At 53.6% G+C, this 69,995-nt stretch overlaps 10 non-coding genes across 10 annotated transcripts; 7 read left to right on the top strand and 3 right to left on the bottom strand.

Annotated features, from left to right (window-relative positions):
- Positions 1–1,915: 1,915 nt before the first annotated feature.
- TRNAS-AGA lies at positions 1,916–1,997 on the top strand. The gene has a single exon. It is a non-coding gene; the product is annotated as a tRNA-Ser (tRNA).
- An 18,946-nt stretch (positions 1,998–20,943) lies between these two features.
- LOC120376174 lies at positions 20,944–21,107 on the top strand. The gene has a single exon (XR_005587082.1). It is a non-coding gene; the product is annotated as a U1 spliceosomal RNA (small nuclear RNA).
- A 1,697-nt stretch (positions 21,108–22,804) lies between these two features.
- LOC120376173 lies at positions 22,805–22,968 on the top strand. The gene has a single exon (XR_005587081.1). It is a non-coding gene; the product is annotated as a U1 spliceosomal RNA (small nuclear RNA).
- A 1,907-nt stretch (positions 22,969–24,875) lies between these two features.
- Positions 24,876–24,991, bottom strand: LOC120376069. Its single transcript, XR_005586992.1, has one exon. It is a non-coding gene; the product is annotated as a U5 spliceosomal RNA (small nuclear RNA).
- Positions 24,992–28,676: 3,685 nt separating this feature from the next.
- LOC120376231 lies at positions 28,677–28,840 on the top strand. Its single transcript, XR_005587137.1, has one exon. It is a non-coding gene; the product is annotated as a U1 spliceosomal RNA (small nuclear RNA).
- An 11,890-nt stretch (positions 28,841–40,730) lies between these two features.
- On the bottom strand, positions 40,731–40,802 carry TRNAC-GCA. The gene has a single exon. It is a non-coding gene; the product is annotated as a tRNA-Cys (tRNA).
- Positions 40,803–42,790: 1,988 nt separating this feature from the next.
- Positions 42,791–42,872, top strand: TRNAS-AGA. The gene has a single exon. It is a non-coding gene; the product is annotated as a tRNA-Ser (tRNA).
- A 1,843-nt stretch (positions 42,873–44,715) lies between these two features.
- TRNAI-UAU lies at positions 44,716–44,809 on the bottom strand. Its single transcript has 2 exons — positions 44,772–44,809; positions 44,716–44,751 (listed from the first exon to the last, which is right to left on the bottom strand). It is a non-coding gene; the product is annotated as a tRNA-Ile (tRNA).
- A 3,670-nt stretch (positions 44,810–48,479) lies between these two features.
- Positions 48,480–48,552, top strand: TRNAR-CCG. Its single transcript has one exon. It is a non-coding gene; the product is annotated as a tRNA-Arg (tRNA).
- Positions 48,553–62,005: 13,453 nt separating this feature from the next.
- Positions 62,006–62,087, top strand: TRNAS-AGA. Its single transcript has one exon. It is a non-coding gene; the product is annotated as a tRNA-Ser (tRNA).
- The last annotated feature ends 7,908 nt before the right edge of the window (positions 62,088–69,995 follow it).

Below are 69,995 nucleotides of genomic sequence, written 5' to 3'. Positions count from 1 at the left end.
AGGTTGCCATTTATTAGAGCCCCAGTTGATGCCGTGTGCACACACAGAGGATTGAATGTGTAACAGGGAGTTTGGTAAATCTTGGTTATTTTAGTTTTGTAACAGGCTCCTGTCCACCTCCAGTAGAGTTTTCAGTCCCAATGGCAACTTACTTACCAAATGTAATACAGACTAGTCCATGCCTCCCAAGTGGATGTGGTTCTTCTTCTTCTGCACATTGTAGCCCATGGAGGCCAAGGACCTGCAAATGTGTCTTCATGTGTCTTTGTTTCATTGATGAAAACAAACCAAGACACTTAGAGGATTGAAAGTGATTTCTGCTGGGGGACGTTTGCTAGGTGTTTATGCATTTGCACAGGAAAACAGTAAGTGTGTCCATTCATTTCAGGAATCCCTATATAGTAGAGCTCCTGAGCATACTAGAAATGGAATTATTTTTATTGAAGAAACAAGCTTGTAAGGGGGCACTTGAATTTGAACCAAGGACTACTTGATTTGCAGTCAAATACTCTACCACTGAGCTATACCTCCAGGACATTAGCGTAGGCAAGTCCGTGATCTTAAGGATTTTGAAGGATGGGCTCTGCCTCAGAGAGCTCCTTTCCTATTCCCAGACCACAGGGGTTTAAAAAATGGGGTTTGATTAAACTTTATATACACACGTAGACACCACAGCTTGCACACCCACCAACATAACTTCCCCCCACTGACATAGCTACCACCTCTCGGGGAGATAGGTTAACTGCACATCTCTCTCCCCTCCGCTTAGAGCAGCTTCATTATTTATGAATAGGTGGGAAATAACCTCCTGAATGCACAGGAATCAATGTATTAACTATTGCTGTGTCTGCATTCAATATGGGTAACTGGTCATATTGGGCTGAATTAGTAGGAGCGTTGCCAGCAGATCGAGGGAAGTGATTATTCCCCTCTAGTCAGCACTGCTGAGGCCACATCTGGAGCATTGTGTCCAGTTCCCCACATACACACACACACACTACAGAAACAAATTGGAGAGAGTCTAGGGGGCAGGGGACTTACGAGGAGAGGCTGAGGGCAGGGCCGCCCAGAGAGGGGCGGGGGGGGTCAATTTGCCCCAGGCCCTGCAGGGCCCCCAGGAGAATACAGGATTCTATAGTATTGCAACTTTTTTTTATGGAAGGGGCCCCTGAAATTGTTTTGCCCCAGGCCCCCTGAATCCTGTGGGCGGCCCCTTCCCAGACCGTGGTGCTGTCCCCCCACTCCACCCCTTCCCTCATTCTCCTCCCTCCGAGGCCCCCCCTGTGCTCCACCCTCACTCCCATTTGGCCACTTCCCACCCCTGCTCTTTGGCTGAGGCCTGCTGATCACTCGCTCCTCTCCTCCCGCAAGGCCTCCTCGCGCCTCTCCACCCCCTAACCCAAGGTCTGCCTACTGCCCCCCCTCTCTGCCCCCTCCCCTGTCCATCGCCCACACCTCTCTGCCCCTCCCCTGAGACCTACCCTGTCCACCTCTTTCTTTGATCATCTGTTGTTATTCCTTGAAACATCAAGGATGGAATAAAAAGCGAGTTTACTCCAGGGTGAGGAAAGAAAGGAGCCATCAACCCCCTGGCAAAGCTCAGTGCCCCAGAGAAAACCTGCCCCCTGCTATCACAATCACTGATGTACTGGGGATATGACGGGAAAGGGACTGTCTGAATGATCGAGGCAGGAAATGGACAAAAATCTACAGCAACATCATTAACCACAAACACACTGTCCTCGTGCTCCAGCCAGAAGGGAAAGGAGCAGGAATTCTTGCAGTTCAGCCATGGACACACTTACACAAGGGCACAGCAGTGTGTGTGTTGTGGAAGCTGGTCTGAGGAAACAACTGGAATTGATCACTCAGTGAGAACAGAACTAGAGTGCAGTGAAAGCCACATATCAAGCAAGTAGTTGTGGCCGAGTGGTTAAGGCGATGGACTAGAAATCCATTGGGGTCTCCCTGCGCAGGTTCAAATCCTGCCAACTACGCAGGAAGTTGTGGTTCTTTAGTTTCAATGGAGCTGGGTCTTGTCTCACTCTTCAGTTATGTCTACATGAAAGAATAATGTGGCTTAAGTTAAAGTGTTTTAATTGAACAGCTGTTGCATGTCCACCCTATGCCCCTGTGTCACCAGAGCACATCCATGCTAGCATCTCTTGGATTGCCACAGAGAGCAGTGCACTGTGGGTAGCTATCCCACTGTGCAGCTGGCTGCAGGGTGCTTTGGGAAGGGTTTGCAATGCCTCACGGGCTGGTACAGCATCACATGATGCAGGTTTCTATCCCATTGTTCCATGGGCATCCTACTAGATTGCCAGCTGCTTTCCAACTGCAATGTGTGTGATAGAGTAGAGAGCATGTGTGTGTGGGGGGGGGAAGACAGTGTGTGTGTTGCGGAAGAGTGAGTGTGTCGCACACTGTCTCTAAGTTCAGACAGCTGCTGGAAGCGACCAGTCCTGAGGCAGGGGACAGCCCCGACATCAGCCCCCTTCTCTCCCTGGCTCAGCACAGCACAGCACTCTCTGTCACACACGCACACTGCTGCCTGCTTAGCTCTGTGTCAGGGGTGCTGGAACAAGGGGTTTAGAGGGCCATGGCCCCACCACTCTTTACTGGCTGTTAGGACAAATGATGGGGGGGAGGGTGCAGTCTTGGGGAAGAGGCGTCTGTGGGTGTGGCCTCGGGGGGAGAGGTGGTGTGAGTGGGGGTCCTTAGGGAAGGGGTGTCATGGGGGTGCCCCAGTTCGGACAACGGTGCCCCCCCCCACTGTAAGGAAGCTTCTGCCACCCTTGCTCTGTGTTGGCAGAGCGGGAGAGAGCAGCATCCACGGCAGTGATTTGCTCCCTGGGGCTCCGGCAGGGGGGCTCGGGAGGTGATTTAAAGGGCCAGGGGCTCCGGCCGCTACAGGGAGCCCTGGGCCCTTTAAATCACCAGCCTGGGGAAGCCGGGCCGGGCTGGCACAGCATACCGACTTTTGCCGGTACCCCATACCGGAACATACCGGCTTACTTTCACCTCCGGACGGTCCTCACATGGATCAATAACCGGTTAAAAGACAAGAAACAAAGGGTAGGAATAAATGGTCAGTTTTCAGGATGGAAACAGGTAACTAGTTTCCAGTACTAGTCAACATATTCATAAACAACCTGCTAAACAGTGAGCTGACAAAATTTGCAGATGATCCAAAACTACCGGCTTGCTGCCTAGAACGAACGCTCCTTGAATGGGGTGATCCACAGGGAATCATAGAATCATAGAACTTAAGATCAGAAGGAACCATTATGATCATCTAGTCTGACCTCCCGCAAGATGCAGGCCACAAAAGCTGACCTACCCACTCCTGAAATAATTCTCTCCCTTGACTCAGCTGTTGAAGTCCCCAAATCCTGATTTAAAGACTTCAAGTAGCAGATAATCCTCCAGCAAGCGACCCCTGCCCCATGCTGCGGAAGGCGAAAAACCTCCAGGGTCTCTGCCAATCTACCCTGGAGGAAAATTCCTTCCCGACTCCAAATATGGCGATCAGCTGAACCCCGAGCATGCGGGCAAGACTCTCCAGCCAGACACTCAGGAAAAAGACTTTCAATATCCCAACATTGACCCTCGGTACTAATTACCAGTGGTTGCACGTTATTGACCTATTGACTAAATCACGTTCTCCTATCAAACCATTCCCTCCATAAACTTATCAAGCTTAATCTTAAAGCCAGAGAGGTCCTTCGCCCCCACTGTTTCCCTTGGTAGGCTGTTCCAGAATTTCACTCCCCTGATGGTTAGAAACCTTCGTCTAATTTCAAGCCTAAACTTCCCGACTGCCAATTTATATCCATTTGTTCTTGAGGGAGTAGCTCAAACCTCCAAAGTGCCTGGCCAGGGGCAGGACATTGGCCCAGCAAGGGAGGGGTGTGGCAGTGACATCACAAAGGCCTTTTGCAGGACCTCAGACTATTGGTCAAAGCGGGGGGGGGAGGTGGTGACCTCACAGAGAGATGCTGACATCAGCCAGGCAGGACAGGGGTGAGGGGTCAGGGACACCTCAGAGACCCCTGTGGCTTTGCTTCAGCAAGTCTCCTTCTCCAGGTCTCTCTTTGAGGACTGAGGGTACGTCTACACTATGGGATTATTCCGAATTTACATAAACCGGTTTAACAAAACAGATTGTATAAAATCGAGTGTGCGCGGCCACACTAAACACATTAAATTGGTAGTGTGCGTCCACGGTCCGAGGCTAGCGTCGATTTCTGGAGCATTGCACTGTGGGTAGCTATTCCGTAGCTATCCCATAGTTCCCGCAGCCTACCCCGCCCCTTTGAATTTCCGGGTTGAGATCCCAGTGCCTGATGTGGCAAAAATCACTGTCGCGGGTGGTTCTCGGTAAATGTCGTCAGTCACTCCTTCCGCTGGGAAAGCAACGGCAGACAAGCATTTCATGCCTTTTTTCCCTGGATTGCCCTGGCAGATGCCATAGCATGGCAATCATGGAGCCTGTTTCGCACTCATTTTGTGCCTTTGCTGCTCTTAGCCAGGGGCGCAAAAGCCAAAATTGGGAATGACTCCCTGAGTCAATCCCTCCTTTTTGGTATCAAAAAATAGAATCAGTCCTGCCTAGAATATGGGCAAGTGTACTAGAGAACCACTGTATCAGAGAACCAGAGAGCACAGCTGCTCTGTGTCAGATCCTGCATAGATTATGAGCTGTATGCTATTCACAGGGGGTGCTCCTGCAACACCACCACCTGTTCATTCCATTCTTCCCCAGCCTTCCTGGGCTACCATAGCATCGTCCCCCCACTTGTGTGATGAAGTAATAAAGAATGCAGGAATACTTGTTAGTGAGAAATGAGTGGAAGGCAGCCTCCAGTTGCTATGATAGTCCACATAGGACATTAAGGACTGTGGAGGAGAGGAGCCCAGCATCCTGCTACTAGTCCAGGGGCAATTGAATCTTTTCTTTACACATGAAGGGTGGGGGCTGATGAAGCTCAGCCCCCTGTTGCTATGATGATGATGGTTATCAGCCATATTGTACCATCTACCAGGAAAAATTAGGACCAGGCACCCTTGATTGACCTGACGGATGCTAGTCAGCATGGTTACCAGTCCTTTTGCACTGCCCCATGTGCCAATAGGCTGATGATGACGATGGGTATCAGTCTTATTGTACCATCAGCCACCCATGGCGGGGGGGGGGGGGAGCAAGGATGTTGGTGTTGAGTGCTGCACCATCGCGTCTATCTGCAGCATTCAGTAAAGATAGGGTGACATGTAAAAGAGTCAAGAGAGGATTGTTTTCCCTTTCACTTCTGGGGGTGGGTGGGTGGGTGCGTAAATTGCCTAGCTATGCCCTGACCCACCGCGGACACGGTGTTTGACCCTAGAAGCATTTGGAGCTCAGCCAAGAATGCAAATGCTTTTCAGAGACTGCAGGAACTGTGGGATAGCTTGAGTCCTCCAGTCCATGAGCCTCCATTTGATTCTTTGGCTTTCCGTTACGCTTGCCACGCAGCAGTGCGCTGAGCCCCTGCTATGGCGTCTGTCTGGAGATATTTAAAAAATGATTTTGAATTTCGTCTTCTGTAACGGAGCGCTGATAGAACAGATTTGCCTGCCCTTACAGCGATCACGTCCGCATCGTCCATGCTGGAGCTCTTTCTTTATTTTGATTTTTAACTGCATCACCACCTGTGCTGATCGGAGCTCCATGCTGGGCAAACAGGAAATATTCAAAAGTTCACGGGGCTTTTCCTGTCTACCTGGCCACTGCATCCGAGTTCAGATTGCTGTCCAGAGCGGTCAGTGGTGCACTGTGGGATACCGCCCGGAGGCCAATACCGTCGATCTGCGGCCACACTAACCCCAATCCGATATGGTAATACCGATATTAGCGCTACTCCTCTTGTTAGGGAGGAGTACAGAAACCGGTTTAAAGAGCCCTTTATACCGATATAAAGGGCCTCTTAGTGTGGACGGGTGTGGTGTTAAATCGGGTTTACACTCCTAAAACCGGTTTAAACGCCTAGTGTAGACCAGGCTTGAGAGAGTATTCGGGTTCATGGACATGAGCGCCAGGAGGAACCTCTTTCGAGTTTTCTCCTTCCCTTTTCTTGATTTTGAAATTAACCATCAGATCTTGAATTTCCTGGGTTCTCTCCCTGGCTCTGACTCTCTCTTGTGCAATCCCTCGGCAGTTACCCAACTCACCAGCGTGTGGGAGCGAGGGGCTGGGGGCCGGGTTGTGACACGGCCCAGAGTCCCGTACTGCCCCTTTGTTACTCACCCCGGGGCAGGGTGGGGGATGGCCTGGGAGACCCTCTAAGAAAGGCGCTTCTGGTGGGTTTGTGTGTGGGTCACGTGGCCCCCTGCTGGATAGACCCCCCTCTAGGTCAGAACCAGTCTCAGCTCGGGTCAGACCCTGGGAGCCCAGCCCCCTCTGTCGCCATGGCCATGTCTATTGGTATCCTGGAAAGGTCCATTCTCATTGGTAGCTGTCCAGTGGCAGTGAGTTCCACAGGCCTCGGCACACGCTGTGTGGGGCAGGAGGTCTTTGTGTTGGGAGCAGTGGGAGTGAACTGTGTGCGGTTGTGTCTCTGCGCACAATTGCGAATATTCTGGTGTGTGATTGTGAGTGTGGCTGGGGAGTGTGATTGTTTCTCTCTTTGGGGGTGGAGCTAGCATGCCCCTCTGGGTGTGTTGTGTGTAAGTGTTCTTGAGATTGTGTGAGTCCCTTGTGCGTCAATATGTGTGTGTGTCACTTGCTGCAGGATACAAAATCCTGCAAAACCACCACACACTCACACACAGAGTGGGGCTCAGCCCCACCAGCAGGGGGCAGCAGGGACACACACGTCTCTCCTGGGCCAGCTTGGACAATTTCCCATCACGACTCGGCACAGTGCTGGTGCCCCCACACGGGGGTGGGCAGTGACCGGGCGGGGGGCGGGGCAGATGTGCTGGATTCAGAAGGAAGCACTTTGGGAAAATCAGTCAAGGCTCTTAGCAGAGCTGGGACACAGACCCAGTGACCCCTGCACCACCCTGGGAGGGGAGTGGGGTTGAGTGGTCAGAGCAGGGGGGGGGCTAGGCACCCGGACCCCTGGGTTCTATCCCTGGCTCTGGGGGTCGAAGGGGTCTAGAGCAGGGGGACTGGGAGCCAGGACTCCTGGGTTCCATAGGGGAGACTGTTTTTTCCTGTGCTTCCTTCCTTAGAGATCCCAGCCCAGCCCCCTAGAGGAGACTGAGCACAAGTGGGGGGAGTTGTTCTCCCACTTTGGAGTTATGATTCAAACCCCTTCACTCGGTGCTCCCGCTCATATCGGCCAGCTGCAGCCTCATCTCCTGGAACTCGGGCAGCTGGCGCTTGATCCGGTCGTACAGTCACATGCTGACTGGCTCCCCTGCCTGGATGCTCTTGTGGAAATCCCACAGGCGACGCTGCAGGACATGGCACCGTTGGTTTCTTTAATGTTGTGGTGTTTCCCCAGCCCCCGGAACAAAGCCGCCAACTCCTCCCTCACCGACTCCCACCAATCCCCCTGGTTGCCATAGAACCCTCTGATGTTTTCCCGTTCTGCCAACACCACCAGGCTTCGCCCCCCTGCTCCTTTATCTTGCAAGCTCTGGATATTCAGCTTCCAATATCCTCTGCCCTGGGTCAGGGACAGGGGTGGCTCCAGGCACCAGCGCAGCAAGCTGCGGAGGGCAGCCTGCCGATCGCAGTGAGGGTGGCAGTCAGGCTGCCTGCAGGAGGTCCCCTGGTGATGCGGATTAGGTGGCATGCCTGCGGGAGCTCTGCCAGTCACGCGGCTTCAGCAGCAATTCGGTGGTGGTTACGCCAAAGGCACAGGATCGGCAGACCTCCCGCAGGCATGCTGCTGAATCCGCGTTACCAGAGGACCTCCCGCAGGCATGCCGCCGAATCTGCCTTACCAGAGGATGTCCCGCAGGTGTTGGGATAGATATGTATTACATTATATACTAATGTTAGATGTGTAGAAAGTGTGACTAGAGTGAGGGGCACCAGCAGAGCTGTGAGTCTGGAGGTCAGGACTGGGATAGCAGGGGCTGCAGGTCGGGAGTGAGGGGCACCAGCAGAGCTGGAGGGAGCGCAGGGGGCTGCGGGTCAGGAGTGAGGGGCACCAGGAGAGCTGTGAGTCTGGAGGTCAGGACTGGGATGGCAGGGGCTGCAGGTCAGGAGTGAGGGGCACCAGCAGAGCTGGAGGGAGCGCAGGGGGCTGCGGGTCGGGAGTGAGGGGCACCAGGAGAGCTGTGAGTCTGGAGGTCAGGACTGGAATGGCAGGGGCTGCAGGTCGGGAGTGATGGGCACCAGCAGAGCTGTGAGTCTGGAGGTCAGGACTGGGATAGCAGGGGCTGCGGGTCAGGAGTGAGGGGCACCACTAGAGCTGGGGGGAACCCAGGGGGCTGCAGGTCGGGAGTGAGGGGCACCAGCAGAGCTTTGAGTCTGGAGGTCAGGACTGGGATAGCAGGGGCAGCAGATCGGCAGTGAGGGGCACCGGCAGCACAGTGACTGAGGAACTCAGCAGGGAGTCCAGGGGGCTGTGGGTCGGGAGTGAGGTGCACCAGCAGAGCTGGAGGAGCGCAGGGGGCTGCGGGTCAGGATTGAGGGGCACCAGCAGAGCTGAAGGGAGCCCAGGGGGCTGCGGATCAGGAGTGAGGGGCACTGTCAGAACTGGAGGGAGCGCAGGGGGCTGCGGGTCAGGAGTGAGGGGCACCAGGAGAGCTGTGAGTCTGGAGGTCAGGACTGGGATAGCAGGGGCTGCGGGTCAGGAGTGAGGGGCACCACTAGAGCTGGGGGGAACACAGGGAGCTGCAGGTCGGGAGTGAGGGGCACCAGCAGAACTGGAGGGAGTGCAGGGGGCTGCGGGTCAGGAGTGATGGGCACCAGCAGAGCTGTGAGTCTGGAGATCAGCACTGGGATAGCAGGGGCTGCAGGTCGGGAGTGAGGGGCACCAGCAGAGCTGTGAGTCTGGAGGTCAGGACTGGGATGGCAGGGGCTGCGGGTCGGGAGTGAGGGGCACTGGCATCGCAGTGACTGGGGAGCTCAGCGGGGAGCCTAGGGGGCTGCGGGTCAGGAGTGAGGGGCACCAGCAGAGCTGTGAGTCTGGAGGTCAGGGCTGCGGGTCGGGAGGGAGGGGCACCACTAGATCTGGGGGGAACCCAGGAGGCTTCAGGTTGGGAGTGAGGGGCACCAGTAGAGCTGTGAGTCTGGAGGTCAGGACTGGGATAGCAGGGGCTTCAGGTCGGGAGTGAGGGGCACCAGCAGAGCTGGAGGGAGCGCAGGGGGCTGCGGGTCGGGAGTGAGGGGCACCAGGAGAGCTGTGAGTCTGGAGGTCAGGACTGGGATGGCAGGGGCTGCAGGTCAGGAGTGAGGGGCACCAGCAGAGCTGGAGGGAGCGCAGGGGGCTGCGGGTCGGGAGTGATGGGCACCAGCAGAGCTGTGAGTCTGGAGATCAGGACTGGGATAGCAGGGGCTGCGGGTCAGGAGTGAGGGGCACCACTAGAGCTGGGGGGAACCCAGGGAGCTGCAGGTCGGGAGTGAGGGGCACCAGCAGAGCTGTGAGTCTGGAGGTCAGGACTGGAATGGCAGGGGCTGCAGGTCGGGAGTGAGGGGCACCAGCAGAGCTGTGAGTCTGGAGGTCAGGACTGGGATAGCAGGGGCTGCGGGTCAGGAGTGAGGGGCACCACTAGAGCTGGGGGGAACCCAGGGGGCTGCAGGTCGGGAGTGAGGGGCACCAGCAGAGCTTTGAGTCTGGAGGTCAGGACTGGGATAGCAGGGGCTGCAGATCGGCAGTGAGGGGCACCGGCAGCACAGTGACTGAGGAACTCAGCAGGGAGTCCAGGGGGCTGCAGGTCGGGAGTGAGGGGCACCAGCAGAGCTGGAGGGAGCGCAGGGGGCTGCGGGTCGGGAGTGAGGGGCACCACCAGAGCTGGAGGGAGCGCGGGGGGCTGCGGGTCGGGAGTGAGGGGCACCAGCAGAGCTGTGAGTCTGGAGTTCAGGACTGGGATAGCAGGGGCTGCAGGTCGGGAGTGAGGGCACCAGCAGAGCTGGAGGAGTGCAGGGGCTGCGGGTCGGGAGTGAGGGGCACCACCAGAGCTGGAGGGAGCGCAGGGGGCTGCGGGTCGGGAGTGAGGGGCACCAGGAGAGCTGTGAGTCTGGAGATCAGCACTGGGATAGCAGGGGCTGCGGGTCAGGAGTGAGGGGCACCACTAGAGCTGGGGGGAACCCAGGGGCTGCAGGTCGGGAGTGAGGGGCACCACCAGAGCTGTGAGTCTGGAGGTCAGGACTGGGATGGCAGGGCTGCGGGTCAGGAGTGAGGGCACCAGCAGAGCTGGAGGAGTGCAGGGGCTGCGGGTCTGGAGTGATGGGCACCAGCAGAGCTGTGAGTCTGGAGATCAGCACTGGGATAGCAGGGGCTGCGGGTCGGGAGTGAGGGGCACCAGCAGAGCTGTGAGTCTGGAGTTCAGGACTGGGATCGCAGGGGCTGCGGGTCGGGAGTGAGGTACACCAGAAGAGCTGAAGGGAGCCCAGGGGCTGTGGATCAGGAGTGAGGGCACTGTCAGAACTGGAGGAGCGCAGGGGGCTGCGGGTCAGGAGTGAGGGGCACCGGCATTGCAGTGACTGGGGAGCTCAGCGGGGAGCCTAGGGGGCTGCGGGTCAGGAGTGAGGGGCACCAGCAGAGCTGTGAGTCTGGAGGTCAGGACTGGGATAGCAGGGGCTGCGGGTCGGGAGTGAGGGGCACCACTAGAGCTGGGGGGAACCCAGGAGGCTACAGGTTGGGAGTGATGGGCACCAGTAGAGCTGTGAGTCTGGAGGTCACATCTGCAGGGAACAGTTCTGAACTTGGAGCACTTACAACTTGGAGAGTCTTTGTAGGGCATCCCAAATGTTTCCTGTATTCACAGACAGTTGTTGAGATGGTTCACCCAATTCCTCACCTGTGCACACAGCTCTCGGGAGCACTTTTTTTCAGAGCCATAGAGGTCTGAGACCCACGTCTGTTCCCCTCATTCCAGCTGCGAGATCACATCAGGTTTGGAAACTGGAAACCCTGGGAAGGGAAAGAAAACAAGGAAGGTCCATGGAATTTGTGGGATACTTGTCACAAGGAATATTCCATGGTTTTAACCCCAGCTCATTTTTAAGACGTAACACCCCAAGGCCGGCCTCCTTGGCTCAAAGTGGCAGAAGAGTTATTATTATAACTCATATTCATGACCTTAGTGCCTAAGAGCCAATGAACGGTGGGCCCCTGTTGTGCTAGGCACAGCACAAACCCAGAATAGAAGATGGCCCATGCCCTGAAGAATTTACAGTCTAACTAGACAAGACAGACACAGATGAGGGAAGAGGTGGAACCCGCCAGCAGAGTGAACTATGTGAAGGCAGAGGGACAGATCTGATGAACACAGGTATAGAACTTGAGACTATTGTATTTAATGTTATGACTAGGGCCAGTGTTTTCCGGAAATTGCTGCTATTACTGCATTTCCCCCTGAAATTACTCTTCATTTCTGGAATCACCCTTCGTATCCAGAATAGCTGAACAGAAGGTGGTTGGGGATGCAGGGTCACAAACCCCACATTTCTGCCTGGAGACCCCTGACTCCTCCCCAGGGCACGGGGCAGAGGCTGGGGGCTGGCTGCTTTTGAGACTTGCTGCCAATTTCTTCCCTCCTCATACAAGTCTGGGCTCAGAAAAAACACTGGAGCTTCCCCTTGGGAGATGGGGCACTTGGCAGTGGGACGCTGGGCACCCTCATCGTGCTGCAGCGCAGACGGTGCTCTCGGCTGCGTCCACAGCACCTCTCCCCTGCTCATCTCCCCTGCACACAGCTGATTCATGCCCAGTCTCCCCAGCACACAGCCGGCTGTAGGCTCTCAATGCCCAGTGTCTGGGTCCCACCTTCCCCACACAGCTGGCTCCTGTCCCCTCCCCACAATGCACTTTCCGGCTGTAAAGGATTATATATTGCTCATGCTTGTCAATTACTCTGTTTTCGCTGCCAGCAAACACTGGCCCTACTTATGACTGTTATCTGTATCTTTGAGCCAGCCCTTGAAAGCACGAATACTTCACAGACTGTGGTGCTGAGATGGGCCAGATGATACCGGGGAGGGCTGAGGGATGGGGAGATGGGTTTCCTGTGCAATCTGGTGTCACTAAGGCTGGATCTCAAGGCTGGTTATGCAGAACTCCATCTTCTGAAGCTTTGCCCCGCACAGAAAGGGGCAGGGACTGATTTTACCTCTTTCGGGAGACTGAATATGACAGACTTTTTGGGGAGAAACAGTTGAGTTTGAGCTGACTGAGAAGGGCCTTTTTGGGCTACAAACTGACATGACCTGATAACCCAGACGTAAGCTTTTAAAGAAGGTTTTTAATACACTTTGGAATGATCGGGGATTCCCAAGAGGACTGATGGTAAATAAACATTTTGATGCTTTTCTTGCTTTGTATCTTTTCCCCATAAGGCACAATGCCACTGTCATGGATCCACAGGATCTGTGCAATGCCCTGGCTTTTAAACTGTGCTTGGGAGGTGCCCCTTGAGTGCACTAGAGCACCAAGGGCTCCCACTCGTCCACAAGGACAGGCCATGTAGCTTCAGCACCTGAGACTGAGCCTCTGGCTTCAACACTCCTATTTCAACCTGTGAGCTCTGCCAGCAGGTCCAGCCGAACTACACTCCTGTTCAGAGACTGTTCCTCAGTCAATGCACAGAGCAAGTTTGTGCTGTGACACTGGGCAGACTTTTAAAACATAGCAGGGTTCATTAGTCAACTGAAATACAGCACTGAACGTCTTTAGATTAGCACAGAGAAGCAAATACGACGATATAGTCCATACTGGGCAATGCCCTTGAGCCAGGCTGCTGTAGAAAACAGTTTGGTTTCCTTTCACTGAGCCTGTCCATTTGTCTTCGCTCCGGTAGAGCTCCCTGCATCTGCAAACCCAGTTCTTCCTGCTCCCAAAAACATCATGAGTCCATGTATGCTTCACTCAGCAAAGCTGAGATCCTCCCATGGACAGGTGACAATTATTCCCTTGTCTCTGTCGGGTATTCCACTGATGTAGGTTGGTCCCAGCCAGTCCTTAATGACCCATTCATATCACCCCATGACAGCTCCGTGACAAAACACCTCATGTCTCCTGCTCTTTATAATCATGGCAACACCAACCCCAGAGGGAAACTGAGGTGTGTATTGGCATCACCAAAATTCCTGCCTCTCTCTCTCTCACACACACACACACACACACACACACACTGCTCACAGCCCTTGGAGAGAAAGCAAAGCACAGGAACTGGAGGTTAGTCCAGTGAACACAGTGGAGGACAAGCTGCAATCCTCACAGCCTGGTCAAACAGGAGAGGCATGTGGGTCCCCACCCATAGAGAGGGGCTGGCTAGAGGCCTGATACCCGAGAGGCCATTGCTTGAGCACCACATGGAGGCAGGTCAAAGGCTTCGCTACCCTAGAACTGTGACATCGCAAAAGCACATTTTGGGGAATTAGGAAATCTAGTGACTCAGGTGTAATGGGAGGGAGAATTAAGCTCCCCAGTGTGTGGAGAAGGCTGGGGAATTAAACACTAAAATTCAGGAGCAACAGCCCCTAATTCTTCCGAAAAGAAGGAAGTTTGGGGTGGGCTTTAGCAATTAGGTTGCAGCACATTCATAGATTGGAATTATTAATTAATAAGTGATGTAAATCATGAGTATTAATGCTTGATGCTTATGGACTTCCCAAAGGCCACGTATGGGTTGGGGCGGCTATTGACATTCTTGTAGTCAGAGAAAAGGAGCAGATATGGTATATAGCCATCCTATTACCATAAGGAAGTGGATAAAATACCTCTCCTAGTTACCAGGTTTTCATTTTGTCGGGTCCCTGAGACAGTGTAAACTGAAGCAGGGCTCCCTTCTGATGGGCTCCCTTGCCCGTCGATCTTTCTTTCCAATGGTGTCCGTATCTTGTAAGTATGCACAGTGCAAAACCCTCTTTACTGTACTTACCTTAGTTTAATCGTTACGTGTATTGAGCCTGGCCTATGATTTCAGTTATAACTGTCTGGATTAAATCACATTTCTGTGCGTTTCACCAAATTCCATCTTCTCAATTAACTCTGAGTAGCCATGTACAAGGGCAAGTTGTGCCCCAACCTGTAATCTTATAAGTGTAGAAACTGTACAGGCTACACCACCGCCCTGTGACATCATCAGCCAAGTGCCCATTGGTGCCTGGGAGGTGGCCCTGGTGTGGGAGGGAGGATGCAGCAAGGACTCAGGGTCGGAGGCCGGGGTCACTGTGCATTGAGATGGGGAGGTCATATGGGGAGGGGGGTAATGAGTGGGAGAGGGAGGTCAAGAGTTATAATAATAATATTGGGGGGGGGAATGTATAATGAAGTGAAACTGAACAGAAAGAAAACTGGAGTGGAGGCTCTAAAGCAACAAGGTTTGGGTAGGGATTTGGGGTTAAAGGTCTGGGATCCCCCAGAGCTCTGGATCCCCAAACCTCTCCTCCCTCCCACTGACCCACCCAGCCCACTTCCCGGGTGCCCTTCCCCCACACTCCCCTCCCCTTCTTCCCACTACTCTCAGCCAGCACCACCTCCCGGCACCTTGGGAACTTCTTCTGTTCCCTCCTCGTCTCTCACAACCTCCTCCCTCCCTGCTGCTTCTTAGCTCTAACCCTGCACACGCCCTCCCCATGTCCTGGCACCCCAGAATTATCTACTCCTCCCTTCTCCTCCCCTCCCACGGCTTTGTTCTCCCTTCACCCGTGGGGTCCTGAATGGCAACATTATACACTCTCGTATCAAAAGAGGAGCTCACCTGACTGTCACACAAGCCAGGCATGAGTCATACACCTATTAACTCAATTTAGAATTCTACAGGTGGCATATTTTCCTCCTAAAATGAGGAAACGGCATGAAAGCTACAGTGATTAATGTAGTTATTAAGGTATCCTATAAGGATACATTAAATGCAATTTTAAAATGACTGTTGGCACCAAAAAGGCAAATGTCCAAAAATTATTCTAGTGGGTGGGAGATAAGGCAAAAAAAGGGGGGCAAGGGAACTCGTCAAAACTTGTATGACAATTAAAGGTATAAAGTTATCACTACTCAGGTTTTTTAGAGCCCCCACAGCTTCTAATAACCGAAGGGACAGGACTCCTCACCCAGCGAGGTCACCGTCTCATAGTTCTCCTGCATGACATCCCTGTACAGGGCTCTCTGAGCGGGGTCCAGCAGAGCCCCCTCTCTCCTGGTGAAATACACAGCCACCTCCTTGAAGGTCACCGGCCCCTGAAAGAGCAAGAGCCCCCCACTCAGTACCTGCTGCCCCCGTCACAACCCCACCACTCATGGGGGGAAAGGAGCCAATCAAAGGGAAGCTCTGGGTGGCTCACAGGCAGGAGTCCCACCTCCACCCCATTCACAGCATCCAGGAAACGCCAGGGGGAGGGGACGAAGCGAGAGCCCCTTGTCTCTCCCAGCAGATCCATCACCCCGCAACTAGCCACAGACGGACACAGGAGATGGAGCCCCTAGCAGGGTGCAGGGAGAGCTCACTGGCAGAGAGCCCAACGCTGTTCTCATTGTGAAGAGCAGGACAGGACCAGACTTAGTGGGGGGCAGACGACATGACGGTCCAGGGGGGCCTTGCTGAGGGGGTTCCTCCAGCAGGGGTGTCCGGTCTCTCCTCCCCCCACTTCTCTTCAGCTGTCTGCCCCTGCAGCTCTTCCTGCAGCCCTGACCCCTCCCCCCCCACTTGCAGCTGCCCCGGCCAAGCTGCTCCCAGGAGCCTCCCGTGTGCTGTGCAGGGGGGGGGGGGTTGCTGATGTCAGGGTGGCCCCACCCTCCTGCCTCTGCCCAGTCTCTGCTGAGCTGAGCGGGGGGGGGACAAGATTCTGTGCTGCTGCCTCTGGGTCAGGAGTGGGAGCTGCTGCCCCTGCTGCCGTGTGAACGAGCCTTCGGACTAGTGAGTGCCGCTGTGCTGGGAGTGACAGCGGGTGTGTCTCACCCCCGCCGCCCCCCCCCCCACACACTCACCCCACAATAGACACTTCAATTACTGTTATTACTTCTTTTTACTTCCTGTCAAAATGCGCAAAGTGCACATAGTCTCTGTAATTTTATTCTTTCACATTCGCTCAGGATGACAGTGCTGGTATTTTAGCTTTCTAACTGGTCTGTGCATTTCAAAATTTTATTTCTGTCTTATGCTTAAATTCAATTCTTTGAGTAATGAGTTCTAAAATGCCTCACCTGTCCTGGCTGGAGTAATTATCATTATTACTGTTATTACCGTATTGTGCTTTGTCATTCATTATTTAAAATGGTACAGTCAAATAACAGACTCTACATTTTGCATGTACTTACCTTAGCAGGGCTCATTTAAAAAAAAATTAGCTAAACTCAAAACTTTAGACACTGTGCAGATGAAGATCACTTATCTTCAGATTGTATTTTTAAATCTGTCTGTAAAGTAACTTACAATGTCTATGAAAATAAATACAGTTCCAAGTATGATACTAATAGCAATGATGGAGTGAAATGTTAGTGAGTCACCTACATGATAGTGACCAGTTAACACAAATGCCGAAATAACTAGAGAAATAAATTCCCATTCATAAAACAGAGAAAAAAAACTTTAATCCCCTATGTAAACTAAGTAAATATGTTTTCAGTGGAATGAAAAACAATTGACTAAAATAGAGGAGATAATGGCAGTAACATGGAGCGTGTCTGTTAGAGAAAGTAAGCAGATTTTATTTATTTTTATTTATCTCTACTAAAGATGGGGTAAAAAGTATCAACCTTGTGTTTCTGATACCTGCATTAAAGCTCCAGAACTGATACCTCAAGGCTTGGGATAGGGAATATCTTGCTGTATTGTCTCCTGATTGTTCTAAATTTACTTTTAAATTTAATATGTGGCTGTATTAAGATTATGGGAAAAGAGGTACCAAGTGGTAACAGGGTGAACAATTAGCAGGAAGATTAATTTTAAATAAATTTTTTTTTGTAAAGGCACCTCTGTTTCCAAATGTGCCTTAACCACAGGATACAGGTTGTGTGTCAATCCTAATGAGGTATAATCAGAATCACATTATAAAAAGGGGGTGCCCAGAGCAGGAAAATTGAGCTCCCTATGGGAAATTCCAGCAGGAACCATCCCTCTACTGATGATCAATCCATGAGAGACACCTCAGACCCTAATACTATTGAACAGGATGTGAGTAGAACTAGAGTTGTAACTTTTGCACAGGTCTTCATATAATGTCTATATGCCTTGGGTCGTCATAACCTTAACTGTAACTTCAATAAAACTTGTAAAACCGACTAGACCTTGTACCTGTGAATGTCTGTGTGGTCACTACCCTTGGTCTTTGTGTGTTCCTAGAGACTGTACATTTGAAGCAAGTAGCAGAGGTGACTTTCACTCTGTTAAGCTTGAAACTGTCGCCACCAGAGCCGACCCCGCGGCGGTGTAATACCACATTACAAACTGCACTTTAAATAAAAGGCTGCACAATACACCACACACCAGGCCACCCTCACTTCTGCGCTGCTGCTGCTGGCGGTGGCATGGCCTTCAGAGCTGGGTGCTCGGCCAGCACCTGCCGCTATCAGGCCGCCCTGCCAGTGCTTAATTTGTGCCATGGCTGAGCTCTGGCACCTCTTTCAATACAAATTAAGCACTAGAGGGAGGCACCGGGGCCTGGACGTGACGGTGGGGAGCCCGTGAGGGCCAGGGGTGATGGGGGGCACCAAAATACAAGTTCACCCAGGGTGCCATTTTCTCTAAGGCCAGCCCTGGAGCTGGGTATGGGGGAGGGGCATATCCCCTAAGGCCGTGGTTCTCAAGCAGGGGTCCCTGGACCTCTTAGGGGCTGCGAGCTGGTTTCAGGGGCTCCTCCAAGCAGGGCCAGTGTTAGACTCGCTTGGGCCCAGGGCAGAAAGCCCAAACCTCTCTGCCTGGGGCCATGAGCCCTGCCACCAGGGGCTGAAGCCAAAGCTGGAGCAATTAGCTCTGTGGGGGTCCCTGTCACATGGGGCCCCAGGCAATACCCCTGTTTGCTACCCCCTAACACCAGCCCTGGCTTTTCTGTGCAGAAAACCAGGCATATGCAGGGCAGTGGGGGTTTTATAACATGTTGAGGGGCCTCAGAAAGAAAACAGTTGAGAACCCCTGACTAAGCCTCATTGGTGGGTGCCCCTCTACATCTCACAGCAGTGAGGCTCCAGCCCTGGGATTCTGCTCCCTTTACCTAGCCCCACCTAGGCGTGTTCTTTGCTCTTCCACAAATCAGAGCATTTCCACCTCATGAGTCTGTTCCTAGAATGGAAGCCACATATTAAACAAGTCCCAACAGGTTTGCTACACCCTGGCTTCCTCCCATTCTCCACCCTGTGAATTTCCTGCCCCGCTCCAACCTCTAAACCAGACTGTGCAAGCCTCCCACCTCCTGTGTATCTGCTGTCACTCTCCCTCCAGCAGGAACCCACCAGTAACCCCCAATAATCCCTACCTGAACGGGCTCCTCTGCAGCCATTTCCCTTCCCTGTCCCATGGGAGGATGTGATGAGCTGGAGCGAGACGTGGGCGTCATTCTGCAGCCTGGCAGGGCGAGAAGGGCAGTTGTGGAGGTTTTAGAACAGGCTTTAGTTCATGTCACATCACAATTCCCCCAGGCCCTTTCCCTGCAGACAGACATCCTAGACTCCGCCATGCTGGAAAATGCTTGATCTCTTTATTACAGTGTCAAGTATCAGAGGGGTAGCCGTGTTAGTCTGGTTCTGTAGAAGCAGCAAAGAATCCTGTGGCACCTTATAGACTAACAGATGTTTTGTAGCATGAAGCAGGTGAACACCATTTCTTTCGACCAAGTGCTGGGTGTGCCACCGCTTGCATCCAAAGAAGTGCTCACCCACGTGCTTTCGTGGGTGAACACCACTTCTTCGAATGCAAGCAGTGGGTGAGCCACTGCACTGCGAAGAGTGGAAGTTCACACCACCCACAGCTCATGCCACACTATAATGCTCTACTTTATATTCTGCTTTGCCACACTGCTATGTAGACCTGACCCCTCCTGCCAGGGCTAAATCCACAGACGTTTTTCAGCCTCTGCAGTAATAAAGTCTCTGAACAAAATGCTAGAAAGGAGCAGAACCAAAGGGGCTGGGCAGGCTCCATAGGGGACACTAGTTCCTCCTTCCCCACCGGTGCCCCAGCCATGCCCTGTGGCTGGCAGAGAACGGCCACCCCATCTCCACCCCAGAGGGAGCTGTGTCTCAGGGCTTCCCCAAACAGCACCCAGGAACCCCCATCCCCTTTGGGGAATGACTCAGGGCAACAATTTCCCACCCAAACAAGGACGAATTGCTGCTGATGAAATGGGGGGTGGGGCGAAGCCCCCCAAATATGAGGAGAATTTAAATTGACATTTGAAAATTATAGAAAAAAAATCAGGAAAAATAAGAGACTAGAGAGTCAACAATTTTAGGAAAAACGAGGGAATCTCCTTGGGTTTGACGGTCCTGTGTGGTGAGGGGAGAGAAAAGGGGGAGAACCAGAGAGACTTGTTACCAGTGCTGGGGAGGGAAGTGGCACAGGCAGGAGAAGGAGGCAGGTATCTCCCCCGCCCCCGACTCACACACACTCTCCCCCTGGACTTTCCCGCTGAACAGAGACCGTTCAACCCCCACCTGCCCCACTGCCCTTCCCCCGCCTGCAGCTCCGGCTTCTCCACTCCCCGCCCGCCCCCGCCAGCCACACAACGGGGAACCCCCGGGCCCCAGGCTCTGTCCCCACCTGGAGCCCAGCGGCGCCGGGGGCAGATCCCGGCTGCAGCGGAGAACAGCGGCTCCGCTCCGGCCCGGGCGGCTCCAGCGCTGCCGGCAGCACGTGGCCACCAGGGAGCAGCCGCTGAGCCCGGGCTCCTGCGTCACAATGTGCCCGAGCCCCGCCCCCGGGCGCGGCCCCGCCCCCGGGCTGTGCCGGCGCCCCGCCCCAAGAGCTGCCCCATCCCCGGGCTGTGCCAGAGCCCCGCCCCCAGGAGCTGCCCCGCCCCCCGGCTGTGCCCGAGCCCCGCCCCCAGGAGCTGCCCCGCCCCGGGCTGTGCCAGAGCCCCGCCCCAGGAGCCCCGCCCCCAGGAGCTGCCCAATGTCCCATCTCTGGGCTTTGTTCTCCTGCCTCCTTGTTCCCAGCACCCACCGCTCCCAGCTGCTCCCTTCCTGTGTCTGCAAACATCCCCCCTCCCCCGGGCCGGCTGCAGCGCTCGCTGGGGCTGTCTCCAGTGGCTGAAGTTGCCTCCATCTCTGCTTTACCTGGGGGGGGGGGGGAGACAAAGCGAGGAGATGGTCCCAGGGTGTGAAAGCAGAATTAGGGGCCTGGGAAAGAAGGACTGTTTGGAAGGTGGGTTTTTTGCGAGGGGAGGGGAGGTCATTCCAGTATTGGACCAACTGCCGGTGGGGGGAGAGCGAGAGAGAGAAGCGACACGCAAGCTGCGCTCTTTCCCCAGCAGCAGATGGGCCACGCCGTCTCTCTGCTGGCCTGGCTGCCCGGGACGGGACCCGGCTACCGCTACAGGGCAGGCAAGAGCGGCGGCCCGGGCGGGCATGGGGAGGGGCCCGAGCGGAGGGGCGGAGCCGCGTGAGCAGGTATGCAGATCTGTGTGCGAGCAGAGCATTGTGGGAGCGGACGCAGGCTGCCAGGCAGGGCCCGACCTTGGCACCGGGAGCTCGGCGTGGAGAAGGGACGGTCTCCGGGGGACGCGTCGGGGCAGCTGTCGGCAGTGTGGGCCGGTGGGGGCGAGGCCGGCGGTGGGGGCGCGGCGGTCCGCCCCGTGTGTTATAAGTGCGGGGCGAGCGAGGGCGGGCGGCGGCCGGGCAGCGGGAACTCATACTTACCTGGCAGGGGAAATACCATGATCACGAAGGTGGTTTTCCCAGGGTGAGGCTCATCCATTGCCCTGCGGGTGTGCTAACCCTTGCGATTTCCCCAAATGCGGGAAACTCGACTGCATAATTTGTGGTAGTGGGGGACTGCGTTCGCGCTCTCCCCTGGTGATTGGTTTGAACAACTGACAGTGGGCTGTTTAGGCTTAGTGCACTGCAAAGCAGATTCTCAGGAAAGCAGTTATTATTCTGGGCATTTGGGAGTGCTCTTTTCCACAGGCCCTGTACTTCCAGGTATCTTTGTCACACGTTCCTCCTTGTAAGCAAAGCTCAGCTCCGAACCTTTATTTGGGTCTCTCTGTGTTCTTGGCTTTCCCTGGTCTTTTGCAGCTGATCTGCTCTCTAGTCTGTTTTTGGGGGGCTTGGATTGGCTCTAAGGGGAGCTGCCTGCCTGCTCTGCTTCTTTCCCTGCTTGTAGCTTCTTGCCCGGCCCTTCTTCTCGGGCTCTTCCTCCTTTGACGGGAGGACGGCCTGTCCAAAACGCCTGTCCCACCTGGTCTCCTCGTCCAACAGGCAGCCTCGCCCCCTGCCCTGGGGCCGCTTTGGCTTTCGCTGTCTGTTCCTGTCTCTTGGTGGCCACCCTGTCTGTGCTACGGAGACTAGGCTGTCACAACCCCATGCTGGAGGAGGGCTTTCCGTCGCTTGAGGCCCACCCACCGCCTCCCCGAATGCCCTTTAGCTACGCTGCGGGTTAGGGCGGCGTGGCCGTGTCGCCCAGCAGCGGGTTTTCCCTTTTGCACACCTCTGACGGACGGAGCTGTTTTGACTTAACTGTTCAGCACGCACCGACCCTCGGGCCTGGGCTGCACGTGGCCACCAGGGAGCAGCCGCTGAGCCCGGGCTCCTGCGTCACAATGTGCCAGAGCCCCGCCCCCGGGAGCTGCCCCGCCCCTGGGCTGTGCCAGAGCCCCGCCCCCACGCGCTGCCCCTTCCCCGGGCTGTGCCAGAGCCCCGCCCCCAGGAGCTGCCCCGCCCCCGGGCTGTGCCAGAGCCCCGCCCCCAGGAGCTGCCCCGCCCCCGGGCTGTGCCAGAGCCCCGCCCCCAGGAGCTGCCCCGCCCCCAGGAGCTGCCCAATGTCCCATCTCTGGGCTTTGTTCTCCTGCCTCCTTGTTCCCAGCACCCACCGCTCCCAGCTGCTCCCTTCCTGTGTCTGCAAACATCCCCCCTCCCCCGGGCCGGCTGCAGCGCTCGCTGGGGCTGTCTCCAGTGGCTGAAGTTGCCTCCATCTCTGCTTTACCTGGGGGGGGGGGGGAGACAAAGCGAGGAGATGGTCCCAGGGTGTGAAAGCAGAATTAGGGGCCTGGGAAAGAAGGACTGTTTGGAAGGTGGGTTTTTTGCGAGGGGAGGGGAGGTCATTCCAGTATTGGACCAACTGCCGGTGGGGGGAGAGCGAGAGAGAGAAGCGACACGCAAGCTGCGCTCTTTCCCCAGCAGCAGATGGGCCACGCCGTCTCTCTGCTGGCCTGGCTGCCCGGGACGGGACCCGGCTACCGCTACAGGGCAGGCAAGAGCGGCGGCCCGGGCGGGCATGGGGAGGGGCCCGAGCGGAGGGGCGGAGCCGCGTGAGCAGGTATGCAGATCTGTGTGCGAGCAGAGCATTGTGGGAGCGGACGCAGGCTGCCAGGCAGGGCCCGACCTTGGCACCGGGAGCTCGGCGTGGAGAAGGGACGGTCTCCGGGGGACGCGTCGGGGCAGCTGTCGGCAGTGTGGGCCGGTGGGGGCGAGGCCGGCGGTGGGGCGCGGTCCGCCCGTGTGTTATAAGTGCGGGCGAGCGAGGGCGGGCGGCGGCCGGGCAGCGGGAACTCATACTTACCTGGCAGGGGAAATACCATGATCACGAAGGTGGTTTTCCCAGGGTGAGGCTCATCCATTGCCCTGCGGGTGTGCTAACCCTTGCGATTTCCCCAAATGCGGGAAACTCGACTGCATAATTTGTGGTAGTGGGGGACTGCGTTCGCGCTCTCCCCTGGTGATTGGTTTGAACAACTGACAGTGGGCTGTTTAGGCTTAGTGCACTGCAAAGCAGATTCTCAGGAAAGCAGTTATTATTCTGGGCATTTGGGAGTGCTCTTTTCCACAGGCCCTGTACTTCCAGGTATCTTTGTCACACGTTCCTCCTTGTAAGCAAAGCTCAGCTCCGAACCTTTATTTGGGTCTCTCTGTGTTCTTGGCTTTCCCTGGTCTTTTGCAGCTGATCTGCTCTCTAGTCTGTTTTTGGGGGGCTTGGATTGGCTCTAAGGGGAGCTGCCTGCCTGCTCTGCTTCTTTCCCTGCTTGTAGCTTCTTGCCCGGCCCTTCTTCTCGGGCTCTTCCTCCTTTGACGGGAGGACGGCCTGTCCAAAACGCCTGTCCCACCTGGTCTCCTCGTCCAACAGGCAGCCTCGCCCCCTGCCCTGGGGCCGCTTTGGCTTTCGCTGTCTGTTCCTGTCTCTTGGTGGCCACCCTGTCTGTGCTACGGAGACTAGGCTGTCACAACCCCATGCTGGAGGAGGGCTTTCCGTCGCTTGAGGCCCACCCACCGCCTCCCGAATGCCCTTTAGCTACGCTGCGGGTTAGGCGGCGTGGCCGTGTCGCCCAGCAGCGGGTTTTCCCTTGGCACACCTCTGACGGACGGAGCTGTTTTGACTTAACTGTTCAGCACGCACCGACCCTCGGGCCTGGGCTGCACGGGGAACGTAAATCGGCGCGGCTACATCAGTCCGCGCCTTGGTCGGAAGAATTCTTCCGTCGACCTAGCTCCCGCCTTTCGGGGAGGTGGATGGCCGGCACCAACGAGGAAAACCCTCTCCAGGACCCTTCTCCAGGAACAGTGCCCTTCCGTTTGGGGAGATTATGCTGCTTTAAAAAAGAGAAATTGTTTAACTGCCTTTCTCTGAGGCAAGGTTGACTTTGTATTGCTTCCCTCTGGCTCCTTATAGCAGTTGTGTTCTGAAATCTTTAGGGTTTCACTTCATTTATGATGAAATCTTGCTGTAACTTTATTCTAATTTTCAATGAGTAACTAGACCTGAGCTGTTTGGTGTGTTAGTGGAGGATTGTTTAAAAACCTGGGATTCCACTTTCGGCTGCCTTTCCATTACATTTCCTCTGAAAGCCCACCAAAGCCTCCACTTCCCACATAACTCTCTCAAACCTGCAGTCATCAGGCATACAGAAGATGCTTACAGTTTCACTCCATACGAGTCCAGTTCCTTGCTGTTTCCTGTCTAACCACTGCACACATATGGTATCCCCTCCCTACCCGGAGCTGCTTCCTGGCTTTTCCGCTCAGGACAGGAAAACGAGAATGGAGAAGTAAGCTGTGCAGGGAACTCTTCCTCAGCTCGCACTCCACCCCCCAAGGGCCTTTCGAGGTCTTCTACGGACTTCAGGTTTCATTTGATTTCCAAGGTTTATGGGCTCATTAATTAGCCATCTCTCCTAATGCAGGGATCCCACGGGTCAGACCAAAGATCGATGGCCCAAAAGAGCTAAGAAACAGAAATAAAGGTGAGCGCTAGGCGTTACATTCAGATGAGCATCCAGAATCTGACTGTGCCCTGGCATGTTCAACGCTGCCGAAAAGAAGGAGCTCGTCAGGTCCCTCTGCTAGCACCCAAATCTGGTGGCTAGTCAGTCTGCTGGGAAATAAGGAAAAGGAAAAGAATTAAAGGAGTCAGGCAATAACAAGGAAATGAAAAGGTTTGTCAAACGGGTTCTGTCTGATTGACCGTCTTCCCAGCTACCCATCCAAGTTAAAGACCTAGCCCAGTATCCTGTCTGCTGACAGCAGCCAATGCCAGGTACCCCCTACTATACTTTTTTCATACTATAGAAAAGCTTCAGCCAGTGACACCAGCTCAGGGAGCACTCTTCTGTTTTTCTCACAGCAGGCAACAGCCTTGCCAAAGCAAAGCCTTAAAAAATTGGGTACAAACGCATCAACATTCCTCTTCACGGAAATCTTTAGTAAAAGGCAAAAGAGTTATACGAACTGAAGAGAAAGCAGAGCATGTAGAACTCGTGGCAGAGGCGCTGCCGGGGCAACCGCCTACGCTCCCAAAAGTCAGGGTGACTACTCTCCCAGCCCGCTACACCGCTAGCTTTCAGAGGAAATGGAATTGAACCGATTGGCAGCCCGAGTTGGATCATCGAAACCGGGGACACAGGGAGCAAAACCAGCCCCTCGACCAGGGACTCGCTTCGCTGCACGCAATGCACTGTGGCTATGCAAATAAGATGCTCCGGCCGTCTCTGGCGCTCAAAGGAGTCTTTTCTCCGGGCTGCCTCTGCTCCTTCTCTGGCTGGGCGGAGATTGGGATGGGGCAGCTGCTCTCCTGAGACAGTCCCGCTGATGCCCAGGCGCATGGAGGACGGAGCCCGGACGAGAAGCCAGAGGGCACTTGGCCCACAGCTAAAACCCGGAGCAAACGCACACACTTTGCAAAGGAACAGGAGCCGGGATCTTGCACATGAGATTCTATCTGCCGGCCGGGGTGCGACCCCGTGTTGTACCTGCTGCTTGGTCTGCCTCTGCTGCAAAGTAGCTCGCCTCGCTCAGATCCTTGGGGTTCGCTGAGCTGCAGATCACCTTGATACACGGGAACAGCTTCAAATCATGGAATATCAGGGTTGGAAGGGACCTCAGGAGGTCATCTAGTCCAACCCAATCCCCAACTAAATCATCCCAGCCAGGGCTTTGTCAAGGCTGACCTTAAAAACCTCTCAGGAAGGAGATTCCACCACCTCCCTAGGGAACCCATTCCAGTGCTTCACCACCCTCCTAGTGGAAAAGGGTTTTCCTAAGATCCAACCTAAACCTTCCCCACTGCAACTTGGGACCATTGCTCCTCGTTCTGTCATCTGGTGCCACTGAGAACAGTCTAGATCCATCCTCTTTGGAACCCCCTTTCAGGTAGCTGAAAGCAGCGATCAACTCCCCCCTCATTCTTCTCTTCTGCAGACTAAACAATCCCAGTTCCCTCAGCCTCTCCTCATAAATCATGTCTTCCAGCCCCCTAATCACTTTTGTTGCCCTATGCTGGACTCTTTTCAGTTTTTCCACATCCTTCTTGCAGTGTGGGGCCCAAAACCGGACACGGTACTCCAGATGAGGCCTCACCAACGTCGAAGAGAAGGGAACAACCACATCCCTCGATCTGCTGGCAATGCCCCTACGTATACAGTCCAAAATGCCGTTAGCCTTCTTGGCAACAAGGGCATGCTGTCGACTCCTATCCAGCTTCTCGTCCACTGTAACCCCTAGGTCCTTTTCTGCAGAACTGCTGCCTAGCCATTCGGTCCCTAGTCTGGAGCAGTGCACGGGAGTCTTCCGTCCTAAGTGCAGGACTGGGCACTTGTCCTTGTTGAACCTCATCAGGTTTCTTTCGGCCCAATCCTCCAATTTGTCTAGGTCCCTCTGTAGCCTAGCCGTACCCTCCAGCGTATCGACCGCTCCTCCCAGTTTAGCGACATTTGCAAACTTGCTGAGAGTGCAGTCCACGCCATCCTCCAGATCCTTAACGAAGATATTGTACACAACCGGCCCCAGGACCGAGCCTTGGGGCACGCCGCTTGAGACCGGCTGCCAATTAGACGTGGAGCCATTGATCACTACCCGTTGAGCCCGAGGACCTAGCCAGCTTATAGTCCACCTTATAGTCCATTCATCCAGCCCAAACTTCTTGAACTTGCCGACAAGAATACTGTGGGAGACCGTATCAAAAACTTTGCTAAAGTCAAGGAAGAACACATCCATTGCTTTTCCCTCATCCACAGACCCAGTTCTCTCCTCACGGAAGGCAATTAGGTTAGTCAGGCGTGACTTGCCCTTGCTGAATCCATGCTGACCGCTCCTGATCACTTGCCTCTCCTCTAAGTGCTTCAGAATTGATTCCTTGAGGACCTGCTCCATGATTTTTCCAGGGACTGAGGTGAGGCTGACTGGCCTATAGTTCCCCGGATCCTCCTTCTTCCTTCCCTCTTTTAAAAATGGGCACTATATTAGCCTTTTCCCAGTCATTTGGGACCTCCCCCAATGGCCATGAATTTTCAAAGATAATGACCAGTGGCTCTGCAATCACACCCGCCAACTCCTTTAGCACCCTCGGATGCAGCGCATCCAGCCCCATGGATTTGTGCTCATCCAGCTTTTCTAAATAGTCCCGAAGCACTTCTTTCTCCACAGAGGGCTGGTCACCTCCTCTCCATGCTGTGCTGCCCAGAGCAGCAGTCTGGGAGCTGATTTTGTTCGTGAAGACAAAATCACGAAGGGGGAGGGTGGGGAAGCATTGAGTACATTAGCTTTTTCCACATCCTCTGTCACTAGGTCGCCTCCCTCATTCTGTAAGAGGCCCACACTTTCCTTGACTTTCTTCTTGTTGCTAACATCCCTGAAGAAACCCTTCTTGTTGTTACTCTTAACATCTCTTGCTAGCTGCAACTCCAAGCGTGAGTTGCCCTTCCTGATTTCACTCCTGCGTGCCTGAGCAATATTTTTATACTCCTCCTGGTCATTTGTCCAATCTTCCACTTCTTCAACGGCGCTGCCTGCCAGTGCACTCAGCCTCACTTGGCAGGTAACAAAAGGGATCGAGTGACCGTCCAGTTTCTGGAGAGTGGCTGACAACACCCGACCTTCTGCCCTGAGGAGAAACTGACGTGAGACAAGGCAGGGGAGGTCATTCTTGTATTGGACCAACTTCCGGTGGGGAGAGAGCGAGAGAGAAGCGAAATGCAAGCTGCACTCTTTCCCTAGCAGCAGGTGGGCCACGTCGTCTCTCCGATGGCCTGGCTTCCCGGGACGGGACCCGCTACAACTTAGATAATTTTTTACCTCAAGGTTCCCAAGACACAGACAAGGTTTTCATCTCGAGGCCAAAAGACCAAAAACATCAAGACACTTGATCACGGCCTTGGATAGGCCAAGATTTAAGAGTTTATTAGAAAATATTTGAAAATGAACGATACAGAGAGTTGAAACGTCAGATATTGGTCATCGGGGGTGACATACAGAGTATAGGGCAATTTTAGTTTTAAATGTTTATTAGAAAATGTTTAAGAATAGATAATACAGAGAGTTTGTAATATCAGTTACTGGTCATCAGGGGTGACATACAGAGTATAGGGGGATGGCTAAGATCAAGTGTGTTATTGGACAGCACATAACTTATACAGTGTGCAATGTCCCCAATGTGGGGTATACTGTGGGTGAGTTCAAGATACAGTCAGCAAGCAGTGAGGGTACATCACGCATACAACAGTTAAAGACAGTCATAGGTATAAATAAGCAAGCCAGGTAATGGGGATAGAATGACCCTCACATGGCAAAGTTAAGGTCTGTCGCACTCGATCTGAGCACTACAACCCATCTGAGCTGAAAGAGCTGAGCACGCAAGAGCGGCGGCCCGGGCGGGCAGGGGGAGGGGCCCGAGCGGAGGGGCGGAGCCGCGTGAGCAGGTATGCAGATCTGTGTGCGAGCAGAGCATCGTGGGAGCGGACGCAGGCTGCCAGGCAGGGCCCGACTTTGGCACCGGGAGCTCGGCGTGGGGAAGGGACGGTCTCCGGGGGCCGCGTCGGGGCAGCTGTCAGCAGTGGGGGCCGGTGTGGGCGAGGCCGGCGGTGGGGGCGCGGCGGTCCGCCCCCTGTGTTATAAGTGCGGGGCGAGCGAGGGCGGGCAGCGGCCAGGCAGCAGAAACTCATACTTACCTGGCAGGGGAGATACCGTGATCACAAGGGTGGTTTTCCCAGGGTGAGGCTCATCCATTGCACTGTGGGTGTGCTGACCCCTGCGATTTCCCCAAATGCGGGAAACTCAACTGCATAATTTGTGATAGTGTGGGACTGTGTTCGCGCTCTCCCCTGGTGATTGGTTTGAACAATAGATAACTGACAGTGGGCTGTTTAGGCTTAGTGTGCTGCAAAGCAGATTCTTAGGAAAGCAGTTGTTATTCTGGGTCTTTGGGAGTGCTCTTTTCCACAGGCCCTGTATTTCTAGGTATCTTTGTCACACGTTCCTCCTTGTAAGCAAAGCTCAGCTCTGAAACTTTACTTGGGTCTCTCTGTGTTCTTGGCTTTCCCTGGTCTTTTGCAGCTGATCTGCTCTCTAGTCTGCTTTTGGGAGGCTTGGACCGGTGCCTTCCTGGGCTCTAAGGGGAGCTGCCTGCCTGCCTGCTCTGCCTCTTTCCCTGCTTGTAGCTTCTTGCCCGGCCCTTCTTCTCAGGCTCTTCCTCCTTTGACGGGAGGATGGTCTGTCCAAAACGCCTGTCCCACCTGGTCTCCTCGTCCAACAGGCAGCCTCGCCCCCTGCCCTGGGGCCGCTTTGGCTTTCGCTGTCTGTTCCTGTCTCTTGGTGGCCACCCTGTCTGTGCTACGGAGACTAGGCTGTCACAACCCCGTGCTGGAGGAGGGCTTTCCGTCGCTTTAGGCCCACCCACCGCCTCCCCGAATGCCCTTAGCTACGCTGGGGGTTAGGGTGGCGTGGCCGCGTTGCCCAGGAGCGGGTTTTCCCTTTTGCACACCTCTGACGGACGGAGCTGTTTTGACTTAACTGTTCAGCACGCACCGACCCTCGGGCCTGGTCTGCACGGGGAACGTAAATCGGCACGGCTACATCAGTCCGCGCCTTGGTCGGAAGAATTCTTCCGTTGACCTAGCTCCCGCCTTTCGGGGAGGTGGATGGCCGGCACCAACGAGGAAAACCCTCTCCAGGACCTTTCTCCGGGAACAGTGCCCTTCCGTTTGGGGAGATTATGCTGCTTTAAAAAAGAGAAATTGTTTAACTGCCTTTCTCTGAGACAAGGTTGACTTTGTATTGCTTCCCTCGTGGCTCCTTGTAGCAGTTGTGTTCTGAAATCTTTAGGGTTTGACTTCATTTATGCTGAAAACTTGCTGTAATTTCATTCTAATTTTGAATCCTTGCAGCCAATGAGACGCTTCGGGGGCGGTGTCTGGGGGCAGCAGTACACGGAGGCCTCCCAGCCCACCCTGCCTTGGAGCCTCTGGTAAGTGCTGCATCCCTGACCCCCGTCCAGAGCCTGCACTGCCAGCCCCTCCCCACATACCTCTTCCCTCTCCCAAACTCCCTCCCAGAGCCTGCTCCCCCCTCTTCACACACCCCTGCCCCCAATTCTCTCCCACAGCCTGCACTCTCTCCCTCCATACCCCCAGCCCCCAAACTCCCTCCCACAGCCTGCACCCCCTCCTCCTTCCCACACACCCCCTCCCGCCTGCCCCCAAGCTCCCGCCCAGAGCCTGCAACCCCACCCCGCCTCCTGTTCCCGCTACCCCCTGCCCCAGCCCAGAGCCTGCACCCTGCACCCAAACTCCATCCCAGAGCCTGCACCCCAGAACCCCTCCCCCACCCAAAATCCCTCCCAGAGACCAGCCTCTCACCCGTTCTGCACCCAAACTCCCCCCAGAGCCTGCACCCATCCTGCATCCCAATCCCCAGCCCAGGGCCTGCACCCTAGACCTCCTCCCCTCACCCAAACTCCCTCCCAGAGCCTTAGGCAGGTGAGGGGCAGAGTTTTGGGGGGCGGGTTCTGGGCGGTATGAGTGACATTATTGGCCCACTGGGAGGACTGGAGGACTGGCACTGGCCCGAAGGTAAATTGCGGTTGAGACCCTGCTTTAAGGGATTGGAGCAATGCTGGAGAGACTGACGGGCAGGGAGCTGGGGAGCTGTGTGTGCTCCAAGGAGAGCTGTTGTTGTGCTCTGGTGACACAGAGCGGGGGTGGGGAGTTTGTAAGCTTTGGTGTTTGTATAGAGAGAAAGTTTACTAACCCCCAGGTTAAAAACTGTTCCTGCTCTGGGCTATACATGACACTCTCTGTTGTGAGTGTAGGTCAGTGGTTGAATGTTTCCCTGCAGGATAATAAGTTTGTAGTTCCAATCCAAGTGATTCCGTTTAAAATCTTTTTCAATGAAAATCAATTTCCAGACCCATCTCCAGTATTTTCAGGAGTTCGCTGAATGGGGGCAGGGTGTTTGAAATGAATTTAAACACTCAGCATTTTCCTGTGCAAATGAATAAAGACCTAGCAGAGCTGTCCAGCAGCTGAAATCAGTTCCAGTCCTCGGCGTCTCTAAGAGGGACACTCGGTAGCTGAGGCATGTGGGATACCTCTGTGGTGAGGACAGATGAAAAAATGCTGGATTCAATGAAAGATGAGACCATAGGAGGGGAAGGTGAACGGCAGCACCACACAGGGTCATAACACTCAGACACGGGGTTTCACTGTCACTTCTCCTGTGTTTTCCATTATTTCTATCCTAAGGAACACCCTCCCCTCCCCACACTGTCACACACAACCTTCTCCCCTTGAGCCCCATCCCACCCCACCCCTACCCCTCTCCCCCCACACACCACGGGACACAGCCTCTCGGTGACTCACCCAGATGGGGGCTTGTCTCTGCATCTCCCCAACAGGGGAGCAGAGAGCCGAAAGGGCCACAGGAGACCAATGGAGCTAGGCAGGGATAGAAAATACTTCCCTTCCCTTTTCTTCCCTTCTCAAGAGTCCCGTTAATCTCAACCATGGGACATTCCAGCACCGGGTGGGCTCAAAGCCCCCACCTTCCCCTCAGCGATGGAAGGGGGAACCAGCTCTAGCACATGGAAAGAGGCTCCCCACCTCTGCTGCTGCCATCCTGCAGCCTTTAATGCGGATTTGTTTTAGCTAATGCAACCCCCCCACTCTGCTAATCCATCCATGAAACATGGAGACAAACTACTGAAAGCAGGCTCCAGTGGTGCAATGAGTTAGTGCCCAGTAGTTATAGAGCAGTGTTGAGTGGAGTCATGCTGAGGTTGTGAGTTCAAACCTCACCTACAGCACTAGTTTCCTTTAAGCAAATGGCTTCTGCCAATAATTTTGCCCTGCAAAAACTACAATTGCAGCTCAGAAGACACCGAGGTCCCCTTGCTTTACAGAGAGCAGGGCAGATTCCACAGATCTACCAGGCTCTGCTCTCCACCAGCCGCCTGTGTCAGGAGGGGTCAGGCAGAGCCCAGAGCACTGCCCCCGACTCCCCCTCAGTCTTTGCTCCCCAAACCACCTGTGTGCTCACCCTCTTCACTGTGAGACTCAAACCCTGCCTGGCTTTCTGTATGTTGGGGTTTTTTGTTGTCTGTCATGTTGATGTGCATGTGGGTCCTTGTCATAAACAGATAGTTAAGGGTTAAGGTCTCTTTTACCTGTAAAGGGTTAACAAGCTCAATAACCTGATGAACACCTGACCAGAGGACCAATCAAGGGACAAGATAATTTCAAATTTCTGTGGAGGGAAGGCTTTGTTTGTGTCCTTTGTTTGGATTGTCGTTCTCTCTTGGATTTAAGGGAGGCCAGACATATTCTTCAAGTTCTCCAAAGTTTCCTGAAGTGTTTTCTTCTATTCAGTATAATGAGTATTAGAAAGGCGAATTAGTCTTATAAATTAATTTCTGCATTTGCAATTGTGTGTTTGCTGAAGAAATATCCTTATTTCTGTTTGCTGTTACTTTGATTATTCTGAGAAAAGAGGTGGGGGGAAGCCTCTCCAGGTTTATAAGTTAGACCCTGTATTTTTGCATCCTGGTAATACAGAGATAGTGTACTTTTTTTTCTTTCTTTAATAAAATCTTTTCTTTTTAGAACTTGATTAATTTCTTCCCTTGTTTGGATTTTCAGGGGAAGGGGAGGGGGGAAAAGTGAATCCCTCTTTGTTTGATTCAAGGAATTTGAATCAAGGTATTTTCCCCAAGGATTAGGGGAAAGGAAGGGGGATAGGGAATCTCTCTTTGTTTGATTCACGGAGTTTGAATCCAGGTATCTCTCCTAAGGACTTGGAGAGGGGAGGGGGGAATGGATTATTTCCCTTTGTGTTAAGATTCAAGGAGCTTGGATCTGTGTTCCCAGGGAAGGTTTGGAAGGAATGGAAAGTGTACCAAAACACTATATTTTTGGTTGGTGGCAGCTTTACCAGATCTAAACTAGGATTTTATGTTATAGGAGTCCATGCAGGTCCCCATCTTGTGAAAGCTAAAGTTCAAAGTGGGGAATAAACCTATGACAGTCCTGTGTAATTTTTGTGGATGCCATGCACAGTTTTGTGTGCGTGGGTGTGTGTATGACTTTTGCATGCAGATTGTTTTTTGCTACGTATTCTTTTGGTATGTGGTTTTTGTGCTTTCCTGTTGTGGGCTTTTGCTGTATTTTTTGGTGTGGATTTGTTCTTTCTGTGTTTTGTGTGGCTTTCCCTTATGTGTATATGGCGCTGTGTGAGTTTGTTTTTTGTTTATGTCTGTGTGGGCCTGTGCAGTCTGTGATGTTCTCTTTCTCTCTAGTTGTCTCTCTGTTTGTATCTTCATGTGTAAATTCACTGGAACTTTTCAAAATCTCCACAGCTTTGCCAATTTTCACCAGGAATTTTACTCATTAACAAATTCTCACTTGTTCCCTACCAGTTGGTGACCATTGTCCCAGGGGCCTGTCAGTCTCAGGGGCCTGATTTCCCATTGACCCTTCCCCCTTCTATTGGGGGAACTATTGGGGGACTGGGAACTAGCCAACCAAAAAAAAACCCCACTCGGTTTTAGTAAAGGGCCAACAGTCTCCTTACACAAGCTGGCCCTGCGAGGGCGGGAGAGCTCAGTGGTTTGAGTATTGGTCTGCTAAACCCAGGTGTGTTAGCTCAGTCCTTGAGAAGATCACTTAGGGATCTGGAATAAAAATTTGGCTGTGGATTGGCCCTGCTTTGAGCAGGGGGTTGGACTAGATGATTTCCTGAGGTCCCTTCCAACCCTGGTATTCTATGATAGGGTCAACAATGTTCAGAGAAACTAGCACAAGCTGGTCCCATGGTGTAAGGGTTGGCATGCTGAAATCTGAGTTCAAATCTCAGTGGGACCTTGTGGTAAATCCCTGGAGATCCAAGTGCTTTCCTATCTCCAGCTGTCTAAGAATGAGTTGTTTACCTTGTGCTGAGTGACTCATCCCCACTGGAGCCAGGTCTTTGGCTGGAATGGGGTCTAGAAGTGGCTATGGTTTGACTGGGTGTTAGGGATTTCTGATGCCCACAAGTTTGGCCCTTGTGCTTTCTACCACACTTTTCCTCTTGCCCACATGGCGCTTGAAGAAAGGAGTGTCAGGGCCAGGTTTCATAGTCAGGGACCGCCAGGAGGGAGGAAGAGTCCCAGGCTGGAGCCCAGCACCTCTCCTCCTCTGGGCACCTAGGACAGAGGTGGCTGGTGCTGACAGCTCCAAGGGAAGGCTTAAAAGCCACAGAGCAACCAAGGGCAGGGCAAGAGGAGGGGAGAACCATGCCTATGCGTGGCCAGCAGACAGCCACAGAGACACCCAGCCAGGCTGCTCCCTGCCATGCCAAACACCCACTGAAAACCACCTGCAGCCAGCTGCTGATGCTTTGTGGCCAACATCACAAGACGGTAGGAAAGCAGGGCCAGCCCCCCTGGGGGGGCCTCTTACTGTTCCCACTCCAGGTGCTCACTTTGGCAGTGGGGCAGGAGATTTTACCCCAAGAGGCTTTTCCCCAGCTGGCGAGAAGCAGAGAAACACCCAGGCTCCCAAGGTGCTATTTAGCAAGTACCCTCCAGCACAGGGACAGGCGCACAATTGGAAAAGAGAAACTGCTCCACACTCTAGCCCGGGCAGCCGCCCATTTTCTTTGGCAAGTCAGGAATGGCAAAGGCAAGACTGGAAGCACCTGGGGCTCATGCCCCAGCCTTTGTGACACCCAACCCCCAACTCCTTCCCGGGGCTCTAGCTGAAGCCAGAGCATTGGCCTGAGCAGCCAAGAAGAGGTTCCAGCCCTGAAAGGAGCAGGACTTTCAGCACAAAGGTAAAATTGCACAATCACAACCACAAAGGGACTCGAACCCTCAATTGTCTGATCTGAAGTCAGACGCCTTAGCCATTAGGCCACATGGTTAGAAAAACAAAACCTCTCCAAGCACTTATTTGGAAAAGGCAGACACTGTGTTTCTCAGGTCCTCTACTGAGTGGGGCCGAGAATCTCTGGGCACAAGAAGTCGAGTTCCCAGCGAGATGTGAGACAATTCTCTGGAGCCAGGTACAGGACTTTGGCAGGGAGGCTCAGGCATGAGGGATTGGGGTGCAGCGGACAGACCAGCTCTCTAGGTGCTTAGATTTGGTCTCACTGAGGAGATGGAGGAATCCTGCTGACAGGCAGTGGCTGTGGAGAAAAAGTGGGATGTCCAGGCTGCTCAGGTTTCCTTCTTCCAGCTCCTCATCTGGCTGAGCTGCTCCACCGGCCTGGACAAGTCCTCTGCATGCACAGCAAATAGCCCAAGAGCCATTTCTGCCCAACCTGTGCTGGGGGGTGAGCGTCTGTCTTCCCTGTCCCACCCGCGCTAGAGCAGACCACTAGATTGAGAGAGACAGTCAACAACGATTAAGGCTAAGATTACATAAAGGGGGTCACAGAATTTGTGACTTTCAGAGATCTCAGTGACATTTTCCACCTCAGCCCTGGGGCAGCAAGACTGGAGCTGTAGGCCGGTGGGGGCCTCACAGTTATCAGCCACCAGTGTCGGAAGGGGCTCCCACAGGCCCATGCCACCACGGATGGACCCCACAGCTCCCAGCTACTGTGAGCAGCAGGATGCCCCCAGAGCTCCTAGCTGTCGTGGGTGGATCCCAGAGCTCCCAGCCACCACATGTGACATGCGCTGAGTGTGGGAGAAGCTTCAATCGGCGCTCACACCTCATTACACATCGCAGAATCCACACGGGAGAGACGCGCTACATATGCTCTGAGTGTGGGAAAAGCTTCAGTGACATCTCTGCCCTGATCACCCATCAGAGAATCCACAACGGAGAGACGCCCCACACATGCGCTGAGTGCGGGAAAAGCTTCAGCTGGAGCTCATACCTGATCAGACATCAGAGAATCCACACAGGGGAGAAGCCCTACACGTGCTCTGAGTGTGGGAAAAGCTTCAGCCAGCGCTCTACCCTTAACGCACATCAGAGAATCCACACCCGAGCGACGCGCTACCCATGCCCTGAGTGCGGGAAAAGCTTCAGTCGGAGCTCAGACCTTATCAGACATCAGAGAATCCACACAAGAGAAACGCCCTACACATCAGGCCTGCACAACTCATAAAGCGGCGAGGGCCATATTGCTCCAAAGAAAACAGCTGAGGGCTGAAACCGCCCGGCTCCACAGAAACACCCCACCCAGTGTCACTCGGCCCACGGAAACACTCCCCCCTAGCACTGCCCAGCCCCACGGAAACAAACCCTCCTTCCCTAGCACCGACCCGCTGAAACAGCTGTGGGCCGAAAGGGAAGGTTGGGGGCGGGGGGTGATACTTTACTAAGAATTTTTCAATTAAAGCAAACAATTTTTAAAATTATTTTAATTTTTTTATGAATTATGTAAAACTGAAAAACACCTGTTTCATTGAAAGAAAACATTTGTACTTTTCATAATTCCCTTGCAAATTTAATGAGAGATAGTACATCTCTCTTCGGCAACAAGCTTGTCGTATTCGGGGGTCATATTTGAAGTGGATATTTTCATAATGTTTTCCAAATGGTCATCAGTCAGAGAAGAACGTTGCATGTTCATGATGGAAAATGTTCACGTATGAAAGTGCTTCCAAAAATGCTGAATGTTTTCAGTGCAACTTCGATAAGATTCTTGTATTTTTCATTGTCCAGACTTTTGTAGAAGTCCCGCAGGCTGCTTTCTCTGTGCTTATTTCGGTAAACTGCCGAACATGGAAATTCAGTAACCTCCAACTGCAAATCTAGTGGCACTTCCTCTGGATCCACAGAAAAGGGATCTTCAATCAGCTTCAACTGGACGAATTCTTTAGACAAAGTAAGTCTTCTGTCAGATTCTTCAATCAAAAGATTAATGTGCTTTGCATATTTTTCTCCTAATTCGGCAGGTTTGTGCTGAGGGATATGCTGTTCACAAGTGACACATTTCACCTTTTGACAGCTGACTTCTGAAAAATTTCAGTTTCATTTTGAAAGCTATCACTGCTGCGCACATTTGAAATAGAAGTTGATTTTTTCCCTGAAGGTGAATGTTGAGATCATTCAGGTGGCTGTAATATCACAAAAGAAAAAGAGATCTTGATTCCAGGACTCATTTTCAAGCTCTGGGAATTTTACTGGCCCATTTTCTAGGAATTTTGCTACCTCCTCTTTCAAAGCAATGAAACGCGGAGCACTTTTCCTCGACTCAACCACCTCACTTCCGTATGGTAGATCAAGTCGCTGCACTCGGCGTCTACCCCTTCAAGAAAGGCTCTAAATGTCCTATGTTTTTAGTCCTCTAGAACGGATGTAGTTTAACATGGAAACTACCACTGACATGACATGCTCAGATTTTAAGACTTTGCTACACAAAACCTGCTGATGTAAATGCAGTGATGTTTGGTTATTTGTCTCCCAATAAATTCTTCAAGAATAACAACTGCACCAACATTTTTTCTACACATAGCTGGAGCACCCTCAGTACAAATGGCCACCAAGCTTGTGAAATCTAATCCCGAGTTATCATTCATGGACTTTATCACTTCACTGGAGATTTCTTTTCCGGTTGTGCGACCCGTCATGGAGCACATGCCAGCAAGTTCTTCAGAAATTGCAAAGTTATTATCAATACCTCTAATAAAAATAAGAAGTTGGGCGGTGTCTTTTAAATCGGTGCTTTCCTCCATAGCTAGGGAGTAAAAGCAGAATTCACTGACTCTCTGCTTTAACTGATCACTTAGATTGGTAGAAATGTCAGCTATTCTTCTCTGTACAGTCATGCGTGATAGACTGACATTCTCAAATATTCCCCTCTTTTCTGGACATAACTCAGATACAGCAATCAAGATACACTTTTTTAAAAACTTGCCTTCTGTGAAGCATTTCCCAGGAGCAGCAATTTCCTTAGAAATTTGAAAGCTTACTTTAGTAACCGTATCATTCTCAGTATGTACGTATTTATTCGTCCATTCAGTGTTGAAAACGCTGTGCTCTGATTCTCTTTTTCTTTTCACTCATGGTAGCCATTACGAAACTCAAGATTTTGTTGAATAAATTCACGCACAAGAGAAACACTCACAGTCACACACAAAGAGAAGAGATCTCTCACGGTGCATGGCCCACTAGCAAGGCACTGATGGTATGTGGAAGCCTGTAGAGGGGGAAAGAAACAGCGCGCACAGGGTGACCAGCTCACAGAGGTAAAATAGGACCCACCCACCCACCCCACTCGGCCCCACCATCACACCCCTCTTCACCCCCTAGCCCCCCGCTGGCTTGCTGCGTCCCTCCTAGTCAGTCCCCCACCCACCACTCACCTCTTTTCACCTCTTTCCTCCCCTGCCAGAAACCCCCAAGCCCGCCCCTAGAATCCCTGCTGCCTCACTGCTCGCCGCTTTACCCATCCGCCCGCCTCCGACTCGCCGCTCACCCCGACTCGCCCCCCCCGAAGTATAAAGCCTCATTCAAAGACCCAGGGATCACTATATTACTGCATACCGCAGTCAATCAATGCAGTTGTAGATAAATCTCTGCATTATGCATTTTTGTATAACTTGTATATCACTTTATATTGAACCTTGGTAGTATGTTATAGCGGGCCCCTAAGGTAGTATAATTAAGGTAAAAGAAAAATGTCTTTTTGCTAGAAGTAGAATAAGATCTTCCCCCCACTTGGTAATCAATTGCCCTATTGAATGAATGAGGGGTGACTGAGGAAGGCGTGGAAGGCAGCACCTCCAGACAGCTGCAACCCTTGGAGAGGGGCTGGGAGCCAGACCAAGGATTCATATTACAAATAAGGCACAAATAGTCAACAGTGAGGATGATTCACCACAGGAACAAGCTACCAAGGAAATTGGTGGATTTGCCATTTCCTGATGTCATTTAATGAAGACTAGATGCCTTTCTGGAATGTTTGCCCCAAAAGTAGCTCTTGTGTCATACAGGAGGCCTGTGATATGCAGGGGGTCAGATTAGATGCTCTAATGGTCTCTTCTGGCCATAAAGTTGACTAATTTCTGAAAAACTGAGTGTAGCATTGGGAGCAGCGTCTGATGTTTTCCTGTCTAGCCGGCTTGCTTCCTAGAACGAACGCTCCTTGAGTGGGGTGATCCACAGGGAGTAGCTCAAACCTCCAAAGTGCCTGGCCAGGGGCAGGACATTAGCACAGGAAGGGAGGGGTGTGGCAGTGACATCACAAAGTCCTTTTGCAGGACCTCAGACTATTGGTCAAAGGTGGTTGGGAGGTGGTGACCTCACAGAGAGATGCTGACATCAGCCAGGCAGGACAGGGGCAAGGGGCCAGGGAAACCTCAGAGACCCCTGTGGCTTTGCTTCAGCCAGTCTTCTTCTCCAGGTCTCTCTTTGAGGACTGAGAGCCAGGAGGAACCTCTTTCGAGTTTTCTCCTTCCCTTTTCCTGATTTTACTAGAAAACAGCTGTCCCTGTTTAGAAGGTAAGAGCCTCCTTGAGGTTTGAAACCTGTTCAGTCTGATCCATCTGGTGACAGTTGAATTCTAGGCATGGAAAACACGAGCTTAAGGAGGCAGAATTTTATTCTGCTACCTGGGATTTTGTCCCTCAGAATCACTGGGGACATTAGGGTTTGTCCTTTTTGTTTCATCTTTTCCTCCATCCCGCCCTCCCTCCTGTCTCTCCGTCTCTAGCGTCTTTTGTCCTTTCTCCGGTTCCCCTCCCAACACCAGGAGCGAGGTGTGTGTGTGTGTGTGTGTGTGTGTGTGTTGCGGGGGAGTGCTCTGCAGCTCCCACTGTGGGAGGTCCACCCAAAATGTGGGGCAGAAATAGTGCTCAGGCAGTGATCCCCACCAATGATCTGGGCCATCCTTTGGGCTCTCTGGTGAGAACCCTCAGCCTCCTGTCCTCAGTCTCTACCCTGATTGGCTGAGCAGGGGGTTATTGACAGGGAGGAGACTCAAGTCCTTGTTGTTCTCTTTGAAGACCAAGTAAATAAGTCAGAACCAGTTCTATGTTCGATGAATTTTGCTGCTTCTCTGCATTAATGGTCTCTGAGCACCCCTGCCTCCCAGCTCTGGGCCTCCCACCACTCGCACCCCCTGCTGCCCCAGCCCTGGGCTCTACCCCTGACCCTCACCCCTGCCACCCCAGCCCTAGGCTCTCCCCACACACACCCTGTGCTGTCCCAGCTCTCGACTCTCCCCTTTCCCCCTACCAGTGCTCCCCACCCACACACCCCTGCTGCCCCAGCCCTGGGCTCCTCCCCCCACCTGCACCCTCCTTCCGCCCCAGCCTTGGGTCACTGGTAACTTGCTCCCAGTTTAATAGAATAGAAAAAAGAGAGGATTGAATGTGTAACAGGGAGTTTGGTATATCTTGGTTATTTTATTTTTCTAAGAGGTTCCTGTCCACCTCCAGTAGAGTTTTCAGTCCCAATGGCAACTTACTTACCAAATGTAATACAGACTAGTCCATGCCTCCCAAATGGATGTGGTTCCTGTTCTTCTGCACATTGTAGCCCATGGAGGCCAAGGACCTGCAAATATGTCTTCATGTGCCTTTGTTTCATTGATGAAAACATAAACTAGACACTTAGAGGATTGGAACTGATTTCATCGGAGGGACATGTTTGCTAGGTTTTTATGCATTTGCACAGGAAAATGTTGAGTGTTTCCATTCATTTCAGGGATCCCTAGTCAGGGGAAGCTCCTGAACATAATGGAAATGGATATGCAATTCTTTTTGTTGAAGGACCTGGCTTTTAAGGGGGGCACTTGGATTTGAACCAAGGACCAGTTAATCTGCAGTCAAACACTCTACCACTGAGCTATACCCCCCAACAATTATGTTGGCAAGTCAGTGATCTTAAGGATCTTGAAACCTGAGAGTGGCGTTCATTTCTTCCACACCAGTGTTGCTGTCTGTGCATTCCGGAGCTATGGGGTGAGTGGGAAAGACCCACAACTAGCTTGTCAGTATCAGCAAAGGAGCAGCCGACATCAGGACCAACGAGACGTGCTGGTGGCCCATTAAGAAGAATCCACTCTCCCAGAGACTTCTCGGTGAGGGCACGGTACACAATGGGGGCTACCTACCCGCCACGTCCCAGCAAGGGTCTGTCTAGTCCCACTTTAGTGTTACCCAATTTCTAATCAGTCTCTGGCCCAGATTCCCTCCGTGAGCGGCACCAGCACATGCCTGGGCCCCCTGCTAGTGTTAAATCTGCCTTGAGCTGGGACCCAGCTTGGCAAAGAGCCTGCAGCCCCCTCTGTGCTGGGGAGTGAGAGCAGCCCTGGCACTGGGCAGGGCAGCCCTGAGGGAATGAACCCAATGTGCCCGTGAAGCCCTGATCCAGAACCTCTGCCAGGCAGCTCGTGCTGCTCGGGCTTCTCTAGTCTCCAGCGAGGATTCAAAGCTTCTCTGTTCCAGGGGAACCCCTGGGGGAGGGAGGCAGGGCTCCTGCAGGATAAATCTTCCTGCCGGCAGAGCTCCGGTCCCCTCCTCATGGGCACAGGGCGTTGCACACGGCACCCACCACATGCACACACCCCTTTGTGAGGAGAATCAGCTCTGGGATATTGGGGTCAACCCCCCCTCCTCCCTGCAAACCTTCTCCTGGCTTCAGTGAGGGAATGGGGGAGTGAGGGGCTAGTGCAGTAGCAGCAGCAGCGTGGCCGTGGGGCTCGGCCGGTGGCTGGGGCCAGTCGCCTGAGCATGAACCCAGCCAACCCCAGGAGATGGACCCGGGTCACCAGCCCAACCCACCATGTGGCTGCTGCCGCTGCCCCGTTAGTGTGCGAGCTCCCACAGACCACGCTGGGGAGAGCCCCCAGCTGCAGGGGAGACGCCCCTGAGTGCCTGGCAGGGCCCAGCTCCTGGCTGATCTGCCCTGCTGGGGGTCAGGGGGCTGGGTGACAGGGGGGCGTTGGCTCTGGGGTGGGACTGTCACTTCCCCCCCTGCCAAGCCAACAGGATCACAGCAAACGAAACCAGCTCGGCCGGCAGGGGAAGAGTTCAGTCCAGGGCCTGGTGCATTCTGGGAGCAGGGGCGGGGCAGAGAAAGGGCAGATACAGGGCAGCTCTGAACACTGTGCGCAGAACTGCCTGTCCTGTCCCGCAACCTCTGTTACAGGGGGCTTTTAGCCATAGTTTTAATCAGTCCAATAAATTGAACCACACCCCTGTTAAATCATTGCTCAGCCCGAGTCCTTCACCCACATTTCTTAGGGCATTGGGTGTTTCATTTCCTGCGTCCATTTCCCACAGAGACACAATTTCCTTTGCACAGATCCATGAACAGCAAAACCTCCCTGTGTCTCTGGTCTGAGCCAGGGCATTCGATTCCAGTGAAATCTTCTCTCCTGCAATGCGATGGTCAGACAGAGGGGACGTGGCACCTGCATCCCTGCCAGGGAGATATTGGCTTGGCTCTTTCTTTCTGCTGCTGTTGTTAGTCCATGAAACATCAAGGGTGGAATGCAAGGCTCAGTTCATGCAACAGCCCCCTGAAAAATTTCAGTGCCCCAGAGAAATCCTGCCACCTGATATTGGAATGATGTGCTGGAGATTTGACTAGGAAAGGGACTGTCTGAATTGTCAGAGTGGGGAATGAACAACAATCTACAGCAATGTCATTAACACAAACACACTCTCATCCTGCTCCAGCCAGAAGGGAAATGGGCAGGAATTCTCGCTGTTCACCCAAGGACACACTTACACTGATGCACAGCCATGAATGTGCTGGGGAAGCTGGTCTGAGCAAACAATTTGAAGAGACAATTCAGTGAGAACTGAATTATCGTGTAGTAAAACAATTCTACATCAAGTAGTTGTGGCCGAGTGGTTAAGGCGATGGGCTAGAAATCCATTGGGGTTGTCCCGCGCAGGTTCAAATCCTGCCAACTACGCAAGCACTGCACTGTTGTTATGATTACTCTAGTTTTAGTGCCTGAGCATTCACAGTGCAAACTGGAGCTAAATCTAGTTTCACTCTGTCTACACTTAAAATGCTGCTGTGGCAACTGCTATAGCACTCTGGAGTAGACAGTCAGTGGAGAGGTTTTCCCATCCCTGTAATAGCTGCATTGACAGAACAATTCTTCCTTTTCTTTAGCACTATCTAACCAGGGCTTAGGTCACTGTAACTCTATGGGTGGACGGGGGGTTTCATACCCTGAGAGACGCCACTCTGCCAGTGAAGTGCCCAGCGTACACCAGCCCTTAGGTCCCTTTTGGTATTTCAATGCAGGCACTGACCTGTGAGAGGAAAACATCAGCTCACAAACACAGAGACTGAATTCCCCACATTTAATCTCGCTGTACTTTCCAGAAAGTCACAAAATTCAATTCATTCTTGCTAGGACAGAGAAAAAATAAGTAACACTAAGTTTTTGTCTTGGTTAAATAAAATTAAGTGTTTAATTAATATAGTAAAAATCTGTACTGATTCCTCTAACTAACACCACAGCGTGAAATAGGAACAGAGACAAAGCTTGTCAGTGATGACTAATTTTGCAAGTGATCTTCCCATTATTAATTTCCACGCTGCCCCCATTGGCGGTCTGGGCATCTCCAATGTCATAGCTCTGTATTCACCTTCCCCTTAGAATTGTTATCGGACATTCGCCTTTCTCTGCAGCATGGGGCTCGGGTCACTTGCTGGAGGATTCCCTGCACGTTGAAGTCTTTAAATCACGATTTGAGGACTTCGATAACTCAGACATAGGTTAGGGGATTGTTACAGGAGTGGGTGGGTGAGATTCTGTGGCCTGCGTTGCGCAGGAGGTCAGACTAGATGATCATAATGGTCCCTTCTGACCTTAAGTCTATGAATCGATGAATCTATTCCCAAATTTGGAAAATTGTGCAGCTCAGAATGTGAATAGTGACCCCGTCTCCTTCCTGCACCTGCTCTACATTGCTCCACAGCAGCTTCTCCACCTGCAGAGTCACCCCAGCACTGCAGTGCAGCTGCCCAGGGTTCAGCAGGAGCCCCTGGCAAGGACCGTGGGTGCAGCTAACAGCCCGGTGTGCCTGGCCGTGAGGCAGCTGTAAAAAGCAACACCCCGGCCAGAAGTAGAGACTGAATTCCCCAACTTTAACATCATGACCCTGTGTAGAAAGCCACACGTGTCAGTTGTATTTTCACAGGGAGATGCAAAAATCAAGTGACACCAATTTTTAAGTTGAGTAAATAAAGTTGAGGCGATAGTTATTAACTTCCCAAAAATATACTAAAGATCCCTCAACATAACACCTGAAGGTGAAATATGAACAGAGACAAACCTTGTCAGCAAAGGCTCATTTCCCAAACTATCCTCAAAATGTTACTAATTCCCACCCCTCCTCCGCAGGAGCTCTGTGCAGTGTAACTGTTCTGCAGGCAGCTTCCCATTCAATGCTGTTGGGGGACATTCCCAGGCCTGGAAATGTACCAACGACAGAATTTGAAGAGCAAACCTGGCTCCCCACACCAGGCGGGATTTGAGTGTTTTGTCTTTGTCACTTAGTCTTTGTCAATAGTACAGACGCCAGGGGCAGGACTCCAGGCTCTGCTTGAGGGATCCTGGCACAGGGGCTGGCAGGGAGGAGGGGGAGAAAGGATTGTAGATTCTCACCTGCACTCTGGAGAGGAGGTAATAATTGAAGGGGGCATTTCCCACTCCTCCCCTCCTCAGTGTCCCGGGGCTGGAATTCTACATTCCACAGGGCCAAATGAGGGGGTGATGCCATGTGGTTAATGAAAACCAGCGCTCCAGGTGAGATTTGAACTCACAACCTCAGCATAGCTTCTCTCAGCACTGCCCTATAAGTACTGTGCACTAACCAATTGTACCACTGGAGCACCTGTTGAATTGTATTTTCTGAAACCCCCCTAGGCTGATAAAGCCAAGGCGTGACCCCCAAAACATTCTCAGTGGGGCTGGGAGCAGGTAGCGACAAGTGTTGTACTTGGTGGGGTGGATTCTTCTTAAGGGTTCCAGGCCCCATTTGACCCTTTTGTTCTTCCCTGTGTAATAACAGAGCTGGTTAAGACTCAATGGAGAGTCTTGCTGTAGCCCAACAGATCTGAAATCACTGATAACCAGCTCTAAGCATTAGTCCTGCTTTGGGACAGTGTCTCTCCTGCAAGAAACTGCCAAGTCTGCGCTAGCAGTGAGGCTCCCTCACTAACAGCTGAAATCAGGGAGAGCTGTGTGAAGTGCAGGGCCCCAGAGGTGCCTGAACAGGGGGGAACAACACCCCAGGGCTTTTAAAAATGGGAGGGCTCTGCCTTGCCACTTTCTAATGACCATAAGGGCGAGTGAGGGTGGGGAGGGGACGGAGAGCAGTGAGCGGGAGGAGGGGTCTTGGGGGATGAGGCAGCGTAGGAGCCTCTTGTGGGAAATATCTCCTGCCCCACTGCCAAAAGGAGCCCCTTGAGTGGGAACGGTCAGAGGCCCCACTCGGGGGCTGGCCCTGCTTTCCTACCTGCTTTTCAACTGCTGCAAAAACATCCCGAGCAGAGAAGCAGTGGGCCAAAATACTTTTAAGCAGCTGCCAAAGTAGCTCAGTTGGGAGAGTGTTAGACTGAAGATCTAAAGGTCCCTGGTTTAACCCCAGCCTCCGGCAGCTTGTTCTCTGGAAGCACAGCGGTGCCTGCACCCAAGGTGAGCAGGGCTGGCCTAGGGCAAAGCAATTTTGGGGGCCCTTTCCATTAAAAAAGTTGCAATACTGTATTCTCATGGGGCCCTGAGAGATGAGAGCTGTCTTTCCGAACGTGGTGGCCCTCAGGAATGGTGCCAGAGGACTGCTGGGCAGTGACAGGCAGGCATTGGGGATGAAAACTCCTCTGCGCAGTTGAGCAAGGGCACTACCAGGGAAGGGGCATCTGTGAAAGTGGCCATGTGGAAGGTGGCAGGGATTTGGGGGCTCAGGAGGAGGTGCTTGCTGTTCAGTGCCTTGGAGCAGCTGGACTTGGCCATGGTGGGTGTTCAGGAAATGCACATTAACAACTCTAGGGTAGCTCAATAGGCAGAGGTTGATTGGAGGAAAGGCCTCCTGGACAGGGAAGAATGATGGGGCTGGAGTCTTGTTCTTCACATTCACGGTGCGAGTACAGAAGGTGGTGGAGCTCTGACCAGGGAGGGCATTGCTGGTGGCTTTGTGCTCTGTGGCACTGATTACTGCTATATTAGTGTGTATGGTCCCCAGTTAAGGCATGAGAGAGAAGATCAAAGGCTCCCTTCCTCTGGACTGCATGATGTTTGTTGTTGGGGGGGATTTTAATTGTGTCAGCCGGCCTGAGCACCGCTGGTCCTGTTTTCCCAACCTTCAGAGGAAACATTTTTACAATGAGCACTACCTGGCACAGGTCTGTAGTGAGGTCGGCTTAGAGGAGCTCACTCCAGCCACAGAGGGGGTTCACCTTTCTGCGGGGACAGACCAGGACTCGCACTGACCGGATTTATGCTTAGCTTCTGTGTCTTTAGCATGTTGCTTCTCAGATTCTTTCTTGTCCTGACTTGTTAGACTTTGACACTTAACAGGCCAGAGTTTGTGCACCTTCCTATTATCCTCACTAGGATCTGATTTCCAAATTTTGAGGAATGACTTTTTGCCTCTAACGGCCTCCATTACTCTGCCATGTACCTAGAGTGGCGTTCTGCTGGTCGTCCTATTGTTGTTTCTGATTTAGGCAAACGTTTCATCTGAGCCTCTAATTGCGGTGTTTTTAAACGGTCTGCATGCTGCTTGCAGGCACCTAACACTTGTGACAGCAGCTCCTTTTAATTCCCATCTAACCATCTGTACTTATGCCGATAGGTCGACTTTAGGTCTTTAACTTTGAGCGGTAGCTGAGAAGATGGTAAATCGGGCAGAAACCCATTCGACAAACCTCTTCATTTCCTTGTTATTTCCTGACTTCTTCATTCATGGCCTTTTCCTTATTTCCTGGCTGAGGCAGAGGCCTGCCAGGGAGCTTCCTGGCACCTCTGGCTGCCTGGGCTGAAGGCAAGAGGCAGGCCTGGCCGTGGCGAGGGCCTCCTGTCCAGGAATGAGGCTGCAGTGCTTCCTGGTCCCCTTTTCCCACCCACACCGGCAGGCGGCTGCTGCGGGAGAACACGAGGGAGGCTCTGGGGGCACTAGGCAGCGCTGTGTGTGTGGCTGTCAGGGGAACGAGCCGAGGCTCCCGACTCGACCTGCCATTGACTCGCGTAGCTCTGCGCGCCGTCAGCCGGGGCGAGGCGGGCCAGGCCGCGGACGTGACTCAGGCTTGGGCCGCATGGCCGTGCTTTCCTGACGAGGCATGAGGCAGGCCAAGAGCTTTGCACAGCGTACAGGGAAGTGGGAGGGAGGCGTCTCTGAGCCGGCGTGTCTCCTCCGCTTCTCCCTTGCCACTTGGGCGGAGGCGGGAAGGGAGCGAAATGTTCCCGGCTGAAGGTTTTGCGCTCGGCCTTGAGGATTAAACCTGAGGCTCTGGCATGGCTGCTGGGAGATGCGCTTTTGCAGCGCGGCCCCCACACTCTTGTAGGCAGCAGGTGAATCCACTGTGTCCAGGAGGGAGCCTTCAACGTGGCAAAAGGGGGACATCACGGCTCCCAGCAGACCTTGAGGAGCCCATGAGGAGCCTCAGTGACATCCCTGGGGGAGCATAACCCCCCCTCCTTTCCATTAACAGCTGCACTCACTGACCCATGATACCACAGAGACACCTACCAGCAGCTGGTATGCCAGGGCCGCTGCCCAGCACCCTGCAGCGCTTCCTGCCAGTGCCAGAGCTCACCAGGCGCTAGCCTGGAGCCAGGGCCGCTAGGCGCTGCTGAAGAAAAGCCAGCAGAGGGACACAGTGGGAGCGTCCTGTGCCCATAACACAGAGTTCGATCAATCAAAACCCTATTCTGCCAGCACCAGGCCTCCTGCTTCTTACACTGGGCCTGCAAGCGAGGGGGCGGCTGGCACGGTGCCAAGAGTCTAACCTGTGAGGCAGGAGGTGGCTGATGCCTGCAGCCTGCTGGGGAGCTCCCAGAAGTTATTAAGGGACAGAGACTCCTCAGTGCCCTTAGTGACAAGGGTTTGGGGGTCACCGAGGCCAGTAAGGGGGTCACTATGTCGGCCTTATAACCCTGGGTGTCAGGTTGCTGTGCAGCTTTGATCTAGAGCTCGGATCCCAACAACCAACCAGCAGCCCACAGCCTCCCCCTGGGTCTGCCCCACCTGGTTACTCCTTACAGGCCGACCTTACCCCCCTTCCAGCCCCGGATTCACCCCCTAATCATCCTACTGCCACTCAGAGCCACAGCCGTGGAGGTGCTGAAGGAGGGAGGGGTGACGCTAGGGTGGGGTTCTTCTCTAACGATGGCTGGCAGAAAGGTGGTGCTCAGCTCTGTCAGCCACCTGCCCAGTTGCCTCGCTGCCAGGGGGTGCAGACATTTCTCTAAGGCACATAAAGGGGCTATTTAGTGTTGAAGCAAATGTGAAGAATGTGCATTTATGAGAGGAAATTTCCATCTCATCAACAGCTGTACATCAGGGCTCCAGTGGCCTAATGGATAAGGCATTGGCTTCCGAAGCCAGAGATTGTGGGTTCAAGTCCCATCTGGGGCGAAGATCTACTTCTTTCCTCTATATTGCAAGGAAAGGGCCTTATTTTCAACCAGGAAGCTGGGAGATGTTTCTTTGTTTGAGCACAAAGTCCTGGATCTTGGGAACAATCACCAAGGATATTAGAAGGCTCAGTCTGGTGACCTAATGGATGCAACCACATACCCCCATCCCAGGGCAGCCCCATCTGAGAAGCAGGATCCATGGAGCAACATTCCCCTCCTGCCCTGACAGGTGGGCTGTGCAGATGATGGTGGAGGGCAGCAGGATGGGAGGTTGCAGTAGCGCTGCCTGGGCTGTATCTGCACCAAGGATAAATGGAAGGGGTCATGCAGCCTGTGCCTGACACTCCACAGTGCTACAATCACTCCAGGAACAAGTCAAATCCTGCACCAAGGGTGGTGAATTCACATGTGAGCACACAGTGCCCCTGTGCACCACACATGCTGCACACACATCAACTGCAGCAAAAGAGACACAAACTGCACACGGAGGAGACAGCTGGCTTGTTTCCAGGTTGCTTTTATTTCCAAAGGTACTGACGTGTGATCTCTCTTCTTTTTCCGTGGGCAGAAACGCAATGGAGGAGAATCTCACATCCCTTAGCTGCCAGGTGACAGTGGCAGGAAGAAAACGCATTGCAATGAAATTTTAAAAACACTCATAAATACTTTAACAATGAGAAGTAATGAAATAAAAAAAATCCAATGGGGACACATGCTGGTGGCTTGTTCCCACCCCAGAGAGTGAGGAGCAGGGCGTGTGTGAAAGGCAGGTGGCTAAGTCTGAGGGAACATATTCATATTTCGTACAAGTTAAACAAATTATAGCAGACAGCTACAAAATACTCCATTTGGTAACATCAATACAGAATATATAAATCTACAAGCAATACAGCCATACACAGCTAAGACAGGGTGTCCAGAGTTCCCACGGCCAAATAGCTGGAAGTCCCTTCACAGTCACTGCTAAACAAAACACCATTGTACAGAACCAAGAGCAGCCCTGCTGTGCCGTTAGGAAGCCTGCAGGAGACTCAGCAAATCACTCTATGATTCTGTGCTTCTGCTTAGTAGTTACCAAGTGTAATCAATGAAAGGGTGGGTGGGCACCCAGCCAGCCAGCCAGTAGCTATAAAATCCCTCTAAGGCCTGGTCTACACTATGACTTTAGGTCAAATTTAGCAGCGTTACCTCGATTTAACCCTGGACCCATCCACACGACGAAGCCCTTTTTTTCAACTTAAAGGGCTCTTTAAATCAATTTCTTTACTCCACCTTTGACGAGGGGATTAGCACTGAAATCGGCCTTGCTGGGTCGAATTTAGGGTAGTGTGGACACAATTCAACAGTCTTGGCCTCCGGGAGCTATCCCAGAGTGCTCCATTGTGACTGCTCTGGACAGCGCTCTCAACTCAGTTGCACTGGCCAGGTAGACAAGAAAAGGGTCGCAAACTTTTTAATATCATTTCCTGTTTGTCCAGCGTGGCATGCTGATCAGCACAGGGGACCATGCAGAGCTCATCAGCATGATGTGCACATTGCCGGGGCACATTGCCTGGCCCGTACTTTGTGAGAAGTCTATGACCATGTCTATGTCCTCATCACTCTCATCACCGCACTGCTGTTGCCTCCTTGCCTGGTTTTGCTTTTGCAGCTTCTGGTTCTGAATCTGCGCTGAGAAAAGGCGTAAAACAATAGTCTGCTGTTGCTCTGATGGAGGGAGGGGTGACTGACAACATAGCTTACAGGGAATTAAAATCAACAAAAGAGGTGGCTTTGCATCAAGAAGAAACACAAACAACTATCATACAGAATGGCCCCCTTAAGGATTGAACTCAAAACCCTGGATTTAGCAGGTTGTTGATTTCACAAAACAAATCAAGTCAATTTCTTGTTTTGATCCATCTAGCTTTTAAATCTTAGGCTGGTAGCAAACGGTGCAGTATAACTGTTAGTCATCATCATCTTCTAGGTGCTTGGCAGAAGATGGAAATGACCTGGCTGAGTCACTCCTTTGTCTGCCCAGGCACTCCAACTGATTTCACGAGATTGGTTAAAAGAGCACTGAGGAGAATGGCTACTAATCATAGCACACACTGCTACCAAAAGGCAATGAGCTGTTGCTGTGTAGCAATGCAGTCCCATGTCTGCCGGAATCCAGGAGACGTACGGTGACAGTGAGCTGAGCGGGTTCCCTGCTTGCAGTGGTATGGCGTCTGCTCAGGTAACCCAGGAAAAAAGGTGTGAAATGATTGTCTGCTGTTGCTTTCATGGAGGAAGGGAGGGAGGGAGAGAGAGGGGGATCTGATGACATGTACCCAGAATCACCCATGACACTGTTTTTGCCTCATCAGGCATTGGGATATCAACCCAGAATCCCAATGGATGGGGGAGACTGCAGGAACTGTGGGGTAGCTACCCACAGCTACCCAAATTGCAATGCTCTGGAAGTCGATGCTCGCCTCCGTACTATGGATGCAGTCCACTGACTTAATGCTCTTAGAGCACTTTGTGTTGGGACACACACAATCAACTGTATAAAAACAATTTCTAAAAAACCAACTTGTATAAATGTGACCTAATTTCATAGTGTAGATAGACCCCAAGACACTTGATCACAGCCTTGGATAGGCTAAGAGACTACTTACACTTTGGACTGGTCTACACTGGGGAGGGGGAGGGGTGTCAATGTAAGATACACAACTTCAGCTACAGGAATAGTGTAGCTGAAGTTGATATACCTTATTTTGAATTATCTCCTGTTCTCACAGCACAGGATTGACAGCTGTGGCTCCCCCATCCACTCCACTTCCACCTCTTACCCTAGTAAAGTTTCAGAGTCAACAAAAGCACATTTGGGGATTGATTTATTACATCCAGACAAAACACAACAAACCAAAGCCCAAACAATCAATTGTCACCCACCAACCGAGTGGATAGTGTGAATATACCCTTTGATCAAGGGTCAACTGAAACATAGTTGGGCATTGATTTATTACATCCAAACAAAAGACAACAAATCAAAACCCAATAGACCAATTATTACCACCCCCAAGTCAGTGGGACTATACCCTTTGATCTGAGCTCTAAAGAGCCAAGCATCAATTCTGACACCCTTGGATGTTACACAACCCCTCTGCCCCCACCGCTTTCTACCTCGCCATGACGAGCTCCCAGACACGCACCAAACACCATTCACATGACTTTGAGAACTAGGTAACTCTAAGTGAGGATCACTTCACAGAAATGACGCCAATGGAGAACTTCAAAGCAAGAACTATTAAGGCACAATTCTGTTCAAAGCCAGAGAAGTCTTTCAGCCTCCTTCCTCTTGCTGGTTTCTCTCCTTCCTTCTGTTCAATGACAGTTCCCTGTACACTCCTAGTTTGCACAAACCCACCCACTGACCTGTGACTAACAATCTCTCACTGCTAACTCTTATAGGAAAACAGGCCAAAGAAAGTGTATGCAAGCGCTATACACAGCCCCGGTGCTCTTTTCGGTTCCTTCCACAGAACTTTCACTCCATAGCAGTCCAGTTCCTTGCTGTTGCTTGTCTAACCGCTGCATGCATGTGCTATACCGTACCCTGAGCTGATTCCCGACTTTTGTGTTCAAAACAGCTTTGCCTGTCCATGTCTCTATGGATCAGCAGCACCTTTTTTCCTCTCTAAACCACCTCTTTCCACCCTCCCCCTTCCACACTTCACACTCACCTCATCACAAACTCACCCACGGCCCCTTTGGCTTCTCAAGCGCCGTCGAAGGAGAATGCAAGGCATGTGGTGGGCAGGCCAGGGATTTCTTTGTCCCCCCTTCAAAAGGGGTCACCCTCCCCATCAGGGAATCGAACCCCAGTCTCCCACGTGACAGGCGGGGATACTCACCACTATACTAACGAGGAAAGGGGCACGTGGAGTGGCCCCCGCTCCCACAGACCAGCTATGGTCAGCGTACACCTACACCGTCGCATGGGCCCCAGCAGGCAACAGCACCCCTGGCCCTCTTCTGCTTCCCAAAGGCTTTGGCCGCAGCAACAGCCCTGGGAAAAGCCCTGGCCCTCCTCACCTGCCCTTGCCCAGCACGACGTCTTTTCGGGTCTACACAGCTCCTCACACAACACCCGCCTGGGACCTTGCCCTCCCCTACCAGCATGGGCGGCAGGTTATATCTGTGTGCGGTGCCCGGGCTCCAGGAATATTCAGGGCTGGGGGCCCTGCTCCAGCAATAGTTGGAGCTGGGTCTCTCCCCCGTCCCTGCCTGGATTGGCCCCCGGCCCCCACGGGCCTCCCCACCCCCGCCACAGCGACCCTGCCTGGAGCAGGTCTCAGCCCCCGCCTGCCACCCGCCCGCCGCGTCGCTTCCCTGCCTGGCAGAAAGCAGCCGCGCTCTCCCCAGCATGCTCTGTGCTGCCGGAGGGCTCCCGGCAGAACTGCTGTCTGCTGCCGCAGGGTCCTAGTGCCTGCCAATCACTAATGGCAAGGCAGGCTGCCCTTACCCTGCCCTCGCCCTGAGCCTCCCCAATGCTCCAAACCCCTCATCCCCAGCCGGAGCCCTCATCGCCCCTCACCCTGATCCTCCTCCCCAGCCAGAGCCCTCATCCCCCCGCACCCTGATCCTCCTCCCCAGCCAGAGCCCTCATCCCCCCGCACCCTAATCCTCAGCCCCAGCCCTGAGCGCCCCCACATCATAAACCCCTCATCCCCCTGCACCCTAATCCTCTGCCCCAGCCCTGAGCCCCCCCGCAGCATGAACCTCTCATCCCCCCGCACCCTGATCCTCCTCCCCAGCCAGAGCCCTCATCCCCCCGCACCCTAATCCTCAGCCCCAGTCCTGAGCCCCCCCCGCAGCATGAACCCCTCATCCACAGCCCAACCCTCTTCCCTAGCCCTGAGCCCCCTCCTGCATCATGAACCCCTCATCCTCAGCCCCACAGCCCTCACCCTGCACTCCCTCCTATCCCCAAACTCCCTCCCAGAGCATGCACCACCTCCCCCGGCCTGCTCCCCCCCCCCCCGCCCCGCGCCGGCCCCCACCCGCCGTCCCAAGGCCTGCACCCCTCACCCCCTCCTGCACACCCACCCCCTGCCCCAGCCCGGAGCCTGCACCCAGCACCCAAACTCCCTCCCAAAGCCTGCACCCTGCACCTCTCCTGCACCCTAATCCCCAGCCCAGGATCTGCACCCCAGACCTCCCCCGCCGAGCCCCCTCCCAGAGCCTTAGGCAGGTGGGGGCGGAGTTTGGGGGGCAGAGTTGGGGGGCGGGTTCTGGGCACCATCAAAATTTTTACAAACTTGCCACCCATGCCTACCAGCTCAGCAGCACCTTTTTTCCTCTCAAAACCTCCTCTTGCCACCCTCCCCCTTCCACACTTCACACTCACCTCATCACAAACTCACCCACGGCCCCTTTGGCTTCTCAAGTGCCTCTGGAGGGACGCAGCTTCCCAGGCACACAGATCCTTCCCTTCAACGCGCACTGGACGGACATTCCCAACACAGCCCTTTCCAGGAGGGAATGCGCTGCTTCTGGACCCTGGCGCCCAGCAAGAAGTCCTGGTACTCTTTTTCTGACCGATGGACCCCACTGACTTGCCTTTACCAAGCAGAAACTAAGGACCGGCTGAAGAAACTGTTGAACACGGGACCGTGGGGGTAATAGGCTCCTATATAAGAAAAAGTCCTCCCAGACCGGCCTGTCCCTTTAAACATGGGACATCTGGTCACCCTGAGCAGCCCGCACTCCTGCTCCCGGTTGGTGCGTTTGTAACCCGGGGCTGAAACCGACGCGAGAAAGGGAAGTGAGCGAGTTCGGAGCTCTCCGGCGCCACCTGCTGGGAGCAGAGGGCAATGACTGAGTGACGTCCTGGCTAATTTAAATATCACCTGGTTCTCTGCCGGGTGGCTCCACTGGAGAGCTGGGGCGTGGCCTGAGCGTGGCAGCACCTTATTTGCATATATTAAAAGCGGCAGTTTGGGGCCATTGGGGTAAAATAGGAGTAAGTTTTGGGGTTGGGCCCCACATGTTTAGTGCAGGCTGTGGGGAGCCGGGCTGAGCGGAGCCTGCCCCGACGGGGTGTGTGGTCACCCTGAGCTGGGAGCGTGTTGCCAGACCTGGGGAAGGGGCTGCGGGGCGGAGGGGGGCTTGGGGGGCGCAGAAAGTGTTTTCCCCGGTTGCTGGGCGGGGTTCTCGTTAACGCAAGAAGAGCAGCGGTGGGGGAGGGGAATTGCGACTCTGCTTTGGGGGTTGCTGTGGGGCACGACACGAGCCCCCCGGCGCTGGGTGCTGCTGTGGGGCATAGGACAGGTGGGGGGGCGGGGCTGTCTGGGTGCTTGAGATGAGGGGCGGTTCCTGGTTGGCTGGTGCCGGGCTGCCTAGTGTTTTCTGACAGCTGATCTCCCATTGGCCCTAGCCCGGGCGGGTCTCTGAAAGCTGGTCTCCCATTGGGCCCTCCCAACTGACGTTTCTGACAGGCTCAGCTCCCATTGGTGACGTTGTCTGACAGCGATGCGGGGCGGAGCCGCCAGGGCCTTGTGCACTCAGAGCTCAGCGCCGCCCGCGAGAAGCGGCGCGAGGCCGCGCGGGGCGGGTCCCGCTGCCGGGCGGAGGGACCGAGACCGCAGCCGCGGCGCCGCCTCCCGCCTGGCGAAGCCGCAGCACCGGGGTCACAGGGCGCGAGGCGCTTCCGCGCGCGGCTGTTTCCTGCCGGTCGCGGGGTGACGGGTCCTGCCCGGGGCGGCCGCGGGGTCCCGATGGCAGCGGGGGGCTCTGGCGCCCGCCCGCCCGCAGCGGCTGGGAGCTGCGGGGCCCCCTGCACTGGCCGGGGGCTGCGGCTCCTCCTCACCCCCCCCCCCCCCGGGGGCAGGGCGCGCCGGGCGCGGCCTGCGGTGTCTGAGCGCCGGGGGCTCCTCTCCTGCCCGGGGCGGCCGGGAGCTCCCGGGGCTGCGGCGCTGCAGGGTCTGTGAGCAACGACGTGGGGCTGCGGGGCCCTCCCGCCATCAAGGCCTGTTGGGAAACCCTGGGTCCATCCGCAGCGGCTGGGAGCTCTGGGGTCCGCTCGTAGGAGCTGCAGGGTCCATACCCAGTGGGGTGGGGCTGGGGGGGCTCCCCGGCCACCCATGGCTGCTGGGAGCTCCAGGGTCTGCCTGTGGGAGCTGTGGGGAGATGAGGGGTTTGGGGTGGAGGTGGGGGCTCCAGCTGCAGGGTGGGGCCGAGGGATTCAGAGTGCAGGAGGGGGCTGTGGGTTGAGGCAGGGGGTTGGGGTCCAGGACGGGGTGATGGCTCTGGGGTGGGGGCAGGGATGATGGGTTCCAGGTGTGGGAGGAAGCTCTGGGCTGGGGCAGGAGGTTGAAGTGCAGAGGGGTGAGGGCTCTGGGGTGCAAGAGGGGGCTCTGGGTTTGGGGGGGTTCAGGGCTGGGGCAGGGGGTTGGGGTGCAGACTTACCTCGGGCGGCTCCTGGTCAGCGGTGCAGCGGGGGGGACCTACTGGCCACTTCCAGGGCACAGTGCGGTGCCCTAGGACACGTAGGGACCAGCCTGCCTGAGCCCCGCAGCATGGCTGACCGGACTTATAACGCAGTCACCCGACTGGGAGCTCCAGGGTCCCCCTGTCACATGTGGTACCTGGGAGCTCTGGGATCCCCCCACAGTAGCTGGGAGCTGTGGGGTCCATCCGTGGTGGCATGGGCCTGTGGGAGCCCCTTCCGACACTGGTGGCTAATAGCTGTGGGGCCCCCACCGGCCAACAGCTCCAGTCTTGCTGCCCCAGGGCTGAGGCGGAAAATGTCACTGAGATCTCTGACAGTCACAGATTCTGTGACCCCCTTTATATAATCTGAGCCTTAATCGTTGTTGACTGTCTCTCTCAATCTAGTGGTCTGCTCTAGCGCAGATGGGACAGGGAAGACAGACGCTCACCCCCCAGCACAGGTTTGGGCAGAAATGGCTCTTGGGCTATTTGCTGTGCATGCAGAGGACTTGTCCAGGCCGTTGGAGCAGCTCAGCCAGATGAGGAGCTGGAAGAAGGAGACCTGAGCAGCCTGGACATCCCACTTTTTCTCCACAGCCACTGCCTGTCAGCAGGATTCCTCCTTCTCCTCAGTGAGACCAAATCTAAGCACCTAGATAGCTGGTCTGTCTGCTGCACCCCAATCCCTCATGCCTGAGCCTCCCTGCCAAAGTCCTGCACCTGGCTCCAGAGAATTGTCTCACATCTCGCTGGGAACTCGACTTCTTGTGCCCAGAGAGTCTTGGCCCCCCTCAGTAGAGGACCTGAGAAACACAGTGTCTGCCTTTTACAAAGAAGTACTTGGAAAGGTTTTGTTCCTGTGACCACATGGCCTAATGGGTAAGTTGTCTGACTTTGGATCAGACGATTGAGGGTTCAAGTCCCTTCGTGGTTGTGTTTGTCCAGTTTTACCTTTGTGCTGAAAGTCCTGCTCCCTTCAGGGCTAGAACCTCTTCTTGGCCGCTCAGGCCAATGCTCTGGCTTCAGCTAGAGCCCCGGGAAGGAGTTGGGGGTTGGGTGTCACAAAGGCTGGGGCATGAGCCCCAGGTGCTTCCAGTCTTGCCTTTGCCCTTCCTGACTTGCCAAAGAAAATGGGCGGCTGCCCAGGCTAGAGTGTGGAGCAGTTTCCCTCTTCCAAGTGTGCGCCTGTCCCTGTGCTGGAGGGTACTTGCTAAATAGCACCTTGGGAGCCTGGGTGTTTCTCTGCTTGTCGCCAGCTGGGGAAAAGCCTCTTGGGGTAAAATCTCCTGCCCCACTGCCAAAGTCAGCACCATGAGTGGGAACGGTAAGAGGCCCACCAGGGCGCTGGCCCTGCTTTCCTATCATCTTCTCATGTTGGCCACATCAGCAGCTGGCTGTGGGTGGTTTTCAGTGGGGTTCGGCATGGCAGGGAGCAGGAGCAGCCTGGCTGGGTGTCTCTGTGGCTGTCTGCTGGCCACACATAGGCATGGTTCTCCCTCCTCTTGCCCTACCCTTGGTTGCTCTGTGGCTTTTAAGCCTTCCTTGGAGTTGTCAGCACCAGCCACCTCTGTCCTAGGTGCCCAGAGGAGGAGAGGTGCTGGGCTCCAGCCTGGGACTCTGCCTCCCTCCTGCCTTTCCCTGACTATGAAACCTGGCCCTGACACTCCTTTCTTCAAGCGCCATGTGGGCAAGAGGAAAAGTGTGGTAGAAAGCACAAGGGCCAAACTTGTGGGCATCAGAAATCCCAAACACCCAGTCAAACCATAGCCACTTCTAGACCCCATTCCAACCAAAGACCTGGCTCCAGTGGGTATGAGTCACTCAGCACAAGGTTAACAATTCATTCTTAGACAGCTGGAGATAGGAAAGCACTTGGATCTCCAGGGATTTACCACAAGGTCCCACTGAGATTTGAACTCAGATTTCAGCATGCCAACCCTTACACCATGGGACCAGCTTGTGCTAGTTTCTCTGAACATTGGTGACCCTATCATAGAATACCAGGGTTGGAAGGGACCTCAGGAGGTATCTAGTCCAACCTCTGCTCAAAGCAGGGCCAATCCACAGACAGATTTTTATCCTAGATCCCTAAATGGCCCTCTTGAGGACTGAGCTCACAAACCTGGGTTTAGCCATCCAATACTCAAACCACTGAGCTCTCCCTCCTCACAGGCCCAGCTTGTGTAAGGGACTGTTGGCCCTTTACTAAAACTGAGTGGGGTTTTTTGGTTGGCTAGTTCCCAGTCCCAATAGAAGGGGGAAGGGTCAATGGGAAATCAGGACCCTGAGACTGACAGGCCCCTGGGGCAATGGTCACCAACTGGTAGGGAACAAGTGAGAATTTGTTAATGAGTAAAATTCCTGGTGAAAATTGGCAAAGCTGTGGAGAGTTTGAAAAGTTCCAGTGAATTTACACATGAAGATACAAACAGAGAGACAACTAGAGAGAAAGAGAACATAACAGACTGCACAGGCCCACACAGACATAAACAAAACCAAACCCACACAGCACACAGAGCCATATACACCTAAGGGAAAGCCACACAAAACATAGAACAAATCCACACCAAAAATACAGCAAAGCCCACAACAAGAAAGCACAAAAACCACATACCAAAATAATACTTATCAAAAAAAAATCTGAATTCAAAAGTCACACACACACACACAAACACAAAACTATGAATGGCATACACAAAAATCACACAGGACCCACATGCACATTAACACGACAGACAACAAAACCCAACATACAGAAAGCCAGGCAGGGTTTGAGTCTCACAGCGAAGAGGGTGAGCACATAGGTGGTTTGGGGAGCAAAGACTGAGGGGAGTCAGGGCAGTGCTCTGGGCTCTGCTCGGCCCCTCCTGACACAGGCGGCTGGTGAAGAGCAGAGCCTGGTAGATCTGTGGAATCTGCCCTGCTCTCTGTAAAGCAAGGGGACCTCGGTGTCTTCTGAACTGCAATTGTATTTTCTGCAGGGCAAAATGATTGGCAGAAGCCATTTGCTTAAAGGAAACTAGTGCTGTAGGTGAGGTTTGAACTCACAACCTCAGCATGACTTGACTCAGCACTGCTCTGGAAGTACTGGACACTAACCCATTGCACTATTGGACTCTGTTTTCAGGAGCTTGTCTCCATGTTTTATGGATGGATTAGCGGAGTGTGTGGGGGGTTGCATTAGCTAAAACAAATCCATATTAAAGGCTGCATGATGGCAGCAGAGGTGGGGAGCCTCCTTCCATGTGCTAGAGCTGGTTCCCCCTTCCATTTCTGAGGGGAAGGTTGGTGCTGGAATGTCTCATGGGTGAGATTAACGGGACTCTTGGGAAGGGAGGGGAAGTCTTTTCTATCCCTGCCTAGCTCCATTGGTCTCCTGTGGCCCTTTCGGCTCTCTGCTCCCCTGTTGGGGAGATGCAGAGACAAGCCCCCATCTGGGTGAGTCACCGAGAGGCTGTGTCCCATGGCGTGTGTGGGGGAGAGGGGTAGGGGTGGGATGGGGCTCATGGGGAGAAGGTTGTGTGTGACAGTGTGTGGGGGAGAGGGAGGGTGTATTCCTTAGGATAGAAATACTGGAAAACACAGGGCCAGTGACAGTGAAGCCCCATGTCTGAGTGTTATGACCCTGTGTGGTGCTGCCGTTCACCTTCCTCCTATGGTCTCAGCTTTCATTGAATCCAGCATTTTTTCACCTGTCATCACCACAGAGGTGTCCCACATGCCTTAGCTACCGAGTGTCCCTCTTAGAGACGCCGAGGACTGGAACTGATTTCAGCTGCTGGACAGCTCTGCTAGGTCTTTATTCATTTGCACAGGAAAATGCTGAGTGTTTAAATTCATTTCAAGCCCCACCCACCCCAATTCAGCGAACTCCTGAACATACTGGAGATGGGTCTGGAAATTGATTTTCATTTGAAAAAGTTTTTAAAGGGAATAACTTGGATTGGAACTACAAACCTATTATCCTAGAAGGAAACATTCACCCACTGACCTACACTCACAACAGAGAGTGTCAGGGATAGCCTAGAGCAGGAACAGTTTTTAACCTGGGGGTTAGTAAACTTTATCTCTGTACAAACACCACAGCTTACAAACTCCCCACCCCCGCTCTGTGTCACCAGAGCACAACAACAACTCTCCTTGGGGCACACACAGCTCCCCAGCTCCCTGCCCGTCAGTCTCTCCAGCATTGCTCCAATCCCTTAAAGCAGGGTCTCAACCTCAATTTACCTTAGCGCCAGTGCCAGTCCTTCAGTCCTCTCAGTGGGCCAATAATGTCACTCATACCACCCAGACCCTGCCCCCCAAAACTCTTCCCCTCACCTGCCTAAGGCTCTGGGAGGGAGTTTGGGTGGGGGGAGGAGATCTAGGGTGCAGGCCCTGGGCTGGGGCTGGGGATTGGGGTGCAGGGTCTGGGCTGGGGATTGGGGTGCAGGGTCTGGGAGAGAGTTTGGGGGGAGGAAGGGGTATGTGAGGAGGGGGTGGCGGTGCAGGCTCAGGAAGGGGGTCAGGAGTGTGGCGCTGACCTGGGGCTCCAAGGCGGGGCGGGCTGGGGGGCCTCCGCATGCTGCTGCCCCCAGACACCGCCGCCACAGTGTCCCATTGGCTGCAGGGGCTCGGGGCGGGGGCAGCACGCAGAGGCACAGCCCCACCCTGCCCTGCCATGGGGAGGGGCCAGCAGCCTCTGGAGCGAGCAGACAGATGCTGCTCAGCTCTGCTGCACTGCCGGGGCCCCTGGGGGGGGGAAGCACCTGGGGGCAGCAGGTGGGGCCAAGTGAGTGACCTGGTCCCAAAACTGCTGGAGCCCCACGGGCGAGACCTGGGAACCAGGGCTGCCAGCCAGGCAAACACCTTTAAGAGGAGGCGACCCTCTGCCTGTCAAAACCTGATCTTCCTCCTTCAGTTCAGTGACAGCCTGAATTGTTCCTTATCCCGGCAGAGCCAGAGGATTGAAAGCAGCAACATCAAACCCCTGTGTAGCTCGCAGGAATGGACATAAACACTCCCTGGTATCTGAGGAGATGTTCAGCTATGCCCTTGGTCAACTACAAGTCTACAGAGAAAGGAGGTGGCGCCAGATATAAAGAGTGAAACACGACACATCATAGTTATGCCCATGGTGGCTGCAAAATCTTTTGATGTACTTCTTCTTATCAGCAGTGTATTGTTTTCTCTGGAGCCTAGGCCTTGACCAAGAAATTTGTACCTTGATAAAATAATCGACTGCCCCTGGTGAAGACGATGGACTTGACACCCACTGGGGTGTCCCTACACAGGTACAAGTACTAACAACAGTGGCTGCCTTTTAGCCATAGATTTTAATCAGGGCAATAAATACAAACCTCTGTTAAATCATTTCTCAGCCTGAGTCCTTCACCCACATTCCCTAGAGCATTGGGCCACCATGTGGACGTTTCATTTCCCGCCTCAATTTCACACAGACACAATTTCCTTTGCACAGAGCCATGAACAGCAAAACCTCCCTGTGTCTCTGGTCTGAGCCAGGGCATTCGATTCCAGTGAACCCTTCTCTCCTGCAAATGGCGATGGTCAGACAGAGGGGTCGTGGCACCTGCATCCCTGCCAGGGAGATATTGGCTCGGCTCTTTCTTTCTGCTGCTGTTGTTAGTCCAGGAAACATCAAGGGTGGAATGCAAGGCTGAGTTCACGCACCAGCCCTCAGTGCCCCAGAGAAATCCTGCCCCCTGCTATTGGAACGATGTGCTGGAGATTTGACTAGGAAAGGGACTGTCTGAATTGTCAGAGTGGGGAATGAACAACAATCTACAGCAATGTCGTTCACACAAACACACTCTAATCATGCTCCAACCGGAAGGGAAATGGGCAGGAATTCTCGCTGTTCAGCCAAGGACACTTACACTGATGTGTAGTCATGAGTGTGCTGGAGAAGCTGGTCTGAGCAAACAATTTGAAGTGACAATTCAGTGAGAACAGAATCATTATGTAGCAAAATAAGTGCATGTTAAGTAGTTGTGGCCGAGTGGTTAAGGCGATGGACTAGAAATCCATTGGGGTCTCCCTGCGCAGGTTCGAATCCTGCCAACTACGCAAGCACTGTGCTGTTGTTGTTATTATTGTAGTCTTAGTACCTGAGCATCACAAGTGCGAACTGGAGCCAGATCTAGTTTCACTCTGTCTAAACTTAAAATCCTGCTGTGGCACTGCTATAGCACTTTGGAGTAAACAGTGACTGGACGGTTTTCCCCATCCCTGTAATAGCTACATGGACAGAACAATTCTTCCTTTTCTTTAGCACTATCTAACCCGGGCTTAGGTCACCTTAACTATATGGGTTTGTGGGGGGGGGTCACACCCTGGGAGACATCGCTTTGCCAGTTCAGTGCCCAGCGTACACCAGCCCTTAGATCCCTCTGGGTATTTCAATGCAGGCACTGACCTGTGAGAGGAAAACATCAGCTCACAAACACAGAGACTGAATTTCCCACATTTAATCTCGCTGCACTTTCCAGAAAGTCACAAAATTCAATTCATTCTTGCTAGGACAGAGAAAAAATAAGTGATACTAAGTTTTTGGCTTGGGTAAATAAAATTAAGTGTTTAATTAATATAGTAAAAATCTCTACTGATTCCTCTAACTAACACCATAGCGTGAAATAGGAACAGAGACAAATCTTGTCAGTGACGACTAATTTCACAAATGATCTTCCCATTATTAATCTCCACATTGCCCCTATTGGAGGTCTGGGCATCTCCAGTGTCATTGCTCTGCGTTCACCTTCCCCTAGAATTGTTCTCGGACATTCGACTTCCTCTGCGGCATGGGGCTCGGGTCACTTGCTGGAGGATTCCCTGCACCTTGAGGTCTTTAAGCCACAATTTGAGGACTTCAATAACTCAGACATAAGTTAGGGGATTGTTACAGGAGTGGGTGGGTGAGATTCTGTGGCCTGCATTGTGCAGGAGGTCAGACTAGATGATCATAATGGTCCCTTCTGACCTTAAGTCTATGAATCTATGAATCCAGTCCCAAATTTGGAAAACTGTGCAGTTCAGAATGAGAATAGTGACCCCGTCTCCTTCCTGCACCTGCTCTACATTGCTCCACAGCAGCTTCTCTACCTGCAGAGTCACCCCAGCACGGCAGTGCAGCCGCCCAGGGTTCAGCAGGGGCCCCTGGCAAGGACAGTGGGTGCAGCTAACAGCCCAGTGTGCCTGGCAGTGAGGCAGCTGTAAAAAAGCAACACCCCCTCCCAGAAGTACAGAGACTGAATTCCCAACTTTAACATCATGACCCCTGTGGAAAGCCACACGTGTCAGTTGTATTTTCACAGGAGATGCAAAATCAAGTGACACCAATTTTTAAGTTGAGGAAATCAAGTTGAGGAGATAGTTATTAACCTCACAAAAATATACTAAAGATCCCTCAAGATAACACCTGAAGGTGAAATATGAACAGAGACAAACCTTGTCATGGGGATTGGAACTTATTTCAGCTGATGGCCAGCTTTGCTAGGTTTTTGTGCATTTGGACAGCAAAATGTTGAGTGTTTACATTAATATCAAGCACTCCTGTATAGAGGAGCCCCTGAACATAATGGAGAATGGAAATGAAAATATTTTCCTTTTTTTTAAAAAAAGAAAGAGGGTTATAAGAGAACACTGGGGTTTGAACTGAGAACTATTTGAACTGCAGTTAAGCACTCTACCACTGAGCAATATCCCCATGACACTAAGGGATGGTCTACACTAAGAAGCGGGGTCGAATTAGGGTACGCAAGTTCAGCTACATGAATAGCGTAGCTGAATTCGAAGTACCCTAGTTCGAACTACTCACCCGTCCAGACGCCGCGGAATCGAAGTCCGCGGCTCCAAGGTCGACTCCGCCACCGCCGTTTGCAGTGGTGGAGTACTGGAGTCGACCGCGGCGCTTCCGGAGTTCGAACTATCGCGTCCAGATTAGACGCGATAGTTCGAACTCCGAGAAGTCGAACTCACCGCGTCGACCCGGCTGGTAAGTGTAGACTAGCCCTAAGAGTGTGGAATTGTGATGTCCAGGACTTTGAAGGACAGACCCTGCTTCATTGAGCTCCTTTGCCATTCCCAGACCACAGGTGGTTTTAAAAATGGGGTTTGATTAAACTTCTTAAATATGGCAAACACCACAGCTTGCACACCCACCGATATAGCTTCTCCCACTGACATAGCTGCCACCTCTTGGGAAGTGGATTAACTGCACCCACAGGAAAACTCTCTCCCATCAGCATAGAGCAGTGGTTCTCAAACTGAGAGTCAGGACCCCAAAGTGGGTCATAACCCTGTTTAATGGGGTCGCCAGGGCTGGCATTAGACTTGTTGGTGCCTGGGGCTGAAACCAAAAGTCTGAGCCCCACCACCCAGGGCTGAATCCCTCAAGCTCTGGTTTTGCCCTCCCCTAACTGGGGCAGGGCTCAGGCTTTGTCTCCTCTGCCTGTGCTCAGTGTAGAGGGGCTTGGTGCGTCTTTCTAGGGTCATGTAGTAAGTTTGTTGTTGTTTTTTTTTTTTTTTTTGCAAAAAGGGGTTGTAGTGAAAGGAAGTTTGAGGAACCCTGGCATAGAGCCTCTGAATATGTCTAGACTTGGCTCCCTGTGGCAGATCAGACACTGAAAGTACAGCCATGGAGACACCACACACCAGCCTTGCCTAGCAGGCAAAAATCAAACCTCCACAGAAAGATGCCTATTGCTTTCTAACCCATCTACCGAAGCCACAGCCACTTAACAAAGGGGCTTTTCTTCACTATGGTTCTGGTCTCACTGAAGGGTTATTTCCAATAGTTTGCTCAGACCAGCATTAGGGGAAATGGTGCCCTGGGCAAAGCTTGTACTTTGGCACTTCCCCATTGCCCCTGGACGATCCCCACTCCCCCTTTACCGCTAGCCCCTGCATTCCCAGCCCTTGCACCTCCTTCACCCCTAACTCCTGCCCCTCCTGTGCCCCCTTTGCCCTTAACTCCCTGTGCCACCAGCCATTGCACCTCTCCTGCAGCCCCTTCACATGGCTCCAGTGCTGGGGACCCCACACTTGTTCTCCCTTTCCCTGGGCTTTGGCATCACTAGCCCCTGCTTAGCGAGTAGGGTTCAGTGGTCCCCAAAAAATGGGGCATGACTCCTAGGGGACACAGAGGAACATTCATGGAGTCAATGAAATCAATTGAGTTTCTTCAGTCTCTCGCAGCAGACATTTTCCTTGTTTTTAAAGGCAAAAATCCTGATCTTTCCAACGGGAGCTGCTGCTTCAGTGTTCAGTTTGGGGAGGGATTTGGCTGCACTCAGAGATCTGCCCGCGGGTTACAATCTGCGATCCGAAGGGTCGAACGCAAACAGCGTTTAGATGGGACCATTAGTGCCGCCCCCGTGTGGCCAAAGATTAGAACTGACGAGCAGAGTTTACAGCTGGAGCCTGGGACGCTCCTGAACAAACTGGGCACAAAGCCTCTCGCGTGGGATCCTCGCTGTGCAGCAGGAGGCGGAGGGAAGCTGATTGTCAGGGCTCAGGGCAGCTCCCTGCCAGGCTGAGCCGGTGTCTGTGCTAAGCTCGGCATCAATCAGGTGATTCTGGGCAGTTCGGGGTCCCCGGGCTCCCACAGGGGGGTGAAGCAGGTCACCCCTGGAGCAGGTTAAAGCTGCAGGGTGACAGTGGGGTTGCTGCCCCTGTGAACAGCTGCTGTAGCACCGCCTGGGCAGGACAGGGAGAGCCAGTTATACCCCCCCCCCCAAGCCTGTATCGGGGGATGGGAGCACTCACACCCTGGGGACCCACCCACCAGAGATCTACGGGGGGGAGAGTGGCACCCACACACCCAGGATGTTGTAGGGGGGGACAAGGGCATCCACACACCGGGATCCTCTGCAGAGGGTCGGACACCCACACACCCAGGATTCTGTATGGGGGCAGAGATACCCGGACACCTGGGCGGGGAAAGGGGGCACGAAACACCCGGGATCGCACCTGGCCGGACCGCGGCGCCGGCAGCTCGCCATGAGCCGGGGGCGGGGGGTGCAGAAGCATTTCCCAGTTCCAGGCTGTCCCCATCTGGCCAAGGCACAGAGCTCACAAGCAGAGTTTAAAGTTCCAGCTGCCAGGCTATGAAACAAGCCAGGCCCCATGGCTGGTGCCTGTGATCCCAGCTCCTGGGGAGGCTGAGGCTGGCATATCCCTTGAGCTCAGGAGTTCTGGGCTGTAGGGGGTTGTGCTGATCAGGTGTCTGCACTAAGTTCAGCATTAATATGATGATCTTGGGGTTCCCAGGTTGCCTAAGGAGGGGTGAACCAGCCCAGGTCAGAAACAGAGCAGGTCAAAACTCCTGTGCTGATCAGTAGTGGGATTGCACCTGTTAATAGCCCCTGCAGTATAGCATGGGCGAGACACAGTCTCTTTTTAGACACCCCTACTCCGCAGAGCCTGGATGGGGGGATGGGAGCACCCACACGCTGGGGAATCTGACTTGGAGGGAGGGACGCACCCAAGCAACACGGATCTTGAAAAGAGGAACAGCGACACCCACACACCACAGAGCCTGGATGGGGGCAGGGGAACCACACACGGGAGCTAGTTCATGGGGTGAGGGACACACCCATATGCTACGTTGCACCATTCTTAATGAGAAGAACAGGGGCATCCGCACAACGGATCCTTAACGAGCTGGGGGACACCCACACACTCCACTATTAACCAGGAGGGACAGGGGCACCAGACACCCCCAGTAGCATGGAGAACCCCCACATCCACCGGATCCCTCATGGGGGGTAAGACAGAGGGGATTATAATGGGGCCCAGCGCACCCATGCACCAGGGATTGTTAAGGGTTGAAGGGACAGGGACACCCACACACACTGAGATCACGTCCTTGGAGGAACGCAAAACCTCCACAGAAGGACCTGGTCTGTTCCATGATGGCAGCCCAGCCTGGGTGAGTCAAAGTCTCTTTTATACAGCCATGCCCCAGAGATCCTGACTAGGGAGAGAGACACCCACCCACCAGAGATCCTTAATGGTCTAGGTGCACCCACACACCAGGGATTCTTATGGGTGGGAGGAATGGAGACAGCCAGACACACTGAGATCACTTCCTCCCAGGAGCCTGGGCCAGACAGGAGACACAGTCCCCTTTACAGATCTGCCAGACAACCTTCCTCCCACTCCCTCCACACAATGTTCTTATCTGGAGGTGAAGCCAGGAAATCCCATGGAGGATTCTTATCTGGGGAACTGGGGACCCACTTACCACCAGAGATTCTTAAGGGCAGGAGGAACAGGGACTCCCACCTCTGCAGCATGGGGGTGGGTCGCCTGCTGGGATCATCTGGGCATATTTCACCTCGTCAGCTCCCTGCCATTGCCTTGGGGGCCCCTTGTTCGCTGCCTCTGGTACCCAGTTTAGCCTCCGTCCTGAGGGCTGAAACGCTTTGATCTGTCTAAGGTCTGTGGGATCAATACGTGTCATGGTGTAATTCTGTGTTATTCGGGGGTCAGACTAGCTGAGCTAATGGCCCCTTCTGCCCTTAAACGCCATGAAAACATTTCCCTGGTTTCTCCTTGCGCCTGACAGACACCACGGTGAGGGGCCCAATAGAAGATCCTGGACACAGCGCTCTGGCTCTTACTTTACTTGGGGACGTCAGCGCTTTCCTAGCAAAGCTGCTGCTAAAGTGCTGGATTTGGGGAACGGTTCGGCTCCGGTTCAGAGATCTGCCTGCGGGGTGTGAACCTGCCACGAGGAGTGGGAAACGCAACCAGCAACGGGAGGCATTGGCTGAGCTCCGGGCTGCCCCCGTGTGGCCAAAGCTTAGAACTGAGCAGCGGAGTTTAAAGCTGGCGCTGGGAGGGAGCTGAACACGCGGGGCACGAAGGCTCCTGCGTGTAACGCTTGTTGGGTGGGCAGCTGAGCGTAGCTGATTGCCGGAGTTCAGGGCTGCACCCCGGGGTGCTGAGCAGGTGTCTGTGCTCAGGTTGGCCTCGCTATGCTGGTTTCTGGGAAGTTTGGGGTCGCCAGTCCCCCTAGAGAGAGAGGAGCCTGCCCAGGAAAGGAGGCTTTCAAAACTCTGGTACCAATTGGCAGTGGGACTGCCCCTGTGAAGAGCCGCTGTAGCCCCGCCAGGGAGAGCCGGTCTCTCTTTATGCAGCCCCCCCCCATTCCTCAGGATGAGGGTTGTGCTCAAAGATCTGTGCCCCGTGTTTTCACCTCCATGTAGAAGCGCACAGTGCAAATAACCCTCAGCGCATGAGCTCAGCTCCAGGCTCCACTTCCACCTGCTCAGAGCGCAGAGCTCCCAGGCTGAGCCTGAAGTTGGAAGCGGGAGACCTTGTTACCAGCCGGGCCCTGTGGCTGGTGCCTGTGATCCCAGCGCCTGGGGAGGCTGAGGCCGGCGGGTTGCTTGAGCTCAGGAGTTCTGGGCTGCAGGGGGCTGTGCCAATTGGGTGTCCGCACTAAGTTTGGCATCAATATGGTGATCCCGGGCAAGCTTGGGATCCCCAGGTTGCCTAAGGAGAGGTGAACCGGCACAGGTCAAAACTCCTGTGCTGATCAGTAGTGGGATGTAGTGCCAGAAATTGCTCCCTGTAGGACTTTGCTACCTGCAGCAGTTACTGAGACCTGAGGTTGTTCTTATTTGCTGACTTGTCCTAATTGGCTAAAACTTGACAGTGGTGGGGGATGGAAGCATAAAGGCTTCGTCCTCCAAGCGACCCTACCTGGTGTCCATCTGTATCTATTACCTCTTAACACAGGATTGTAAACAACAGAGTGAGGTCATTTAAACATCATTTATTTTGCAGCTTCATTTACTGTGCTAACAATGTAGCATCCTGACACCGATACTTCTGCCCACGTGCCCTGTGGGTTGGATTCATTTTAGTGGGACGCGGGACTTGTGGAGGATAATTTAAACTCTTAATTTCCTTATGGTTTCCCTGCAATATACTTTTCTGCTGGTGCAATTTCTGACCATTGCACGTCTATTGTATGTTTACAATAGCACAAGTAAGTCACACAAGTGACATAGTCTAGGGGCTTGGCTACACTTGCAAGTTAGAGCCCATTAAAGCAGCCCCGGGTGCCCTAACTCCTGAGGTGTCCACACTCGCAAGGCACATGGAGCACCTAGGCTCTGCAGGTGGAGCACTCTGGGTAATCCACCTCCATGAGAAGCATAAAGCTCGCTGAGCCCTGCTGAAATACCCGGGCATCAGTGTGGATGACGTGTTGCATCACTGCACTGTGTTTGGCATCAGGAAATGTCCCATAATCCCCTGAAGTCAAGTGCCCACTCTGGTCATTGTTTTGAAATCAGCTGCAGGCATGCGGATATCCCCTTTCAAAGCTCCGTTTCTGACAGCCGGCTGCTTATCTGCTCCGGGACAAAGCAACCATTAGTGTGGAATGCTGCTGTTGTGAATGTGTGTGAGAGAGGGGGGTCTGCTGCTGTCCGAACACACAAGACAGCATGCTGACACACTCTCAGCCCCCCAACACACTGTCGCTCCCCCCACGTACACACAACACACTCCCTGTCACACTCCATCCCCATCCCCCATTTGAAAAGCACGTTGCAGCCACTTGCACACTGGGATAGCTACCACAGTGCACTGCTCTCTGTGGCATTGCCAGAGCTGCTAATGTGGCCACTCCAGTGCGCTTGCAGCTGTCAGTGTGAACACACGGCAGTGGTTTCCCTGATGTGGTTTAACTCCCAGCGCTCTACCTCTGCAAGTGTAGCCAATCCCTAAATTTCCCAAACCAACTGAACTCAGTAACTGCCCTCCACCACCACATGCAGGGAGTAGGGGCACCGTGGAGCACACGCCGCACTTACTGGCTCTGCCTTGTGCATGCTGGGGTGGCCACCTCCCCATTGATGAGACCTGGTCCCACCATCTCCGCGGAGCTCCAGTCTGCCCTGCTGCCATCCCTGTCTGTGTTGTCTTCTCTAGCAGTTGACTGGAAGGTGAGCACTGGCT

The sequence above is a fragment of the Mauremys reevesii genome, linkage group 12 (assembly GCF_016161935.1).
Source record: "Mauremys reevesii isolate NIE-2019 linkage group 12, ASM1616193v1, whole genome shotgun sequence".
Classification (NCBI taxonomy): domain Eukaryota; kingdom Metazoa; phylum Chordata; order Testudines; family Geoemydidae; genus Mauremys; species Mauremys reevesii.
This window is presented reverse-complemented; position numbering and strand designations above follow the sequence as displayed.